The following is a 56,874-nucleotide window of genomic DNA, read 5'->3' on the forward strand; positions in this document are numbered from 1 at the left end:
CATTTTGATGGTTTCTTCCACTGTGACGTCATCATGTAGATTGTTTGGTGGGGTAGGAGTCGTTCCCAAATGCATTTTCTCTGTGTGCTAGGTGCGTGCAAATTTTGGAGAGTTTTTGAGTATGTGGCAGGGCAAAACTGTTACACAAATGCAAAAGAAGAAAGAAAAATAGCGAAAAAAATCTGGTCCTTGCAGTCCAGGAATGCATCTAAAAAAAAAAAACAGCCAATGTTTCACTTAAAAGTCATTTTTATTTTTATTTAGAAAAAGAAACTATCACAACTTCATTTGGTTACTGTACAATCTCTCTTCTCGTTGTGTCTCAAGTCTGAACACAGTAGTGATCTCATGCTGAACGCCACCCCCCCCCCGACTCTCGCCGCCGAAACACGATGACTTCCTCCTCCGTTATTGCGTTTTGACGTCTTCTACAGCGTCAGGAAGCCGTCCTGCGTTAGAAGTAGAAATCCCTGATGGTTTCACGCAGAAAGTGAAGGAACCCGAGGCCGGACTCTGTGGTCCAGATCAACGTGCACCAGCATTTCTGTGCACGTGTCGGTGTGTGTGTGTGTGGGGGGGGGGGGGGGGGGGGGGGGGGCACCACTTTCTATGTGTCAAAGAGGCTCCCTGCTTTGAAGCAGAGATAGCTGAGGGGAGGAGGAGGAGTGAATCTAGGTCAGACCGTGTGGCACATGCAACGCCCCCCCCCCCCTGCAGAAAACTGATAACTGCAGTCCCTCACAGCAGCGCGGCGGGGCCAGAGAAAAACATGCAGCACAGTGAGCGGAAGTTTAAGGGATGTATCAAGTATGCTTCCCTGAGAAACACTTCATATCCGACTATCATAAACCCCTCCCCCTTCACATTCCTCCCAAAAAAAAGGGGGAAAAAAAGAGATTCTGGCTCATTTTTAACACCTATTCTTCCATCTGGATGAGCACCGGCGATAACTGCAGCCCACTGAGGGGCGGAGCTCGTAAAACTTTCAAACAACCTTCTCAACAACCTCTCTCTCTACATTGATCCGTTTGAGTGACAGCACTGTCTCGTCCTGATGGCCGTGGCGGCACCGCCGTGGTGAACGGTGCTGCTCCTGTCCTCCAGCCTCCGTTTTCCACGCTGCAGTGGAAGCAGGGCTGAAGGGGAGGACCAGATGTGCCGCGGCCGTCCCGTCGCATAAAGTACGTCCACAGAAACGCCACACACCGAGCACCAGGCGTCCAGAGAGCTTCAGATAAAAACTAATTATTCACTGCAAGAAAAAAAAAAAAAAGCCAATCCTGGATCCTTTATGCCGGAGGGAAATATGAAATACTTTTGCTAAACTGAAATGATGGGGGTCATTTCTGTAGCCCTTTTTCAAGTTTCACATGAGAGTGTGGAGGCGAGCTGGGAGTGTCGAGTGACAAAAGGAGGCGAGTGACCGTGCAAGTGTGCTTAAGTGTGTTTGCTAAAACACGACACCGGAGTGTGACCAAGCACAAGATAAAACCACCTTCAACGCCGTCCGCTCGCTGGTTCTGAACGGCGGCCCGCAAATCAAACCTCACAGAAGCTCGGCGGCCTCCAGGAGGCCTTTTGTACAAAACTTTAATTGTCTTTTCGGACCTTCTGGCTTTTGCTTCACAAACGTTAAAACCAGGAAGTGGAGTGTCGACACCTCGCAGTAGAAAACAAATAAAAGCCCAAGCAAACAGGTTTAAAAGCTGCTTTCTCCGATACTCTGGCTCCTCCTGAGGAGCAGAGAGGGGAGAGAGCAGACCCCCAGAGGAGATCGAAGGACTCTCTCTGAACTACGAAACCAGTTTCGGGAGGACCGTGCGCAGAGGTATGGCCTCCCCCGAGTCTCCCAACATGTTGCTCCTCAGTTTGTTGCTGGCAGGAGTGGAGCCCAGGGCGGGCCCCCCTTTGGCCAGGATGGAGGGGAAGGAGGTGCTGTGGTGGTCGGGAAGTCGTTTCACAGGGGCCCCCTGGTTTTTCTCAGTCACAGCTAAGGGTTTGGGGAGTCGGCGGTACAGCCAGGGGTGCCTGAGAGCCTGGCTGGGGGTGAGACGAGATAAGGGGTCCCAGTCCAAGCACTTCTTTATGAAGTCAATAAAAGTGGGGTCCTCGCAGCCCTTGAGTGCAACATTCCAGTCCTTGCTGGCCGGGGGGCCTCTCATTTTGCCCCGGCGTGAGCGAGACCCCGTCAGCACGGTGGCTCCGGTTGGCAGCGTGTTGTATCCGCAGTAGCGGGGGTGACCCTTGGAGTTGATGAAGTTCTTGGCTCTCTTAGCCTGCTCCAGGACCTTCAGCGGGGGCATGCCCAACAGCTCCATGGCGCAGGCCAGCTGGTCGCTCTCGTCCTCGCCGGGAAACAGCGGGTACCCGGTCAGAAGCTCGGCCAGGATGCAGCCGAAGCTCCACATGTCGATGGGAAGGCCGTACCGCGAACCCAGGATGACCTCCGGGGCTCGGTAAAAACGAGACTGGATGTAGGTGTAGACCCGCTGATGCTCAAAGCAGCTGGAGCCAAAGTCGATCACCTAACGGATGCAGAGAAGAGAGTGTGTGTGAGTGAACACGACATGTGCAAGTGCTAGCGTGAACCAGAGGACACCTGGGATCTACCTTAATGCCGCTGCGGCCCTGCTGTTTGAGAAGGATGTTCTCGGGCTTCAGGTCGCAGTGGATGATTCTGTGGCGGCTCAGGGCCTCCAGGCACTGCAGGATGGAGTGTGCAAACTTCCTGACCAGCGGCAGGCTGAAACCCTGGAACTTATTGCGCTTGATGAGCTCATACAAGTTCATGCTCAGCAGCTCAAAAGTCATGCAGATGTGGTTCCGGAAGGTGAAGTTTTCCAGCATGTGAACCACATTCATTGTGCCGTTGCGGTCCTGCTTGTGCAGATGCTCCAGGATGCGGATTTCCTCCTGCGCCTGTCGGTGGAAACGCTTCTCGTTGCGCACCATCTTTAGCGCCAGGTGTTGCTGAAGCTTGTGGTCGTACACTTTAGCCACCTGGCCAAAGCTGCCCTTACCAATAATCTGAAGACAGCAAAACAAAGATTAAAATCTGAAGCTATTTTTATCAAAACCAACGAAACAGCCTTTAAATGAGCGGCGCTCCATCGCCTAACCTTCAGGAACTCGTAGCGGTAAGCCAGGTGATCATGGGGAACATGAATGTAGCCGCCCTGCTCATCATCGTACCCACAGTTGTTGCTCCCTCCAGCAACAGCCGGTCTCTTCTTGGCATTGGGTCCCACAAAGTACACGTCTGGATAGGAGTGGATCTCAGAGAGCTCCATGGGGCTGAGCTGAGACCTGTACAGTCTCAGAGCCTGGTCGGGGGTGAGCGGGCCGCACATCTTGCTGCCGCTGTTCCCCCCATTCGCAGCTTTTTGAGGACCAGAAGATTCACTGGAACCCTTACTGGAGTCCGTGCTGCAACAAACGAGCGACAGGAAGTCAGAGATGGACATTCGCCATCACTCAGAGGTTTCCAGGTGCTTCAGAAGCTCTGGCCTCTCACCTGTCAGCGCTGAGCTCCTTGGTTAACCCTGAGACCGGGGCAGGCTTGGTGGGAGTCTGGGACGTGCTGCTGGTGATCTCAGTGCTCGCCGTGGTTATGGCGTTGATCTTTCGGTTATTTGAAGAGTCTTCATACAGATACTTGACCTTCAGCTGACCGCCTCTCACGGACACCTGATCCCGCATTATAGTCCTGTTCCCCACAACCTTACAACGACAAAACAGACAAATGTTTAAAAAAAGCATCAGAGACGTTTGAAATACTACACAACAAATGACACGCCATCAAATACTTGGGTAGTTTCTGAATAACTTTGCTAAATAATAACAACGATGATGTTTCATCTCTAACAATTCCATTTAATCACACCCCTTTAGCAGATCTGTAAGAGAATAACAAAGGGATTCGGAAGAAAAAAAGCATATTTACACACCAGATAACCTTTCTGTTTGACACAAGCCTAAACATCAACAAACACGGGTGTTTCAGGCTGCTCAAAAAGGAAGAGTTGGGACGCGTGAACTGGCACAACTGGATCTAGATCCGGTTTGGCTGCAGACCTGTGTGAATAACAAAGCCAGGTACATTGAGAAACATGCAAACTCTTATCTCCGCCCACTGGTTTCTAGCAGACAGAACTTTGTGTGCTCTGCAGACCTGGCTCATTACGTCACGGTTTGCATATTTCCGTTTGGTTTTGAAGGCCAGTGATAGCTTCCCATATTAGAACTTATTTAATTCAGTTTTGTCCATAAAGAACTCGTCTTAAAAAAGGTGGTTCTGTTTTTTCCCCCTCTAAAAATTTGTGGGTAAAAAGCTTCTATTTGAAATTGAAGAATCGTGTCTCTGTTTCTATCTGATGACCTAGAAAGTTCCACAAGAGGAATGGCAGCCGTTCAAGTTAGATTAAACTAGTGAGTTATAGCAGCACTGCGGCTGTAAAAGACATACTTTAAATTAGCTCTGCGCCGCATTCCAGCGCCAAGTTACACAATAAAACAAATCTGGTCGGCGGGCATTTGTCTGTAAACAAGTCCTGTTCGAACGCTGAAGAGCTGCTGTGGTGGAAAGTTTTACGACACTTCTTGGAGGTTTTGGGCTCGGAAGCCAAGCAGGTCTTCGGTCAGCACCATCAACCAAACAATGGAGGAAGAAAGTCCAGGTCCAAAGCAGGTGTTCCCTAAAAGAAGACCAAGATGGGGCGGTGTTTGTGCTGTGAGCTGGAGGCCTAAAATTGAGGCTTTACCTTCCATACATGGAACTGGATAGACATTATTATGACTCGGCCCCGTCAATGACCCAGGTTCATGCAGCTGTTGTTGAAAAAGTCGTGCTGCAAACGGGGAATATTGAGAATGCTGAGCTGCGGGGCAAATCTGCCTGAAACAGATGGACAAGAGCTTATCTGGCTGCTGTCTGACGCCTTGGTATACGTTTCTTCTGAAACACTGGCATTAATCCCAAAAAGATACAACCTGAGCAACAGGCTGATTGTGTCAGATTTACCAGCCTTGGTGTAAATAGTTTGTACCCTCAACTAATACAGAACAGGACTGACATCAATTTCTCACTCTAATAGAGCATGAAGCCATTCGGAGCACAGCTCTGAACTAGGGCAAGTTACTGTCAGTCACATTTTACAAAGATATCTCTGTGCGCCTGATAGAAAAATAAACTTGAACAAAACCAAAACTAGTCTCTGTAAACTGGCCGGTGGAGGACTAGATGAGTCCGGAGTGCGGGGGGAGGGGATGGTGACTTTGTTTGTGGGTCATTTTCAAGCCCAATAAATCTTTACAGTTTATCCAACAAGCCTTGATCCTCTGCTGATGCGTTCACTGCAGTTTGCCTTTGATGGTATGAAAGAAACCTCAGTCTGCAATGCATAACCTGTGTGTGAGCATAAATGTTTGCATCCAGATCTTTAAAATGAAGCGCTTTGTTTACACTTTTGCTCATCGGGGATCCCAGAAAAAGATTTAGAAAAAACAAAAAGCTAATTAAAACAGCGTGGCTGGTTCAGGACGCTCACACAGAGAGAAGTCTTCATCCTTTCCACTATAAACTATACAGTATGGTGTTTTGGGTTATCTAATCTCAAGTGATTCATACTGAGGAGTATAAACCTGGCTAAGCCTCCTAAATGACACAGCAGGACTGAAGATAGGCACAAATATGACGATGATGAACATGGCTGATCAGGGGATATCTGTCAGATAACCAGGATGTCTGAAGACGGAGCCTCAGCATCCGGTAACAGGTTTAACCGGCTTTGTGCTAAATGTATGCGTACCGTGTGCTTGGGCATCGTGGCCACCCCAGGTGGACTTTGTGTATCTGCATCGTTTTTCAGGATGTGGTCTGTCCTCATGTAGGAGTCATACAGGCCGTCGCCGTGGCGTGCTACAAGGCAAAACAAGAGAATGCTTAAATCAGCGTGATAACGTGGAACCATTTAATCAGCAAAGACAAACTTTTCACGTCTGAAGAAGACGGTTTAATCACCACAGAGACAGAGAAGCCCATTTGCATTAACCAAGAAAAAGACCCATTGATTATCTTATCAATCAACCCAACAGCTTCAATAAGTCAGACGAGATTAGGACGAGTGTTTTGTCATAGCGTTCAATCAATGTCCTGCTGAGCTCTGGAGACCAAACTGCTGTATGGAGAAGAATTTACTGTGAAAAGGCCGTCATTAGCAGATATCCACCATTGTTTCTATTGTGTCACACACATTGTTTCCTGGGCCAGGCCTCTGACCCGACCAGCTTACATGGGGCTTAGGGTCCCAGATCGCAAGCACTGCAAGTGGTATTATTGGCCTAATGGGGGTAACAGATGCCTCTGTGACGAGAGCATCTTTCCATCTGTCCATCCAGGCCAAGTCATTTAAGGCCCACGCCAGGTGTGTTCGGCTTGTGCCAACATGGAGGGATGCGGGGGCACGCCATTGAATGGTGCGGCGTTTCACGCTCACCTCTGTGGCGTCACGCCAAACACCTTCAGTTAGAGAAGAAACTTTAAAGAGGAGTAAATGATCAGAAACTGTGGGTGTAGGTCAGTTACAAAGATGACAAACACTCATCAGCTGGCTGCTTTTCTCTACAGTCATCTATCTAGCCTACACTGTTGCTTCTCCTTCAGTGCAATAAAACCCATTGTCCATGTGTCTCAGTTGTTGTGTTTGGATAGCTCATCAGTGAGAACTTTCAGGTTGGCAAGGCTGATTTTCTCTATGACTAGTCCCTCAGTGCTGTAAACCTGTACAGGTGCGTCACACCCATGCCCCTGTGCGAGTTCGTCAACAGACCAGCTCCTGGACAGATTAGACCTGCTGCTTGGAAACAAACGCATTAAACCTGCACAGCACAGCAACCAGGGGCATTAGGGCTCTACACATAATATTAGGCTAACATAGACCCCATTAGCCTTCTGCAGACTCCTTATCACTCAGCTCAGTCAGTCCTCCGCATGCAAGCAAAATTTCATCAAAAAAAAGAGACTTTGAGTTAATAATAGAGACTCTCAACTTGTTTCTAACCATAGGTTAAATCAAAATGGGCTTTCATCAAAAATGTAGACCCCAAACCACCAAACTCAAGTTAAACTATTTGGGAAAACAATTCCCAAGGGAAAAAAATTGGTTAAATGCCGTAAACAAGTAAAATGATGACTGTGTTACAGTAATAACCGAGGGGACGACGGGAAAAACACTGCCGTACTTCCTGGAATGTTGTCCAGTAACTTTACTGTTTTGATCAGAGCCCATAAAGCAACAAATAAATCATATTGACAACTTTATATATATATATAATTTTCTGCAAGCTAAGACAATTTTCTGAGCAACGAGACCAAACACAGCACCACAAAGAAAAAGCACAACGTAATAAAGTCAACATTACAATATTGTGCACTTTTCTGTGTTTACCTGTTGACATTGGGCCCTCTGGTTTTCTGCTTATTATCATCATGATTGCAGATACTATGTGATGCCAGCATCCGAAGTTGAAGAGAACAAAATCCAAAATAGAAAAGTAGTAAAAAGTTCAAACTGTGGTCGCCATGCCAACTAAGCAAAACATTTAAAAAACTTTATTTAAAAAAAGTGTCCAAAGCTTTTTATTTTGAAAAGCCTTACGTTTTCGTCCTTTTTGAGTATTACTAAATTACTAGCTGGTTTGAGAGCATTTCATCTTTGTTCGGTGGACACAGCAGAATCACTCCGAGGATCCTCGACGCGCGGTGGGGGTCGTTTTCCTCAGACAGCTAGCCAGCTAGCTTGCACAGCCGAAAAAACGCTCGTGCGGACCGGAGTCGCTCCTCCAGTTGAAACTAGTCCAAATATTACAGTTTGACGGTCTGACCCGCGTGCCCCTCGCCTTTCTCTGACAAAACAATGAGTCGACCCAGAGCACCATTCCCGTCCCAGTTTGCTGGCTTTGCAGACACCAGGAGCGATCCCACCCGTCGATGATGATCCCACTTGATTTGTTCTACACCGGGACAACCTCGTTTGTCTTCAGGAACGGCTAGCCGCAAAAGAGGCTAGTAGCTGTGGAAAAGTTTCATGTCTGCTGAAGTCCTTCCCGCCGATGGCTTCCGCTGAAGGAAGAGGACTAATGCTCCGCGGCTGGACTGGAGAGAGTATCTTATTCGACGGGGCTGCGCGTTGTTGCTAAGGGCGTCTTCAGTCTTCAGCTCGGCGACAGCGCAGGCGGACAGAGGGAGGGGAGCGGGGCGGGGCTTAGCGAGCTCCAGCCAGTCAGCGCAACGGCGCCCCCCAACGTCCAACTCCAGAATGAGCTACTCCTAGTTCACTGCTTGTAGAAAATCCTTTATTAGGTGAAACATTTTCATTTGAACAAAGTTGATTTTGATTGAAGAAAAAGCAACACAAAACATATACAGCACCTTTTATTTATAGGCAGTTAGAAAAATGCTTTATGGGGAGACTTACCGTAGCATTAAAACAACTAAATATTACACTAAAGCTTTGCACCGTGTCATCTCTCTGAATGCTTCTTCATTGTAAAATATCAAACAGATAGATTTCAATTTATCTGTGTATAAATGAAAAAAAAAGCAAACATGACAAAAAACTCAGCAAAAAATTAGATCAGAGACTAGTGATGCTAGAGATTAAAAACAAATTATACTTGGGATTGATGGAGTTGTTAACATTAACGTGCTGTTGAATGAAATTGCAGGGTCTTGGAATTTTTAGACATTCTAATTACAAACATATTCCAAAAGGATGTGTGCTAAATACCAACTTTAACTATTAATTGTATTATTTAAGAATGTTTGCAGAAATCAGAAGTACTCCTAGGTGTAAAGAAGCTTCTATTCGCTGTACTGTTTGTGTAACCACTTTAAATACTAGACATAAAACTGACAGATCCAGTACGAAGCATTAACTCTTGTTTTTAGTTAATACAATTATTTTATAATTAGTTTATAATTTAGAAAAAAAAATAAAAATAGTAAAAAGTTATACACAATTGCAAAAATGTGGAAGTTTAAATCAAATATAAAATTTGAGTTTGTAATTCCTCAACATACCACATTTTATTAACAAACCTCTTGTTATTTTTGACCTAAAATGTTGAACTTAAGGACTTTATTTGACCATTTCAAAATCAATCAACAAATGACTGAACATCTTATTGTTAGAGTCTGATAGAATAGAATTATTTTGTGACAGTTTTTGAGCTTTAAAAATGTTGTCACCTGTTGAGTGCGTTACAAACCATTTGTTGCCATGAAAGTATTTAACCCCTTCATGAGCACTTTATACGGTCGGACATTTCTACTGGGCCATGAAAACAACGGTAAATGGAGCCCCCACCTTAGGCTCTTTTGGTCAGCCACTCTACATACCCTATGAGGAAAACTGTGGATAGTAACCTGAGAGGATGTGGAGCTCCACGCTGGGCTGGAAATAGTTTCAGGGAGGGAAGAGGACAGACGGAGTAGGACCGGGCCGGCATGAGAAGAGGGAAGGGGCTAATTCCAGAAAATGATTGAAGCTGGACAGAGGGCGATGCTAATCTTAGCTCTTTCTCAGAGGTGAGAAGAGGGGGTCTGGTTATATTTACTGCCATAAATATGCATGTTGACACAGTTTCAGACGACCCTCTGGCCAACAGCCAGCCCTTAAGGCCACTCCGGCTGTGCTGATAATTATTCTTGGATAGTGGCTGATTATGCTGCTGGAGTGCTTTGTACACTTGCCTCAGAAAGGAGTTCAAGGTGCAAATGACAAGTTCAGCTCCGTCACAACTACAGGAGAACAGGGAAGTGGCTGCAAAGCTGATCATGGCAGTAGCCATGTATATATACATATATTTAGTTTTTTACTGACAAGCTGACACAAAGGAGTTTCTGGTCTTTTCCGTCCTGAAACAATCTAATCTTTGAGCGCAAACTTAGCATTGCTTGTGTATATCAATGCATGAACCATGTTTCTGTAAAGCTGTCTGTAAGCCAACCATTTAGTACAGATGGACCTGAAGGTCAGACCAGTCACGCCACCTGCTGGTGGTTTAAAATCAACACAATGATGAGACAACTAGCTCAACCAAATCCCCAAAAGTCATGTCTAAACAGGACAATCTGTTCCTTTTGATGACACAGAGTGATGCAAAGTTGCCCCTCTTGTGTTTCATTCCCGATTACATTTGAAGGTTTAAAGTCCCAGTTATTTTAAAATCATTCCCATGGCATCGTGCTGTTATAGCGTTTTTAGCCAAAATAAAAAAAAAGTCACATTTTCTAGGTAATGGAGCCAGATTCCAGCTCGGATGAGGATAACAAAGACGTCCCTGGATCTAGTGGAAGCATCAGAATGGAGCAGAGCAGGGAGCTTGTGCCCCCCCCTCCCCCCAATCCCATCATATTTTGTACATCACAAATGAGCTCTTTTCCAAGCTGCTTTTTTTCATCTGCTCCTGATTCAAAACAATTAGAAGTAATACTCAGAAATACAGTTTGGAGCTTAATTTTCTTTATAAAATTCCTCCATCCATGTTAAAAACACCAAAAACTAGATTTTTATCATAGTGCAGACTTTATGGTAAAAAAAACAGCAAATAGTTATTTTCAATAAAGATTTATTCTTTAATTTCATTTCAATATTTTGTACATATCTACTTATATGTATATACATTTTTTTAAAAGAAACATAAAAAAGGCAACAAAAAGTCTTTCCATTATATAATGTCCTTGGATGGTTGTGAACCGTGAAATAAATAAACACATCCACACACTCGCACGCGTCCACAGAGGACTCTTTGGACAGATGAGAAGGAGCCTGGAGGAAAAACAAAATATGCAAACAGCACCACCCAAAAAAAAAAAAAAAGATTTGCACACATGCAAAAAGCACTCATACATGAGCCCAGGAGGCACACCTGTGTGCAGAAACACCTCTTCTACGCACACACAGGGGCGAAGGAAACAAAAGGCACTGCCAGTGGGAGAAAGCTGGGGGGCTTTGGGGGGAGGCAAGAGTCAAACATGTACGTATGGATGACGGGCCTCTTTTATCTCAACTCTAGAAGATACGAGACGCCTTAACATGACGATGAGCACGTCAAACAAACCTTCACCTGCCTGTGAAATGATAGGATAAAAGACAATTTGGGGCTAAATACACACATTCATTCTAAATCCTTTCACCGTCCTCATTACTATGGATGAGCATGTGCACACACACAGACACACACCCACACACACACACACACACACACACACACACACACTCACACTCCAGAGCCAGCAGGAATGATACCAAAAATATTATTCATAAAAGCAGAGCTAAACCACGTCACTCTTGTTTCCAGTGTATACATATGCATAACAAATATCATTGGTACATGATAGCCAATATCACACGTTTTATATATGGTTCTTTCTATGGGGAAGAAGGCAGGAGGATAAAATGACGCATCAAAGCATGCGCAGCCCCCCCAGGGGTGAGACCTGCGTCCATCTGTGCAAAACTGAAGCTGGTACACCACCTTACATGTCCCTTTGAAGCCCCTTCCTCTGAGCTTTGGTGTCCTTCCACATTCACACGTGACCCACAGTGACAGTGTTTGCTGAGTAAAGGTCCTGGGCTGCCTCTCGTGTCCGGCGCAGGTGGAGTTCATGTAAGGCTAATTTAGGGGAATAACGTCACAGTTGTCATCGCTTTAGAATCTGCAGGTGAGAGCAGGTGTAAATGGCATCTTCTCACATTTAGGCGGGCATAAAGGAATAAACGAGCATGCAATAAAAAGAAGGTGGTGCGAGGAGGAGGTGAGGGCCATCTTTCCTCCTCTCAGCTAAAGACATGCTCCCTGAGAAAAATCAGAGAATGAAAATAAACCTCTTTCCTTAAAAAGCAGGGAAAAAAAAGCGTGGCAGTCCCTCCACTCCTGCAAACCGTAGGAAAAAAAGAAAAAGAAAGCATGCCTTCAGATTTAACTATGTGCAGGGTAGATGAGTGGAGACTCATGCATAAGTAACACTTGCAGCAGCAGCAGCGGTAACGGTAGCGAAGAGGAGGGCTTCAAAAACAACAGCACAGCTTCACATCAGTATGAAGCTAAACTGCAGTCCAGGTCTTCCCGGTTTGTGTCCTTGGCAATAGAAACACTACGCGCCCACAGGCGCTCCTCAGGGAGCCGGCCTGTGGACGTTTAAGGGAGCGCGTGTCAATCCTGAGAAAGGAGAAGGATCAGTGTGGTCTGTCTGTCTGAGTGGAGCCTCAACAGGGAGAAGTTTGAAGGTCTGAGGAACCAGTCTCTCTCTGGGTTGAAAAGGTGGCAGGTGGGGTCAGGGGTCATGTTGTTGTAGGGCCTGCTGTAATTTCTCTCGGTAGAGAGTGTATTTCTGCTCCACGGCTCTTATGCGCTCCGACTCTTCTTTCCCAAGGATGATCAAGAAGTTTTGAAGCTCGGGGATGGAGAAGGCGTGCCACTGTGGGACGAAAACAGACGAAAGGCGTCCATGAAACGATCCCGAATGCGTGCTTCTCTGCCTCCCCGCCCGCTCACTCACCTCCACTTCTTCAGTCTCGTTTTCCTTAAAGACGAAGCTGAGCTGCTCCGTGTCTGGCCCTGCGATCAGCCTCAGAGGAAGAGGTCGCTCGGTCAGCGGAAGCTTCTGGAACAGATCTGCACAGAGGAGAGAGAAACGCTGGTGAAAAGCTGGACGGACCAGGTTTATATCACAGAAAACACTTTCAAGTTAACATATTTTCATTAAAAAAATGTCAAATCAAATACACACGAAGAGCGAAGAGTCTCCCTGAAGATGTTTTTATTCATGATCGGCAAATAATCTGGATTTCAAATAGACAGAAAATTATAGGAAAGATAAGAACATAACATGGAATCTGTCTAAAGTCTAAATTTGAGTGAAGGATTTTCTTTTTTGTTCTTATTCTTTACTGTCTAAAACATCTTTTTCTCATGTTTTAACAACCATTGCATGACCCTCGTGTGTTTAGCAGGGACAGAGGCTGGGGGGCTCACCCTGTCCATTGCGGTGCGTCTGCTTGTACAAAGCAAACTTGCGGGGGTTGTCCTTCACCTCGAACTTCTTCAGCAGGCCCTTGATGACCTCTTCGGTCGTGTTCAGAGAGCTGATGTGGAGATGTGTTATATAGTTCTGAGGCAAATAAAAAGAAGTTCTCTTTTCCGTGGGCCCACAGTCCGTTTCTTCCTGCTCCTCTGACGGAACCAGGCTGTGGCTGAACCCCCCCTCTGAGCCCGCCTTCTCCACAGCTTGGACCGTGACGGGTCGGCTGAGCCGCAGATGGACCTGAACGAAACCGGTGTAGGAGCCGTCTGAAGCCTGAAGAACGCCGGACAGAGGAGCAGAGAAGACCGTGAGATGAACTGCAGCCAAACATTTGAAATTTGGCTAAAAAAGATTTAAAAAAAAACTTTGAGAACTCTTTTTAAAATTGGAGGTAAACATTGTAAACTTCAAGCAAATATGGAAAATTTGAAAAAAGAATTGAAACGTCAAATATTGAAAAGTGCATTTGAAACTTGAATTAAAAAAACTATAAACCTGAAACTATTAACCAAATAAAAAGTAATATCAATTTATAACAGCTGCTGTTTTGTCATTTTCAACCTTTATTTTTTTTCCTCTTCCCTTTCAGTCCTAAATTTTCAGTTAAATTCGGACTTTGGTTTTGCTGTTAACCCTAATTTTATTTGGGGGTGGGGCTTAGAGCCCATTGGCTACAGGACATGACTGACATCAGGTGACATCCAGAAGAGCCTCTCCTCTGATGCAGTAAACTTTGGGAGAGCTTTACTGTGCGCCACAACAGAGAAGGTTGAAAGTTAAAAATACAAAATAGGAGTCGTTACAAATCATCATGATTTTTTATTTGGAGGCAGTTTTAGGTTTATAGTTTTTTTTTTAATTCAAGTACCAAGTTTTTTTGTTTGTTTTTTTACATTTTCAATGATTCTTACAAGTTTAAAGTATAATTTGTTTCAAATTTCCAATTTTATTTTTTAAAATATTCAACATTTCGATACAACATGTATGCTTGAGTTTTCTCTCATTTTAAGCTGATCCTAATTTGATCCTTTAGTAACTTTTGAAATGTGACAAAACTTGCATGTTTGAAACTTAAACCTTTTTCATGATCAAGCAAAGAAAAATTGGGGAAACATATCTGAAGCTATCTGGTTTTCTTTTGTGAAACGTTCCTGTATCGCTGCATTTCTTTATTTCTAAATAGGGAAGTTTGTATTTCGGAGAACTGTAGCACAGTAAGATAAATGTGTTTTATTATTTCTATCTACTAAGTAATAAATTAAACGGGAAGGTCTCATGCCATCATTTAAAAAAATAGTGTGGTGATAAAACTCACCAGGTTCATGCCATGGTTGGAGACCTGAGCATTATACTCCTCTATCCTGGCGTGCACCTCCTCCTCCGACAGCGCCGGAGTCCCTCCTGCCTCTTCCTCTTTTTTCTCACTCTGCTGAAAGATGAATGAAAGTGAGTGTTTTTTCCCTCACCAGCAGATGGCGCTGTTGCACGAAAGAGAGGAAACAACCCCACGCTGACAAGAAATCTAGTTCTTTTGAATGTGTACTGAGCTACATGAAGCAACACTTTGTGACACGTTTGGTCTCAAACAGAGACACAGCAGTCCGGACAGACGCTGTACACTGATGCCAAGCTCCCCCTGTCCACGAGCTTCACCTTCCAGGAAAAACAACGAGGTTCTCTGACTCTTCTCATCACTTAGAGGGGTTATGTAACCCTGCAGATCTACACGGAGACAAGAAATGATGTGAATGGAGCTCCTCCTGCATTCATCACAGCCCTGGAGATGCCCTGCCTCCCTCCCCTTAATAATTCATCCTGACATGAAAAGTGGGAGGATGAGGGGGAGTCAAAGAGTGGGCGGCAGTTAAAAAAAAAAAATAGTGTGAGGAATGATGAAAAAGCCACTGCTGAGCAAGCCTTAGCAACACTGAGTTTGCTGGGTTATTTATAGTACGGTGGGATGCATCCTCTCTGTCACAATGGCTTTTCTCTGCTTCCAAAGTTTGTTTGCGTTTTGTGTGTGTGTGTGTGTGTGGGGGGGGGGCAAGTGTTGGTTAGAACTGTTTTCTGGAGGGGAGTCCTTCAGCTCTTCTGAAGATTTTTCAGCTTAGTAAATATGAAGCGATATTTCTGCAACCACATTGCAAACGAAACTGTCTAAATAGCAAATGAACATATTAAATATTTGCTTTCAAAACCTTTTTTTTTTGCTTTAAAAATATATTTCTGTGTTTGCAACACAAAGGTTTTCACAACACGAAAGTTTTCACGTGTGTTGTGTCTCATCTCACTTTCTCTCTGTCTCTATCTTTGATTTTGTGCACAGAAGTTTCAGTTTAATGTGACATATCTGCCACCAAACAGCCTGCTGATTGGTCTAGACCAGTGTGGCTCTTTCACCACTGTGCTGCGGTTTAGTAGAATAAATATCATGTTCTAAGATTGTCATGGTGCCTTTAACAACGTCGCGATGCTAGAGAGAGCAGCATAAATGCGCGTGTCAGTGAATGTGTCAGTTAACTCTCGCGGAGGGGGCGTGTCTGTGGCAGTTGACTCGCGCGGAGGGCCGGGTCTGTGGCAGTTGACTCGCGCGGAGGGCCGGGTCTGTGGCAGTTGACTCGCGCGGAGGGCCGGGTCTGTGGCAGTTGACTCGCGCGGAGGGCCGGGTCTGTGGCAGTTGACTCGCGCGGAGGGCCGGGTCTGTGGCAGTTGACTCGCGCGGAGGGCCGGGTCTGTGGCAGTTGACTCGCGCGGAGGGCCGGGTCTGTGGCAGTTGACTCGCGCGGAGGGCCGGGTCTGTGGCAGTTGACTCGCGCGGAGGGCCGGGTCTGTGGCAGTTGACTCGCGCGGAGGGCCGGGTCTGTGGCAGTTGACTCGCGCGGAGGGCCGGGTCTGTGGCAGTTGACTCGCGCGGAGGGCCGGGTCTGTGGCAGTTGACTCGCGCGGAGGGCCGGGTCTGTGGCAGTTGACTCGCGCGGAGGGCCGGGTCTGTGGCAGTTGACTCGCGCGGAGGGCCGGGTCTGTGGCAGTTGACTCGCGCGGAGGGCCGGGTCTGTGGCAGTTGACTCGCGCGGAGGGCCGGGTCTGTGGCAGTTGACTCGCGCGGAGGGCCGGGTCTGTGGCAGTTGACTCGCGCGGAGGGCCGGGTCTGTGGCAGTTGACTCGCGCGGAGGGCCGGGTCTGTGGCAGTTGACTCGCGCGGAGGGCCGGGTCTGTGGCAGTTGACTCGCGCGGAGGGCCGGGTCTGTGGCAGTTGACTCGCGCGGAGGGCCGGGTCTGTGGCAGTTGACTCGCGCGGAGGGCCGGGTCTGTGGCAGTTGACTCGCGCGGAGGGCCGGGTCTGTGGCAGTTGACTCGTGCGGAGGGGGCGTGTCTGTTCACATGCGGAGGGGGCGCGTCTTTGGCTGTTAACGCATGGAAGGGGGCGGTTGTGAAAGAGTCTGTTATGCTGAATTAGATGTGAATAAAAGCCTTATCGTCTCTTACAAAAAAAAAGTATGAATTATTTTTAAAAGGGTTTTTCAGCCAAAGAGCAAAATCAAGGGTAAGAAGAGCCATCAGACCAGTTTTGTTAGCTGAACCTCGCAATCAGACACCATGTTAAATAAATATGGCGATTTGATTGGTTAGAATCTAGACCAATCAGCAGGCTGTTTGCTCGCAGCTATGTCAGGTGAAACTGTAACATATGAACACAAAATCAAAGATCAGGAGAACGTGAGATGAGTCACAACACATCCGAAAACACTTGTGTTGCAAATGCAAAATTATTTTTTGAAAGCAAAACAAAAGTTTTTGAAAACAAATATTTAATATTTTCATCTGTTACTTTAAAAGTTTGGTTTGCAATATGGTGGCATAAACATCACCTCATAAGTAACAAGTGCAGAAACTGAGGCGGCTTTATGACGGCGAGAAATGTAGGAATCTGGTTGGCACTGAAGAAAAGAGGAAATGGTATTGTAACTACAGTCACGGGTAATTAAGCTTTTGTTTAGAAAAACATTTTGGCCCCCACTACCGACCTTCTACTTCTCCTTTTTTTAATGGTACCACTCCCCAACAGCATAAAACACAGGAAAGAAATATTACACAAGATTAAAAAGACCTTAATCTCTCAGATCAGACACACAAAGATGGATGTACATGTGCGGTCCGAGTGCCGAGGAGACCATCTCAGTCTGCTTCTCTCTAGAAATCCGCCACAAAGTGAAAAGAAGCTGACAGGAATTCCTGTGTTTGTATGAGTTTCCAGACTTGTTAGAGGCAGTGCCCGGCCCTCTCTTCTGCATACCAGCGAGAGCGATTGTTTGACAACAGAGCGCCTTTCAATCCTGGAAGTCCCACGGATTTATGGCTGGACACAAAGTTGAAAGATTTGACTAAACGCCCACAAAATAAACATTACAGTTATGAGATGGGCGACTTATAAATCCGTAGCAACTTACAGTAACTTGTATTAAAAATTCTAAGTGAATTAGACACGGACTAGAGCAGAAAGGCTGTGTTATGATTGGTGAATGAAAGCTTAAGAACCAGAGCCAGAATTGTGTCACTAAATTCTCTTTTAGTCCTTAGTGGAACAAACCAGAGCAGGTGACAGAAACGGGGTCAGATTTTACAGGTTTTTCTAACCGATCGCTTAAATGGGCGACATGTGTTTGGCTGTTATGTAAACCTAAAGATAAACAGAGATGGACACGACCTGAATGTTGTGACATCAGTGAGAACGGACAGGAAAGGTCATGCGAGTGCTGGAAATGTCACCACCGCGCTGCTGGAGTTAAATTAAAACCCAATCCTGTTTTTGTAAAGCTAAGAGAATGTCCTGTATTTTTCATTTAAGCCATTTTTTTTCTCTCGTTTCTGAGGTGTGTGAACACGTCTCTGCATGATCCCTAGGTAGATTATTTATGGTCCAGTTCTTAGCCATTTGATTGATTTATGATGTCACAGATTCACGTTTAATAAACCAAACATTGAATGAAGAACTGATGATAATTTCATCAGAATATTGGCGGGTAATTAAAACAAATGGAACAGTTGGCATTGCCAATGCTCGCATACATAGCTCCATTTATTCTATTCTCTAAAAACAAGCTTTTATTTTGAAATGTCAGTATCTTCTAACAGGTGTTTGCAGGTGTGTGAGATGTCAGTAACAATAAAACATTGTGCATCACTACAATGTGGAATAAGGATACTGCATATTCTTTAACACTGGAGATGTCAGCACCTAAATCACACACGCTCTTTGACATCCCATAACTCTTCGACCATTTGTGCGATCAACGTGAATCAGATGCGTCTGACGCGGAGAAAAGCAGCTTTTCTGACGGAAAGTGTTGCATATCAGCGCAAGGCTGCTCTTCTGTGTAAATGATTGAAGAGTTACGGTAATGGAAAGAATGTAAACACTGGAGCTAAAGGGTTAATAGAAAAAGATAGAGTGGAAGTTTGCAAATCAGTGAAAAAAGTGTTTTTATTGATTCTGAAAGAAACTTAGTGTTGAGAATAATCTGATTCATAATCAGAATAATAATTCTTCTGGGTATAAAACATAGTTTGTTTCAGCCTGACTGTCCCTCTTCCATTATGGCGGTTTTGAGTGAACCCACCTCACTCTCAGTATGTGTGAGCATTCTGCTTTCTGAAGAAGCTCATCAGCAGCAGCAGAAAGGGACACTTAAAGACCAACTCCAATGAAAATAGAGTTTTTAACATGTTCTTGTAGCATTTCTTTCATGATGTAGGACATTTCTGTTGAATTTAAAGATTAAAATTGCATTTCCGAGTATTTCTTTACTCAAGTTGTGACGGATCAGGAGCAGATAAAAACCCGCTCTCGGTTGAGACGCAGCAATTGAAATGGGCGGGCCAAAGTCTCCCCGCACCGCTCCATTCTGATGCATCAACGTGCAAACAAACAGATTCATTATCGTCTCTGTTCTCCTCGTCTGAGCTGGAATCTGGCTCTAAACAGCTGAAAAGCTCTAATGATGCTCACAGCTTTTGCTGCACCACTAATGCTACGCTCGGGCTGTGAGGGGCTGTAAGCTAGCGGGAAAGAGTGCAAACAAAGGGATGATGGGAAATCACTTCCGCACCAACGGACCCGCCCACAAGAGAGGCGAATTTCTAATGAACTCCAGCCGCTCTGCAAAAAATATGTCTCAAAAAATGACAGTTTTTTTTTAATTTTGGCTAAAATCCTCATAATCATAATAAAAACACCAGAGGTAACGCTTTGAAACTAAATCATAATGTAGTTGGAGTGGGAATTTAAAAATCTGACTACTCAAGTCAGACCAAACTCTGGAAATAATTCATAAGGAGAAGAGAATCTGAGCTCCAGGTGTGTTTAAATACACAATTATTTATAAAATCCACACAAACGGCTGAACAACCAAGAAAAAGCTATTTAGCTTGGTATGAAACCTCTCACTTGTCTATTCTCATCACACTATGCAGATCCTTGCATGGTCTCTTTAATATTTAAACGTTTCTGTGACTGTGAAGCAGAGAAGACTGCGAGTTGTTTCCTCCTGTGACCTCTTGAGTCACATCTCACACATCTCGCCTTTTGATTCTCTGGTGACACAGCTTCACGTCACCTTACAGGCCGTCAGGCCTGATTAGCTAACCTTAGAGCTCTTGGACAATGCAGCTGCTCAATTATTCAAAGATGATGTCCTAAGCGAGTCAGACACCAAGCAGAGAGCGAGACGAGGACAGAGGGAGACGAGGCCTGAAGATGACACTCCTCCCCACGCAGGCATCTACATTTCGCCCATTTCAGGCCCAACCTCAGCTTCATAGGTCAATCAGAGCTGAACATGTAGAGCCACTGAATGCAAATGCAAGGCAAAGGCTCAGGAAGTGTTGGGAGTGCCAACAAAACCCAGAGTTGCCATGGTAACTGCAAAGTATCAGTAAAGTAATTGCGTATAGTGTGTGCACGAACAAGCACACATGAACCAAAGCCAAATGATCAGCCTTGTTTCAACAGAAACCTCTCCCCCTCATTGTGGCGATGAAACCATGATGGCGTCTGCTGGCGAGGATCATTAATGCTGCCGCTTAAGAAGCACAGCAACGTCGCTGAGCCTGCAAGATGAAGCCTTCAGCTTCCTCCTCTGCATGATGTTCTCAGCCTGCAACATCAAGTGTGATGAGCAAACTGTGAGATCAGCGTTACACAATGCAGACGCAGGACGATAACCCCTTCCTACACACCTCTAGGCCTACTTCAGCTACACCACCACTTCCTCTCTTGACTTCTGCTTTCAGACTACAAGCCTTTTGTCAGAAACTGCACTTGTTTCTCATCCTAGACACACCGAAACACCCAACACCAACCAAAGCAGTGAATTTTGAGGCCACAGTGTCACCCATCACATGGTGAATACCTTGACTGCATGCTTGGGTCTGTGGAAGAACGAAGTCTTGGCGGTGAAGAAACCAAAATCCTCGCTCTCGTCATCCAGGCTGCAGTACCCGCTGCTCATGCTGTTGCTACTGGTCATGGAGGGGGTCGGCACCGTGTTGACGGTCATGAAGACTTTCACGAGTATTGCTTCTGGCACCAGAGCGGCACGATGGCAGCTAAAGGAAGTGCTGAATTGTCTCTAAAAACGGATTTGAAAGTCCGGATCCAAACCCCTCCAACTGTCCGTTGATCCAGAAAAAGTCCGCGCTCCTCCACTGGCGTCGCATCCACCGAGTGCCAGACCCACCTGTCAGGACCAAGCAGGTGAACTCGGATTCGGCACTCTCAGCGTCACCGGAGAAGAGACCAGGAAACACAAAAGCGAGCACAGACGTGTCACTTCCTCCTTACGAAAATGAGCATGAGGACGTTCTGATGTCAAATCCAGCCCAAAGTCATCTGCTCTTCTTCCACAGTGTAGCTCTCTTCACTGGCTTTAGAGGCGAGTCGTGGCAGAGTCAGTTTACAGGAGGGTTTCAAGTTAACTCTGTTCACCTGAGAGCACCTGTTATACCCACCAACTAAAAACGGCATGCGTGCAAAACCACATCCTGGCTCAGACTAGCTCTGTGCTGCTGCAGCTCAGCTCCTGTGCTTGAGGAAGTATCCATCTGTGCCTGGAGCGGAGTCCAAGCAGAGGAGTAGATTTCCCGGCAGCATCGATTAGACGGTATCCTTCTCCGTCTGTTGCTTTGGCAAAACTACTAGAGGCTGATTCCCCTCTACTGGAGCTCCTCTCTTTCTCACGCCACTCCTCCCTACCCGTCTTTTGACTCACTTTCCTCCCTCAGTCCCTCGATACCTCCCTCGACCATCTGTGGTTGAGTGTGTTATCAGACTGCAAGAACCCTCCCCCTTCTCAGTAAGCACGCTCTCTCTTTTTCCTCCTGAAAGCGATTGCACCCTGCAGAGCACAGCCACTTCCTCTCACAGAAGCCCAGAGCCATAGACGGGGCGAGGCATGGGCAAACAGAAAGAGCGATGCTGATGAGCGGCAGACGCGAGGGCTGGCAGCTCCTGCTTTGCATACGTGAGAGCAGCCGAGACAGGAAGGGACAGAGAGACTGGGAAATATGGCTGCTCTGATGCAGCATGCAGTCGGTACTCAAAAGCATTAAAGACCCAGTCAGATGAAGATCATCTTATAACACGCTCTTGTGGCATTTTCCCAATGATGGAGGACGTGTATAAAGAAAATAGAGCCTTAAACTGTGTTTCTGTGTATTTCTTTATTCAAATCGATGTGAATCAGGAGCAAATAAAAAAAATTCTGCTTGTAGTTGTTACATACAAAGAACAATTGCCAAAGGCTCCCTGCTCCGCTCTATTCCAATGCATCAACAGACAAATAGATCCATGTACGTCTTGGATAAATGGCTGAAAACTGTCCAGCTGGATGTAGGCCTGCACAATAAATCGCAGATTTATAGTTAAAAATTGTGATTAATCTGCTATTGAATGATTTTCAATCCAAGTTAAAAACTCACTTTTTCTCCCTGGCTTTTAACTCAGTGAGAGTGGATGTATTAATTGGTTTTATTTATTTTTTATTGAATTTATGCTGTTTGTTTTAGTTTGTTGTTTTGTGTTTACCCTGCGTTGTTAAGCACTTTGGTCAGCTTTAAATAAAGTTGACTTGACTTGCTAAAACAATCTTGAAAGCAGCTTGAAGTATTTAGTGAATCCAATAAATCCCTTTAAGCATTTGACCAATCGGATGGACTCCTTCACGTTGTCGACCAATCGGATGGAGCCCCTTTGTTAGATGCTCGCCTCCTATGCAGAGGGTCATTCAGAGTATAATTTAAGTTATGTTGACTCTTATTTAAACTAAACTGTAGCAGTGAAAAGGATAATATATATTTATTCATATATCGCCAGTTATATCGTCATCCCAATGTTGATTATTAACATCGCAAATCGCGAGTTTTCCTTATATTATCCCTAGCTGGATAGCTCCAATATTGCTCGCCATTTTTTTTTGCACCGGTAATATTGGGTGTGAGGGACTGTAAGCTAGCAGGATAACGTGTAAACAGAGGGATGATGGGAAATGAGGGTAGCCTTACGCCTCGCCAACAGTTCCACCCACACCTTAGAGGTGAATTTCTACTGAACTCCTGCCGCTCTGCAGAAACTATGTCCTGGAAAACAACACAGTTTTTTGTTTTGTTTTGGCAGAAAACAACGTAACCTGAATAAAAAGACCACTGGGAAAGATTTGAAAATAGATCAAAAAATGATTGGAGTCTGACTTTAAATGGAGCTTTTATGTGGAGCTAAATCACAATTAGGACTAGACTGTATAGAAAAAACGCTTTAGGGAGTGTGATGGAGTAAACGTTTCTGCTTATTTGCAAAGGAGGAGGTGGTGGGTTTGTGCTCCTAAAGAGGAGATAAGGAAAATGCTAAAGGGTTGAAATGAGAAAAAGAGATTAGGTGACCTCTAACCTCATACCGACCGCACACACTGCCCCCCCTCACCCCTCGTCAGAAAGCAGCTGATACCACATCAACTAAAAGATTGATGAACCGTGTGTCCGAACAGATGCTGCCGCCGCCGCTGCTGCTACACGACTTTTGATCCAATGCAGTCAAGACTTTACGGGTTGCGTCTGCATTTCACCTTTGATTCAGTGCCAGAGTTAATGCATGCTTCTCACCTCCGTCAGTGCAATCACTCGGGGAGTGAGCAGGGGGTGGGATGCTCCCAACACCCACCCACACACACACACACCCACACACACATGCACACAGAAGACATATTTTCTCCTGACTTCAAGTCAATAAAACCTGGTCAGTGTGCTGATTGTGAGTGCCGCTGCAGCAGGGACCAAAGAGGATCAATTTTTGCTGAGGCAAACACAAAGTAACAATAAAACGAAAAAAGCATGCATAAAACGAGGGAGACGAGGCTGCGGGAAATGATTTGAGACTGGCGCTGCATTCATGTCACATGTCAACCGTGTTTGCTGAATTCCCCTCATTTTCTCCATCTGCATTGTAATGGATTATGTCATTTGTTTGGAGGGAAATAATGACAAATGTGTTTGGGATGCGGTTGTTTCATCATTGCCTTTTTGCTTGTAGATTGTGCTCATTTGCATCAATATGTCAATACTGAAGACAACAAACGGCTCCATAAACAGCTAGCTTGTAACCCGGCTGCATGTCTGTGACTGTGGATGGAAGCGGATATGAATTTCTGTATTTTTAAAAGCTAACCTTCTTTTCTCAGTATATGGTTTTAAGTATGGATGTAAATATTTGCACAGACAATAGAACAATAAAAGACATGAACCTCCATCATCTCCCTCTTCACTTGTCATGAGTAGCATGTCGCAGAGCAGACTGTCAGTGCATTCATACTATCTGCAAGCGTAGTACTACTTATGGCCGACTACCAGCTCCTCTCATTCAGTCTAATCTGGCCGGCGGTGAGGAATATCTGCCAACGCGCTGCTGCAGGCTTGAGTGGGTTGTGCAGGACCACAGTGTGTGGGAGGAGAGCTTTCCACAAAGAGAGCTGCTGTGCTGAGAGGCTGCATCTTCACTGTACTGACCCACAATGCAACAGTGGAACAACATGAGCAAAACCTCACACCGTTTTTCATGAAAATCTGAGATAAAGTAGTTTGGGTTTTATTGAAAGTGTGGATTCTTTATTGCAGAGAATAAAATGAACCAGAATAATAAATGTTTTCCGTCTATTTTAAAAACCCAGGCATGAGAGGACTTTATGATTCAACGTCGAGTACAAATAAAAAACAGGTGAAAAAGAGAAGAAAAATAAAAGAGAGGGGGTGATAAATGGATATACGGAGGAGAGGGGGAGGAGGATGCTGAGCCCCAGGAGTAAAAAAAAAAAAAAAAAAAAAAAAAAAAAAAAATCACAAGAGGAAAATAAAAAGATGCAAAAATACAAAGCTAAGCAGAAGAAATGATTACCGATGATGGTCACATCTTTAGAAGGACAGATGATGGATGCAGGTTGAAAATAATCATGACCTAATTCTTTGTCATCTTCACATCTTCTCCACCACCGTCTCTCTCTCTCTCACTCTCTGCTCTCAAAAAGGCTTTTAATCTGAAAGTTCGTACCTTATGGTGAGGTCTGGTGCAAAGGTTTGTGGGAGACCGAGTTTCTCCTGGTTGTCTGTCTCTCTGGTTGCAATCAAGCTGGACCTGGCTCTCACACTCCAGGTGGCAGGTGTAGCTGCAGTCTGATGAACACAAACACACATCAGGTCAAAGGTGAGATTAGGCACAAGGATGACTCAGATAACAGTCAAATTATGAGAAATTTAGTGATTTATATTTCAGCAGATGGCATTCCTGAAGGAGCCGGCCATGATCATTCAGTGTCTGTCAAAGTTTTTTTGTTTTGTTTTGAAATGACAAAGATCTAAAGGCTTAAAGTATTTGAAGCAAGAAAATAGCTCCATCTAGTGGCTAAATTCAGACTCACATGCAGAAGAGTTGGCAAAACCCTAACATCTTTTTAAATGTAGTGATTTGGGTTGACTTAAAAAAAATACTATCTATCTATCTATTTATCTATGATGCAGATTTATGACCTGATGCAGAAAACCCCCCGAAATGAATACTCCTACAGAGAGCTGAGTTGTGTTTATCTTTTGTTGGTTTATGAACTAAAAAAAAATACCCAACCCATAAATACACAAAAGACTGCTTCCCTCCCTCAAAAGTTCCAAAATGGTCCTTTGTTGTTCTGTACTTTCAGCTGGTTCTCTACATGTCAGTGCGTCTGCCTCCTCTCTGTTGTGGTCGCAGCGAGAAAGCGTGGCCTTTAATCTCACTTCTCTTCAGTGGGGGAAACCATTTGAACCAAAAAAAAAAACAAATCTAAAAGCTGAGTAAGAAAGTCTGAGTCAGTCAGACCGACCGACCGCAGACAGAAAGAGTTTTCTAAACGTTCCGACAGAAACAAAAGACTCCCCCATGGTTGATGTGTGTGCTGTTGGTTGTGATAAGCATGGCTGTTTGAAGATTTATCTTTTAGGAAGGAGGACATTGCTGGTCTCACACTCAGCATCAGCACTATCACCATGGCAACAAGTTATGGAGTTAATTCAGTCTCAATAATCAGAAATGCACACAACCGGTTTTACAAATGCACACGCTCCGATTCACAAATGTCATTTTATGCAAACGTGAAAAATAAATTCGGAAATACACACCCTGTGTTTCACAAACACACAGATTGTGTTTCACACATGCACACTAAATGTTTTACAAATGCACAATAAGTGTTTCTCACAAATGTGCACACTGTTTTTCACAAAAACATTTTAGAAATTCACAATAAATGTATCAGAAATGCACAGTAGGTGCTTCACAAACGTGATTTTTAGGTACACATGTGATGTGAACTCACAGATCATTCGAATTGCAGACTGTGCATTCAAAATCCCGTTCTCGTTTGTGAATCTCCCCGTGTGTGTGAGAGATTTTTCTACGGTGAATATTGAGACTCATCTGACGGAGCGGGTCAACTAATGTCACCATTGGCTAGTGAATCTGTCAATCAAACTCATCGGGAAAGCAGGCGGGTTCGCTTTTAACCAATCGAATGGTCCCTTACACTCCTCACTTTCAAAGTGACGAGGGAGGGAGCTGTTCAGCACAGCAGTTGAAAGGACGCGGGCGGCAAACATGGCGGAGAGGTCTTCTGAACGGGATCAGTCTCAGCCCGTAAGTAATGCATTTATTTGATCATTCCCTCGTCGTACGTCCTGTAATGCTATTGAATACTAAGTTGAAGCGTTCTCCTTTGCCAAGTGACATGTGTGAATGCTTTATGAACACTGCAGCCGAGTCGTTTGCAGAGTACCCCCACCGCAAATTAGCTCAGCTTTGTTTTGCTTAGCCTGTGCAAGTTGTGTCTGCCTGTGAGAGTGAGTGAAGTTCAAGCCGGTGTCGGTTCAAGCTAGCGTCTATAGCCAATGATCTGTAGGTTCTTAACATGATTCAGATAGAACTAAGGGGAAAAGCATGCCGGATTTACAGCAGCAAAGAAAGTTTAATAAAAAGTATTGATTTGGAGACGGCGATTTGTTTAAACACTGATGCTATGCTATGCTAACTAGCTAGTTGTTCCATGTGCTGCCTTTATGTAAACGCGATCCGGGTTAAAGTTAGACACAGCATTTTCACAACCCAGACTTTAAGACGGGGTCGACTGTGCAAAGAAGTTAATTCATGTGACAATCATGAAAACGGCATTTTTTAAATATAACAGACATGAATCCACTGTTGAATGAAAGAAGCCTCATTAAGTTTCTAACGTTAGAACCCGTATTCATTGTGATGACCAGCCCTGTGAGATTGTGTCAGAGTGACAGCCACTAAAATCCCCGTATCTCTTTACTTCCAATGACGTAATGACAAGAATCCCAAACATTATGTTTTTAGGCTGTTTTGTAGTCAATAAGTAGTCACAGAAAGGGTGGATGGGAGAAATCAGCTGTCAACAGTGATTAGAGTAGAAGTTACTGTAAGTATTACTCACAGGCTTCCTGTGATCAGTGTCTTGTCTCTGATTTTTTTTTAAAGGTGTTCTTTACTACAAGCTCAAGTTATCATAGCAAGAGTGTTTTAAAAAATTCCCCTTTCATATATTTGAAAATTATGTAATTTAAGATCAGACAGCTAAATGATCTAATCCATGTTTGTTGTGTTTTTATTTATTCTCTAGGAATTACTGAAGCGTGACAGCGTGACAATCTTTTGTTCCTCGTGCCATCAGGCAATACAACTCTCTGGCAGGGCATCTTACAAGTAATTTCTTTTAATTTTACCCACTGATTTTCCAATTATTTACCTTTTTTTATCAATCTTTTTATTTTGTGATATTTCTATTTGTAATGCATGTGTGTTTATGTGTTTTTTTAAGATGGCCATTTAAAAAAAAATTCCTCAGGGATTATTAAATACCCTTCTATTCTATTCTATTTCATATTTTATCATCCTATTGTATTACTGTTTTACCTGTCAATTGGGAATTTAGCATTTTTGCCGCTGTAAATATCTGTCAGTTGAAATTATTTGTACTTGTATTCCATAGATCTTGTACCTGAGAAGATAGCAGACAACAACTGTGCAGACTTGGCCTTCTTCAGTGACGCTGTGAACGTTTATGGCTTTCCTCTGAGGTATTCATGTTATTCATAAAGAAATATTTTATTCACATATCAGGCAGTATAAGTACTTGGTTATTTGTACAAAAATAAAATAACTTTTTTTAGACTCCTCTCCATAAACAAAGGCAACTCTAAAACTTTCCCCTCATGAATAACATTTACCCCCCCCCTTAACAGTCTCTCTCACCTCATTTTTTTCCCCAGTGATACATGTAACCCACTCCTGCAATTTTTTTAACCTAGAAATTCTACTTATTGGCAACGTACATAAGAACATTACATTTTAAACTGATGTGTACCGTATTGGCGATGCATTTGTAATTATGTGTTTGAGACATGATTTTCATGTTATTGTCAGGGTGAGAGGAGATCACGGAGGAGAAATGTGGGCATAGCCGAGTTAATGCTCACAGTACGTACAACTGACACAAACGGCTTCATTGTGGGAAAAGTGTACACACAATCAACGGTGAGTTGAACCTAGTTTTAGAAGCTTTAATATATACACAGGGCTCCAGACTGCGTCCATTTGGTCGCATGTTGCGACCAAAATTTGAGTGTGCGACTGAATTTTACACCCAGTCGCACATGTGCGACCAGTAAATTTGCTTCCTCCACCCTCCGTATTTTTTATACATTAAACATGAAAGGAGCACGTCAATGATCGATGAAATGAGAGATGAAATCATCAATGAGACGCGAGCGCACACGCACGCAGGCAGACACACACACTCGCGCGAATACTCATGAGACTGGAGCACACGCGAGCACACACTCGCGTTTCATTGAGTGATGCCTGAGGCGGCCAATGCGTGTGAGAAGAATAGGGAAAGTCACTGCAAGTGGCTAAAATATGTGGAGGGGCGGGGCCTAGAGATAATCGAGCGCGCGTAAACATCTGTGGGAAGGAAACGGAGACAAATATCATCACAACCTGATATGTGCGTCTGAGCTATGAGCAAGCGAACTATTGATTCGTTCTTCCGACCTGCAGCTAGTGTACTAGTGCCAGAGTGTACAGCAGGGGTCTCAAACTTGCATGAAATCGAAGCTGCAGCGAGACTGAAAGAGACCAGGAATTAGGAGTTGTCCTTAACATTCAATTTCGTTTTAATATGCCTCTCCCCCTAAGTATGATCTGTGATATTACATCTTTTATAATTATTTTAATGTTTTGTAATGGATGTAGCCTTTTTTTAATCAGTTGGTATTTTAAATTATTTTAATTGATCAGTGAACTACAAAAAACCCATCAGGACGCATGTCCCATAATGCATTGTTTTTTAGTCTGTAGGGCAGCTTTTAGTCAATTCAATACTAAATTTCCAGCTGCGTTCGCTCTGATTGGTGTCTTGCTCTCACCCCTTTCTCGTGATATTTTTGTTTTGATTGACAGGTGATGTTGGAGCAAAAACAAAAATATACGTCACACACCAGGTGATCTGTGCAGTGTTGCGTCCATCTGGGTGATCTCAAACACGCTTATTGTGCATCTTGGCTGAACCTATTTGGTGTCACCAACATGAATTTCCATCCTCTAATGTTTACATACATTTAAGTATTGTTTGAAACTGTGAAATTACGAAAGGTTACTACGGTAATCACTTGTTACTAAAAACTTTTTTTTATTTTATTATTATTTTAAGTATGGTATTTTTTTTTACTTAGTTGTACTGTCGTGACAGCGATGGTGATGTCAGTTTACCTTCATGTTGCATCTTCAAAAGTGCAGAATAAAATATGACACTGAATTAGAAACAGCACATTGAAATTTCTGCATCTATTGTTAAAGTATTTATTTGTAATACAGTGGAAATTAGTAGATTTGGTTAGAATGTTGATTTACGGTATGCGCCCCTAAATTTTCTGGTTGTGCCCCTAAAATTTTCAGTTAGGGGCCACTATGCTCCTAGTGAAAAAAGTTAGTCTGGAGCCCTGATACATAAAAGTGAATGATGTATTAAAAATAAATCTGACAATATAATATTTCTTTTTGCTTTTTTCCAAATACAGGATTGAGCTCCTCTGGTGTGATGTCTTCGTGAGTGTTACTGGTTTATATTACAACATCCTGCACTCTCTTGAGGACCAAGACTTGCTCAATATCAGTCACATCACGTATTCTGCTGCCATTACATTTTTCTACCACGCATTCAGGCCAGTTTGGATGTCTTTAGTGACGCGTGGGACAGCCATCCAATCAGGACGGAGCAAAGCATGACACCAAATCAGCTGTGGCAGTTGGGCTTGACCCAGAACCCTGTTTCTGATCCCCGGGTAAATGCTTTATTTAATCTCACTGTACTGGACAACTGATTTGTGTGCAGTTTGACTAAAGTGGAAAGTATCAAGAAGAGTATCATGAAATCATAATGACTACAGTGAATATTCATCGAAAATGAATGAAAAGGATTATTGTTGTGTGGTGCAAACAATTTCCCTAAATTGTTTGTTTGTAGGAATAATAGCACATCTGCAAGTTCAAAATGCATCACAATGCATGGCATTATGAGCCATCAGATGTACTAATGTCACTACTTTGTTAAGGTTCACTTATTTGCAAATTATAAACAGTTATGGAGATATGAGGTCTGCCTGCAAGCAACAATATAAGTTATTATTAGTCGGTCACTGTTCCTACATAATCTAAAACACAAAAAAAACAGTGCTGTTCATAAACAGTATATATATATATATTTTTTTTTTGTCAGGGTATGCTGTTTCCAGAGATTGAACGGGAGGAGAGTGGATCCATGGCTGAACCTCATCCTGGGATCAATGTCCTGGTATGGGACAGTCCTCTTTTGGGTCCACAAATGTTGGAACTGCAAGACGACATCAATCCATTGTGGAATTCAGACCGTTTGGGAGTTGACCTACATCTTTACTGTCCAGTGTGTTTAGAACTTAATTTAGGCGACATAATTACATACAGAAGAAGAGAGACTGAGCGGGGCAAGACAGAGTTCAAATCAATACTGCTGTATTGTTCAAGGGACTTCATTGTATGTAAGGAAGTTATGAAAATTAGTTCCAGTTTAAATAAAATTCAAATCAGTAGAGATCCCACATTTGCTTAAATTTTGATGTTTTAATCTGTCCATGTTTTCACTGAATTTTACTCTGCAATAAAGGGTGAATGTTTGCACTTTGTTGTTCTATGACCATCTTTTGTTGTGTAGTATTTAACCAGCTATAAAACCCAGAGAGATGAGGATCTTTTTTGCAAGGGTGACCTGGCCAAGAGGTGTATATGTATATGGTTACAATATAAAATCAATGACATTTGAGTTATTAAAAAAATAAAATTAAGGTCAAGCAAAGTGACTTCGGGCTGAGCAGGGGAGGTGTATATTGGGTATCTGGGATTGACAGTGAGATGAACTTGAGGTAATGTAGTCCCACTGCGTGGTACGGAGCAAAGTGATGCCAGTTTCTCCACAAAACCTGTGGAAGTTGAAGATTTTTCTCCTCCACCTTCATATGATCAAAACCGTGTCTGAGTGTTGAAATGACCGAGCATGAAAGCTAAGAGAATAACGTACAAACAATCCCGAGTGAAACATTCATTTCAAATCTCATGACCAGTACAGAGTTCGATGGATTCAATGTCAACTGCATTCAACCACTGTTGCCTTGCTCCCAGGTCCACTGAAAAGTTGCACAAGCCAGTCATTTTTGACAACCGAAGGCAATAAACCGACAAGCCATGCTAAGGCTAACACGCTAACGACCGACTGGTACAGAATCAAATATGGGCGGGGCTTTTGCCACCCGCAGAAAGCGTAAAGTGTAAGGGGCCATACGATTGGCTAAAAGCGAACCCGCCTGCTTTCCCGATGAGTTTGATTGACAGATTCACAATGGTGACATTAGTTGACCCGCTCCGTCAGATGAGTCTCAATATTCACCGTAGAAAAATCTCTCACACACACGGGGAGATTTACAAACGAGAACGGGATTTTGAATGCACATTCTGCAATTCGAATGATCTGTGAGTTCACATCACATGTGTACCTAAAAATCATGTTTGTGAAGCACCTACTGTGTATTTCTGATACATTTATTGTGAATTTCTAAAATGTTTTTTGTGAAACACAGTGTGCACATTTGTGAGAAACACTTATTGTGCATTTGTAAAACATTTAGTGTGCATTTGTGAAACACAATCTGTGTGTTTGTGAAACACAGGGTGTGTATTTCCGAATTTATTTTTCACGTTTGCATAAAATGACATTTGTGAATCGGAGCGTGTGCATTTGTAAAACCGGTTGTGTGCATTTCTGATTATTGAGACTGAATTAACTCCATAACAAGTGATCAGACAACCACTGCTAGGACAGGGACTTTATTTTATATATAAAAAGAGGGCGATTGTGTACAGTTAGGCATATGCTTGCTTTGCAAAGACAGGGTTGTCCAAAAGATGAAAAATAACAGAAAGGAAAGGGAGCCCTGCCTCACTGACAGGAGGGATGGGTTAAGGAAAAGCAGGAGCTCAGATAAGGGATGCTCCTCTGGTGACAGGTTAGAGGTCACAGCAGGGAGGCAGAAAGACAGGAAGTACACAGAGAAACTCCTTTCCTGCCCTGATTTTTGAGATCATTCATCCACTCTTTATTAGCCTCAGGTCCCATTTATGCTTCAGCTGATGAGAATGTCGTATTCGTCACGGGTTCTGGCTTCAAACCAGAAAAAAAAGGCTTGTAACACAAGAAGAAAGTCCCACCTGCATGAGATGGCACCGTCAGCATAGCTGATGCAGATTATTCCCACGCTGATAAAATGTTCCTCTTTAAAGCTGGCATGTCAGTGTTTTTAAAACAGAATTTCACTCCATTTCAGCTTAAGAAGCATCCCCTCAAGATGGGGGGGGGGGGGGACTGCCCCCCAAAGGGGGTTTCTTCAAGCTTTGCTGGACTGCTGAGGAACATTTCCATTTTGAGCCAAGAATAGAAAAGGAAAGTAGAATAGCAAAAGCGTGCAAACTTCCTCTTTCTTATGCAATTCCCTTCTTTTCTATGAAGACACTTGGAACTTTTAGGTAATTTCCTTGGAAAGTCCATGATTCAACATGTTAGCTGTTCGTTTTTCAAGCTCCTCTGGTTTGTCTTCAAGTCCTGAAGGAAATGGACATGTCGTGCATTTATCCCTCTTTGACCTGCGCTGCCTCAGGCAGAAATATGGGGTATATACATATTTACATTATGATAGTTGTAAACGTTGAGTTTGCTTATGCACATCCATGATCACATCTTTTAACTCAACTTTATTTATATAGCCCAATATGACAACAATAGTTGTCTGAATGGGCTTCATACCATTAATTGTATACAGAACATGAAATCATAATGAACATGAAGTCATACAATTCAACAGGTAACGGCTAAACTAAACTAATCAGACTAAGCTGTCCATTCCGGCCCCTAGAACCTCCTTCTCGATAAGGAAAAAAAACGGATTCCTGGAAAAAAAAAAAGGAGAAACCTCAGGGGTGTCCACATGAAGGAGGGATCCTCCCCAGGACAGACAGGAGATGTACCAGAACTCTCAGAGAACAATTAACTTATCCAACTCTATAACTACCGGTACATGTTTAAATAGTCGAGCAGATGGGCTTCATCCAGTTGGAGTTGGGGGGCGACTGGGGGCGCGAGACGAGCCAGAGGCGTGGTCCACGGTCAATGAAAGAAAATGTGGCAAAAAAATGATTTAAAAATCCTTTAAGAATAGAAGGACTCATAAGTTTAAAAAAAAAAGACATTTTAAAATGGATGAACCTTACCAGCAGATTGAAGTTAAAGTGCAGGAGAGTTTTGCTCTATTTTGGGGAGTGAGGTTGGGATTTCATTGATGAGGTGGCTAACGCATTTAGAATAAGCATGTCCAAAAGTAATTATCTCCCAGTGTTTATGAATAGAAAGACGGCTATTCTGCATTTGGAAATCCTTGCTTTGTGAGAGCTAAATCTGCAAGATTTCTTCTGATCTTTTCTATTGTTTTCCAGTGGAACTGCTGTCAATATTCCTCCTTCAGTTCAGCAGCATCTCTTGTTCTGGTTTATCAGGACCGGTTTCCCTGTAATAAAGCAGTCTTGGCTTCTTTCTCACTGCAGGCTGAGAAGCACAGGGTAACACCCCCCCCTTGCATCGTCATCCTTTCTGGTTTGTCTACTTTCTAACCAGACACCGCCTAAACAGAGGATCCAGGCGATGAGGCCGTGGATGTCGGCTGAAAAAGAATAAACGGCTTTGGGAAACAGCAGTGACGGTAATCAATTTGTGGTGGCTACGCTAAATTTCCACGAGTGGAGCTCAATAAAAAGCAGCTGTGGGGTGAAGAGCCAAACAAAACACAAGTTTCAATTCCCCAAAAGCGGGTTTTGTTTCTCAGTCCTGAACTTTTTGTCTGCTGTGCTCCCATTTTATGAGCAGAAACAGGTTTTTTCCGGTTCCTTTAAGGCAACACGAGATGCTCCTGTTTGCAATCAAACTCTGGGCTCAGACGAGAATTACATGATAGGGGATGTGGGCGGCTAATCTGGATGTGAGACAGTGGGTGTGGAACAGACAGCAGAGGGTAAAAACACAGATTAGCTGATTCTCGGGGTCACGGAGGATGTCTGTGGCGGCAGATGGGGGGGGGGGTCACGTATTTAGTTCTTGTCTGTCTGAGGATGAAGGGGTCACTGGTAGCTATAACATAAGGCTGAGGACGTTAACACCTAAACCAAGCTATGGGGGTCTTACAGGGAGTTCAAAGAAGCTTAGGGGGTCTTCGGAGGTCTTTACTAGTCTGATCCATTCATAGCTAATTTGGAGCAATTTATTCATGCTCCTCTGTGGCTCTCCTGTTCGATTCCACACAAATACAAACCCCACTGCTTACACTGCTGTTACAGACAGTGGTGCATTCTGCGGCAGATCTGCTGCATTTGCAACCAAAGAGGCAGAACAATCCGTGCACATGCTGACCCACCACACATGAGCAAACATGTCTGATCCTTTAAAGCTAACCCTGTGAGGTCTGGATCTTTCTGCAAACAGGAATGTCATATTTTGTCTCTGTGGCGTTAATCTGCGACTCTCTGTGAGCATCTGCGCAGCTGCAGATGTTGTCTGACAAACAAGGGAGGAGATGTTCGCCCAAATAAACCCGGGCCGCTGCTGGTTACAGTCAGGATTTCAACTTCAAAGCATCAACAAACTGTTAAAGACATTTGAGATTCTGTTTATTTATCTTCACACAATAAACTCCACTCCATCTGCTCCAGTCTGCTGCAAAAACACTCATCAAAATAAATGTAACCCTCGGCCAAGAGAAGATGACGTCAGTAACGTCCCCATCAGGACGAACGACACAGACCGTGAATCGTGTCAAACATCTGTAATACACTGTTTCCCAACCCCGGTCCTCGGGCAACACTGTTCTGCATGTTTCCCATGTTGCCCTGCTTATACACCTGATTCAGCTCGTCACCAGGCTCTGCAGAAGCCTGACATTGACAAGGCAGATGTGTTTGACAGTGTGGACCATGGACCAGGTCCACACTGTCCACACGAGGACCAGGGTTGGCAAACACTGCTTTACTAGATGATTCCGATTTTTGTATCATTTGTATTCATATGGCTGATGTAGGATGAAATATGATCCAAGGTCTGACAGCCTTTTTCCAAATTTACAACTTTGTTCTGCTACGGGACGTCCTCGTTCCATCACGTCAACCGCTGTTTCCAAACTTGAACTTAGCCGACACGGAGCGAATTCCTGCAGTGCAGGCAGACCATGACCTGAACTAGTAAGTTACTCATTAGTCAGAGCTTGAGTTAAGATGTTGTTTTTGAGCATGAAAACTAAGAAAGTCAAAGTCCATTATTGTTTTTATTTTCCATCTTGTGGATTCTGCTTTTTACTGATGTTTTCTTAAGTTTCCCAGCTATTTCTTTGAGTTTTTTTTAATACAGTTTTACAGGACATAAGGATTTTAGTCCAGAAAGAACAGAACGGTATAACTAACAATCTATGACCACCTCCATCCTGCCTCCACTGCAGCCTGACATAAGGATAAAAGTAGAATACACCCAAAAAACAACTGTTTGCATGTGTTCAAAAGACACACAAAGACATGTCAGCATGGTCCAGACCAATAACCCCAAACCCTTTTTTCAAAGATAATAAGAAATAACTGGATAACCACTGATTAACATAACATACACCACAAAAAAGTGGGCTTTTAATGATGACTTTACTGTTTTTAGCCAAAATCTAAAAACCGGTGTCGTCTTTTGGGACATACTTTCTGCAGAGTGGCAGTAGTTCAGAGATTCAACTCCCAATTGTGGGCAGGACTGTAGGCGGCGAAAAAAAAAAAAAAAAAGTCTGCCCCATCTTCCCATCATCCCTTTGTATACACTCTCTCCTGCTAGCTTACAATCCCTCACACACCTAACCTATCAATACCGGTGCAACAAAAATGGCGAGCAATATTGGAGCTATCCAGCCATAACGTTTTGAGCCAAATGTCATTTCAGACGAGGAAAATAAAGATGTACACGGATCTAGTCGTCTGCAAGTGGATGCATCAGAATGGGGCGGAGCAGGAAGCTTGCGGTCCGCTGACTGTAGCACCGACGTTGCTACCGGCTTTTTCATACAACATTTTGCTGACTGTTCCTGAGTCACAACGATTTGAATGAAGAAATACTCAGAAATGCAATTTTGAGCTTAATTTTCTTTAAACATGTATGAGAAAAATGTCATAAGAACATGTTGAAAACACCATTTGAGTGGATCTAGAAGATGTGGATCTTGATCATGGAGAGCTATGTAAAGAACATTAATCTCAACATTGTATTTCTGAGTTTTTCTTTATTCAAATCATTGTGAATCAGGAGCAGATGGGGAAACAAAGTCGCTTGAAAGAGTATATTGAGACGTTGAAAATATGCTGGGCAGCAGAAACAATGGGAAGGAAACGTCACAGGCCAGCTCAGTGGCCTTGTGGTCGAGTGGTTCAAATCCACCCTAAAAGTGGGACCAAATGCCTCCCTGCTTGACACTCAGCATTAAGGGGTTGAATTGGGGGTTTAAACCACCCAATGGTTCCCGAGCGCGGCTATGTCTGCAGCTCACCGCTCCCCCAGGAGATGAACAAATGTCACACACCTAGGTGTGTGACAGATAATTCAACTTTTTTTAACTTTTTCATGGATCTTGGCTAAAAACAGCATAATCCTAATTAAAAGACCACAGAGTACACTTTGAAAAGTTCAAAAGCTGATCAGAATGGTCTTTCACAGGATCGCTCTTTCTGCTCACCGAGTCCCGCCTTTCGAACTCAACATCAACATGTGGCACCAGCGATCGCTTCAGTTTGTCTTCCTTTTTTCTTAAACCAACAGGATGACATTTAAGAGCGTTTGACCTTCTTCCACGTGTGCCTGTGAAGTTTGACGGTTAAACATCAAATCTGAGCCCACACAGACTGTTAACAGGTCTCTCACCAGAGGAACATTAAACACTTATCAAAGGTTTATGAGGCAGAATTCTGTGAAGGCTCGTCATCCACAATTACTATGATGAGGGAAACAGCAAAGAGGAACTGCAGCTTCTTCTTAAAAGGATTAACTGGGTTTCCAGAGTAGGAGAACCGTCTAAAAATAGCTACAATCAGTCTGCTGTGGCTCTCGCTGGCGGTGCTTTTGCTCCAGCTTTGAAGGCTGATGAGAGCGTGACGATCCTCAGGTGAAGCACACACAGACAACCCCATGAAGTTCTCAATGAATCACGGCTGCTCGGGTAGAGCGCAGTACTTCTTGTTTTTTTCCCTCAGTCTGTCTCTGAATGAGTCAATGGATCTGCAGTCCAATCCAACACTTTACAACCATGTTTCGTTGGGAAATCATCAGCCGTGAAAGCAACAAAGCGTTAGAAAAGGCATATATTTGTGGAAAACACGGGAAAATCAATGGCGGGCAGCTTTTTCCCAGCCTCACTCATCTCAAATTTCTGCTACAAATAAGAAAATCAATACCCTGAGTCATTTGGATCTTTTTTTTAGGACGGATCGAGAAGCTTCTGCTCATGTTTTCTTGAAAGACAAACTTCTGGGGGAAAAAAAAAGAAAGTAGAGATGCTGCTGTTATCTGACCTTTTTCCTGGACTATTCTGCTAGTGACAGCCAATCTGCACACACGGCTGATGCACTCTTAGACACTGTGTGCTCTTACACAAAGGCCAGGCAGATGGATCAGCCAATGGAGGGCAGAGACAAAAGCAGACGACGCTTGAGGGCATTGCAGTTCAAAGAAAAACTGATTGCTGCACACAATGCTCAAATATTTTGCCCTGCAGCGTTGGAGGCCAGTCCACCTCAAACTGTCCACTCATCATTTTCCTTTTTACACAAAAGTGCCAACGCTTCATGTCCAATCCACAAACTTCCAACTTGAATTCCAGCTGTTGGGCTCCACAACTGTCCGTGCTCGTGTTGTGTCTCCATACCTGAGGCGTTCAGCAGAGATCCGTTGGAAGACGAGCGCCGGAGGATCCTCAGGCTGTCACTCCAGGAGCGGGACTTGGGCAGCCTCTTTAGCAGCCGCCCCAGCCGCCGGGACACCTGACCGAAGCAGGCGCTGCCGGCACCCCCCTCCGATTCTCCTCTGACCTCCTCAAGACACAGTGACACCTGGCCTAAAAATGTCTTACCCACCCCTTCCATCGGCCCTGACCCTACTACCCCCACCTTCCCATCCTCCTGCCCCGGCAGACTGCATGCCATCTGTGCCATGGACGGAGCATGGTGGTGGCACCACCCAGCCGGCACGGTCCTGTGCGTGTAACCGTCACTGGACCTCCTGTCCTGCCGCCGTCTGCCCCTGTCTCTCTGTGGGCTCCCCCAACGCCAGCCCCCCCACAGCCCCCCCCTGCCATCCCAGCGTAGCCACTCTGCCACCGGCGCCACGCTCCGAATGACCAACCCTCTCTCCGAACGCTCTGCCACCCCTCCACCTGTCCTCCTTCCACCTTCCCCAATGCTCGCTCCTGTCCGCCTCCTCTGATCTGCTCCCGAAAGCTCCTCCTCAGAGAGGAGATTTCAGCTGCTGGACTCCTTCTGCTGTCGTCCTGCCGGTTCGCTCCCGACACTGCACCCCCATCCTCTCTGTGAGTCGACTGCAGCACCCACTCACTCTGCAGTAACAACCAGCCCGCTTAAAGAGACAGACACCCCAAACGCACCACTGTCTGAACTCCTCTGCCTCTGCAGCTCCCCTTCTCCTCCTTCCTCTTCTTTAGAGGTTAAATATCGCTCTGCAGCTGAGGGAAACTGCTGAGATGTTCCTAACATCACCTCTTCCCCTGCGTTTTCTTTTTGCCTCAGAGCTTTGAAACTCCTCGTCTTTGTCTCTGGACCCACAACAGTGACATGGCTGGTCTCTGGGAAGTGCCAGCGTCACTCCGAGTCTGTATGAATGTGGACGTGTGAGTTGATCTGACGGGCTGGTTATTAATACGCACTGAGAAAGACGGCGAGCCGCTGGGAATTCTTCCTCCTGCCCTACTTTTAAAAAGGGAAGACTTTGGAGGAAGAGGATGCTGCGAGTGATTTCACATTTACATAAAACAATCATAAACCAATCCATAGGAAATGCATTCAGGCTCCAGAGGGGCTGATGCTCTGCAGACAGTTTTCCTGTTTGGGTGCCGTGCAAACAGAGACCCAGGAAAATCTCCACGCTTGTCTGTGGCTTCAATGACCTTTCTGTTTGGATCTTCTCAGGCTCTGCAGACCTCCAATGACTTCCAGCGAGGACATCCTAAATATAGCCTGCCTCAAAAACCCACACTGCATGCAGCAGTGCAGCCTAAAGCCACACTGGTCTTCACGGAAAGAAAGCAAAACCTGCATCCTACATCTGCGCACAGCTCCATGTTATAAAAACACAGACTCACAGAGGTGTTACGTAATGGATGCTTGACTGGGGATGTGATCACTTGGCTCCCATTCTGCTTCAGTCTCGTTTTCTTGCAGGTTGAGCAGCAGAGATGTGCTGCGACATGAAAGTGAGTCACTGAAAACAAATACCACTTCCATTTTGATCTCCTCTATGATTGGAGGGTTGATAAGTAAAGCCTAACGTCTGGAAGTTCTGCAGAGACGGAGCTTCAGCCTGTGGGTCAGGCGAGGAGATCATGTCAGAAAGTGATGAAGTTTAAAGAAAACATCATTCCTGCTTTTAAAAGAAACATCAGGGACGCTGAGGGAGAAAGGAATGTCAGTTCCCAGGATGCTTAGGGACACAAGTGTTTGTTTGTTCAAGAGCTCATAGATAAAATTGTCCTTTTGCCCCCCCCCTCTAAAGCTACATCCAGCCTGGGGTGTTCACACTGAACCAGCAGGGAGGGGCTTCTTCTTTTTCTTTTTCCACGGTTTACTAGCGCACATCTGCCGCTTACCTTTGGATGAGGCAAGGTGGGAAATGTCAAAATGGTGCAAATTTCGCAAATCTTGCTCCAGGTCTTTAGCTTTATTCCGATTTATGAAAGTCTTTTACGAAAGACTTGGCGCAATTATCCATTTCTCTGTCACGATCAGTTTTCAAACGGTTGACATCTCCGTGTATGTATGAAGTGTGTGTGTATGTCGCTCAACACTGATGCTCCGCCCATACTGAAACCCAACCACCAGACATCTTTTTACTCTGACTGTCTTCAGTGTTCAGGGGTGGGAGTCGGGACACACATCATTATAAGCAGAAACCCAGATTGCTAGTGGGACGGGGGGAGTTGAAAAGAGTTATTCTGCTGCTTCCGGTGAAACTTTTCCGTCTTCTTACACTTACACAATATCAAATTGTACTGAAAAGAAATTATCCCACAAACTAGCATTCTCTTTGGGCTGCTTGACTTGCCATAGTTCAAGCTATTTTAGCAGCAGAGATTAGGAATTTTATCTATCATTTAATTCTCTACAACATTACTCAAATCAATCTCTTCTTTTATTGTTCTATGAACCAAACAAATTGTACTGGGATTAAAAATCTGGGGGCTCCAACGACCAGTTGTCAGTTGTTGTTTTTTTAGAGTTAGAATAAAAGCAGAATTCCAGTTTGGCTCCATCAGAAACATCCAACTCAAAAACGTTTTCTGGAAGAGATGACCTTGAACCCCTTCACAATAAAAGCCCTCACAACAATTCTATCCAAAACATCAACACAATAGAAACCACCCTGGAGAAAAACCCTATTTAAACACTTTTCTGTTGAGAGCTCTGAATATTTTCTTGTAAAATCTTCTGGGGGGAAAAATTTGATTTAATTTTTACTTCAAGTGAGATTAGCTCTGCTTATTAAGGGCATTTTGGAGAATTGTATGAAAGTCATGATTGCTGTTTTGTTTCATCAAATCGCGACACTCTGACCCATCAGACATTCATTAGGTCACATCAGGCTCTCCTACAAGAAACATCTGTTCAATTAGAGTTCATGAAGCTGTCTGATTACAGGATTACAAATCCTTTCAGTCACACAAATGACTGCCTTAACCCTCATAAAGTCTTTATCTGGGGCTCAGATGCTGAATCCAAACCTTAAACGCAGCTCAACAGAGATTAAAATGACAAGTATTAAACACAACCAAGTATTAAGTGTTAAAACTGGAACTGTGCTAAAGGACCCGTTTTGTTATTTAGGCTTTGAAAGAGATGAAGCCACTAAATCCATTAAATCAGAGCAATCGAGCCACAACAGCATGAACTTCTGCAGGCATTTAATTAAACATTAATCTGACATCTGACTCTGTCCGTCTGTTTTTAATCGCTACTCCTGGGATATAATCCTGAGCCAGAGACACGCCGGGCTGGGATTAAGGTGACTGCTATTCTTCCGTCTCCTTTCAGCTGTAAACCATGATCTTATTCTGATTAAAATGAACAAAAAATGAATGTTAAAAAGTCACTGATTTACTGAATATAATGGGTTAAAAAAAAGGGAAAATATCTCACATAGTTGACAATCTTTACTGTGGAAAATGAGGAAAAAGGAAGATCAAAGGGAACGAATGGAGCAACAGATTGGGTCAAAACCGAGCCCCAGATGACACGACTTTGAGTTGAGGTCAGACACGATGGATTCCTCTGAAGAGGAAAGACCTCAACCGTCCCAGGAGATGTTCAAGACTCCTCACAACAACCAGGCTTAATGAGAAAATGTGACAAAAAGTAAAGGAAGATAAAAGGAACAAAGCAGCAAAACAAAAGGATAGATTTGTTTATAGCTGGAAGACCTCAGTTCTTCTCTCCCTGTCATTTACTGGGTTTACCCCAAAGACGAAGGAAAAGAGAATAAATGCTGTGTGTGTTTTGGTTTTCCACTGGTGCGTTCTCCATTTCCCACACAGAAGAAGCTCTCAGTGCCTGGCAGAGCTTGTGACTCCACACTCACGTCCACTTCCTGACGAGAAGGTGGATGTTTTCTCCTTCAGACAGCGACGGTGCAGCTAATCACTTTGATCAAAGACAGAAAGGGCTTCGGAGGACAGAAAGTATTAAAGTTCCAGTGCAGCAAAGAAAGAACACGAGTCTCTTTGGACGTGTGTGTTCCAGTAATCTCTGCTCACGCCTCAGTGAGCTCTAGCCGATAAATCAGACCAGGCTTTCTCCCTGCAGCCCGATCTTAGGGCTTCTTCTCATTCTAAACACTTGTCGTCCTTTGCTTTGCTCTTCTCTTCAACCCATTTGTCTGCTCATTGCCTCTCAGTGGCTCTGTCCTTTCATTTGCCTTATCTCCCCCTGCCCTGCAGCCTCCCCATGACAGCGCCGCTGCTGACACAATGCCAGCTCAGCAGCCGCATGCATGCAGGGGCTGGTGGACGCACCTTCTCCTCCACACAAAGCCTGTGTGTGTGTGTGTGGGTGGGTGTGTGTGTGCAGCAGAGAGGTTCACACCGCTTCTTCAGGCTCCGCTGAAGGAAAGAATCAGTCTTTCTGTGTGTTTGTGCAAACAAGAGCAGGTCAGATTAGATCTGAGCAAACTTTCTGTCTTGGGGAGGTTAAGAGGAATTCAAAATATCCGTCTATAGAGCTCTACTGAGAGGAGGGGGGTTTTCTGACCAACGGTGGACTTTAAAGTTGGCAGTAAACATCAGTGTTTACAGAAGAAATGACCAACAAAACATGACAGTTTGCCCTTTTAAACCACTACAGTGGAATTACTACTGTTGAATTTCCTCTGCTCATATTGCTTAAGTAGGCCAAACAGCTTAAGCTTGCATCCATATCCAAGTGGGAATTTTGGAGGCAGAGCTGGAAGCAGGAGATAATCAGGCCTCCATGAGGGGATTTTGGGAATCTGATGATTGGGAATGTTGTCTTTCATAAAGCTGCGCGCGTTAAAAGCAACCCACTGAATCCCAGTTACACACAGTGAGATGAAAAATGAAGCTAAAAGTCAGCTGAGTTTTCAGGACTCATCCTTACTTTGACACTTGAGGGCTTGAGCTGTGATCTGATGGCTGCAGGCATCACACCAGTCCTGCTTCACGGGCTTGCTCTCGAACCGGTGCCCCTCGCCCCTCTCCGTCCTCACCCGCGGGTCCATCTCCCGCGGAAAGATGGACCAGGCCTCCCTGCGGTGCGGCTCGGTGCGGGCCAGCTTCACGACCCCCGTCCGGCCCCGCGTGAGACCGCGGAACTCCTGACCGGAGTCTCCGCTCCGACAGTTCCGCCTCTGGTGCGGCGAGTCCCGCTGCCGGTGAGACCGTTTGTGCTTGGTCTCCTTCAGCGAGTCCGTCCTGCGGTGTGAGGCGCCCTTCTTCACGTCGCTGCCAGCGTCGGTGGGGAGTCGCGTCCCGGCGGTGACCCCGTCGCTGCCCCGCTCCCCGCTTTGCTCCGGGCTACGTGGCGCCTCACTGACAGCCGGAGCCCCGCACCTCTCGCGGGACATCCTTCGTCCTTCAGCCGCCGCTCCTCCGCCGCCGGGTCCGCGCGACAGGGGATGCTGATTCCGGGGCTCCTCCTGGGTGTCGCCGCCGCTCATGAACACCATCTTGTCCCAGGAAGATTTTCTCGGGAAGCCGCTTTTGGTTTTGCTGCTGGAAAGCTTCAGATACAGAATTTGCGGTTCCGAATCCAGCCTGCTGTGCGGACCCGGCTGCTGCCCCACCAAACTCACGGACGCCATTATCCCACCGCCGCTCTCTGACGGGCGTGTGAGCGGCTCGTGCCCTGACTGTAAACTCAACCCGCGCGGGGATAAACGTGCAGGCGTGACGTAACAGATCAACAGCTTTAAATGTCACGAGCGCGCTCCTTCAGAGAAACGGGAGCGCGCTTTAATCTGCTGATTTGAGGTTGTCCAAAAAAGTAACAAATAAATGAAAAGAAATTGTATTTGGTGGATTATTTCTGCTTCGTTTAAGCTTAAAAAATGTATTTGCTATTAGAAAACATAGTCTAAAGAAAAGTGTTTTTTTAACACGCTCTTGTGCCTTTTTTCTGATGATAGAGGACATATATGAAGGAAATTAAGCATTTCTGAGTATTTTTTTATTCAAATAGTTGTGGATCAGGAGCAGACGAAATAATACCATTAAAAAGTGTTCATTAAATTTGTGAGTCTATAATATTTGTGACGTTGGAAATATACTGGATGGGCCACAAGCTCCCTGCTCCGATCTCTCAGTAAGGGGAGGGGAAGGGGGGCGGGGTTGCTTCGCACCAATGGTTGGGCCCACAACTCAGACGTAAATTTCTCATGAGTTACTGCCACTCTGCAGAAACTATGTCCAGGGTGTCCACTGCCTTTGCCTATGAGTGGCCTGGATAGGCTCTGGCAGCCCCATGACCCCCGAAAGGGACAACATGGATTTAGAAGATGAATGAATGAATAAAATTTTTTTGACTAAGTAATAATCATAATTAAAAGATCACTGGGAACACTTTTAAAAAAGCTCAAAATATGATTAGATCGATTCTTTAGATGTTTGGTTTAAAAAGTTAAATTCAGTTTATTTTTTAAGCTGAAACGCCCAACAGAGGCGTAAAAACATCTGAAACAAATCCCACTTGTTTCAGTCAGAAAATATCAAACTTTCCACTTCGCGAAGAGCGCGTCATATGAGCAGCGACAAAACCACAAGCAGCTGAAAAAGTCCACCAGGACGCCCACACCACCTGCACACTACAAAGATTTCCACTTTCAATACTTTCTATGAGAACAAGTTTACTTTTTACATATTTATCTTGTTCAGAACATCAGTTTATTATTTTTTGAAATTAAAAGGACAAAAGTGTTTTCTGTATGTCTCTGATTGTATCTATATTTTCCAATTTGATTCACATTGACTTGATTTTATTTTCATACCAGATGGGGAAAAAAGGCTGAAATCCACTTGAGTCAGGTTTGATTCTTCTCATGCATGAATTAGCTCATACATGGGTACTATGTAGATCATTTACCAAACAACACATGGGATTCCCCTGAACAGAGAAGACCACACTGTCTAGAGTAATTTTGAAATGTGTAACTCCCAACACAACCTAAAAAACAAAAGGGACCTTAAGGGTTTCCCAGACTTCCTGTTTCTGTCTTTTACAAAATTTTTCCAAAGTTAATAAAAAAAACTGCATTTTTAAGGATAAACAAGCCCTTTAATCAAATAAAAAAGTCTTTAAATTCAACACAGAGCACATGGGTAAAAGACACTCAAGTTTTAATGTTGGTCTCTCAATATATAAGTCATTCAAAGATTATTTAATCTGCTGTAACCAGAATATTGAAGATCACAAGTACACATTTTTCCTGATGTTTCTCTGTATTTATCACAGAAATAATTTAAATTAGTCTGTTATGGCTACATTCACACTGCCCTCAGCAATGCTCGCTCAAGCAACCACTTTCATTGAAAAATGGATGTAACGCAAGTTTGTACAACCATTTTCAGGCCCTACATTCAACCTTGACCAATCAGGGACTCAGATTTGGTGGTGAAAAATGGACGGCGTCCCTTTAAATTCATGGAACTGTTTGAAAATCGATCCTGAAGGAAAACTTAATGTGCTCGGCTGGAATTCTATGACACCAAGTCTTTCGTGTATCGATATATCGGAATAGAGCTGTGAAAGAAAAAGCCTGGAGCAAGATTCACGAGATTTGCACCACTTGGACTTTTCGCACCAAACCTCTTCCAACTGTAGGTGGCAGACAGGCGCTGGTAAACAGTAGAAGAAGAAAAAAGAAGAATCCTCTTCTTGCTCGTCCAGTGTGAACACCATGGGCTAAATGAGCATTCAAGAACCTGCGTTTAGCCTGTTCTTGAACACGCATGCAGAAGAAAATGCTCTAGAGAAAACCGTTTTCTTAAGTGCATTTTATAAGTAGAAAACAGGAAACACACCAAATGAAATACTCAGCGGCTGAGTGGTCATTGGTTTTGTTTCATGATCAGACTCCATCATTCCAGAACCCTATTAAAAATACAATAACACTTAAGGCTTCTATTGAACGGCCGTGCTCAGTCAGCACAAACGCACCGGATAAAAGTCCATTTGTGGCTCGGCATCAGCCTTTCTGTGCAAGATGTCTTTTTTTTAATTGCAATTATAATTCTGCTATTCTCATTCTGACACTGATAACCCCCAAGTCCAGAGGGAAAATGCAGGTGGTCTGTTGTGAGACGATCCTCTGGTCGTGTGTTTCTGTCACAAAGTGGAAGGTCGAGCTGGACTCGCTTCCCGGGCTGCAGCAGAGTCCACCACTCCGAGACTGCACAGCCAGAAGAACACAATCAACGTCGTGCAGCAGAGGATCAAGTACAAATTGAACAGGAAGTTGTTTGAGCAAATGACCTTTCAATGATGGTGTTGTTACACTGCAGCTCTCTCACCAGCAGCTCCATTTCCTCCCTCAAATGGTGCATCCTACAAAAGAACAACACTTATCATCAGAACTTACAAACAAACTTCCACAGCTGGTCTGGACGCCACTTATGAGTGACCCATTTAGGCTTTTTCCTGGTTATAATAAAAACCAAGCTTCACCTGTAATCAATCGACATTTTAAGCTAAGTTGAAATCACACTTTAACCTCCCACAGCTCCAAAGAAATGAGCCACTAAGCGCTTGAGAAGGATTAGTGCTTTCATGGTTTCTAATTAAAAAAGAAAGAAAAAGCGTTAGAATTGGATTTATTGCACACCTGGACACCATCTGGTCCTTTTCACTGGGCGTGATTCCTTGCTGCTGTTCTCCTCTCTGATGTGGCGGCGTGGAAAGGATGTTGTCCATAATCTGGAGAAAACAGGGTTCTTTACTGAAAACCATCAATAAAACGATGCATGAAAAAAATGAGTCAAACAAAATAACTCCATTCATGAAGCGCACGAACAGTTGGTTGAAAAATAACAACTAAAAAACATAAAAATGCCGATTTACCTTATTATAATGCATCTCATCCATTTCCAAATCTGTCAGCAATCCTGTCGATAAAGAGCCGAAGCCCAGAAGTCGGTTCTCCATCTCCTGTAAAGCCCTGCAAATGCAACAGAGCCCCATCAAGCTAACACTAATGTATTTATGTACTACAAGCATCTATAGCTGAAAAGATTAACATAAATAAAGGCAGAGATTAGTTGAGATAAGATGCTATTCAATCATCAGGATGTGGGATCATTCTTTGTAATATTATGACTCATTAGCCATTTTCAGAAGGGGCCTGCAGATATGTATCTGATTAAAAATACAGAAAGTTAAAATTCTGAACTTAAACTAATTAAATTTCTTCACTTTCTGGCATCTAAATTGAAAATATTTATAGAAAATCAGTAAGAAAATGTTATTTTGAAAATATTCTAAATTTAACATGAGGAAAAAAAAAACAAAGTTAATGCTGTTGATTTGATATGCATTATGTTGCAGCTATAGTATCTGCTACTGTTATCTGAATTGTCCTATAAAGAAAGATTTTAGGAGAATTTACAGAGTAAAGTTTAGAGGGCAAAATGTCACAGCAGGGGTGTTATTTTGTTTGCATAGCAGTGTCCTCGTAAAAGGTCACCGCCCGTAAATCCCAGCTTCTTCATTAACAGAAATATTCTCGTAACAGACGGCCCACATTTTCACACGTAGACCATGCAGGGGCGAACTGCTTTGTTTCAGTACAAATGCTGTTTCCTTTAACTTCAAGGATTAAATTAAAAGAGCTCTATATTGATACATATGGTTGCTGTAGGCTTAGGTTTCTTTGAGCTGTTGGTTACATACTTTTTAAGGCAGTAAAACCAATTTAAATTTAGGTAGTGAAACTTGAAAAAAACATTTGTTTCATAATTGTGTTGTTTAACAAAAAAATCTAAGCGATCCTGTTTTATCAGGCTTTGAGTTCTTTCTTCTTATCTTTTTGTGATACTGATTTCCATCTTTGTGTAGATTATATGCAGTTTTTTTAAATTAATAGGCATCTGAATTACTTCGTGTCACAAAACATAATATAAACGATAGATTTCCTGTAGCGAAATGGTTTCATGTGAGAGGCAAAACTGGACAGGATAGAAAAATAAGCAGGTTTTATCTCAACCAGATCCTTAAATAGCAAAGATGCAGCATCAAACATCTACACAAAACAGCCAAACAAAAATAACAACGCACAAGTGACATCCACTAAACCAAAGCAAAGGGTCTTTGCCATTTATGTGTGCTTTTAACCCCTTGATGCTTGAATTTATTTCCAGCTTTGAAAATGTTTTTGCTTTCAGGTAGATGCTAAATTAAGGTAATTCTGGAGCCAAAGCAGTTTCATGCAGATTTGCATCAATAGGCTGTGTGGGAAAGCAAAGTGTGCAGAGTAGTTGAGACAGTTTAAAGGCTTAGTTGAGTGTCTGCTCTGACCTGCTCCAGGTCTTTGTTGAGCCCAGAAGCTCCTTATACCTCTGAACGCATTCTTCTCTGAAGACAGATTTTACTCGCTTTATGTGGGACAACAGGTGGAGCCTGGCAGAGGAGAGAGAAAACCGGATTAGGCAAAAGCTCAGAGATTTTACAGGCTGGCAAACATCTGCAGAAACAATTGACTCTATAAGAGAACTGGACTGAGCCTCCCTCACGTTCCAAACAGGAAGTACCCGCTGGCTCCAACAAGCCAAAATCCCATAGACTTCTATTGAGAAATAAACAACTATTAGTCAGTCCTTCTATTGGTCAGAACAACCATTCTTCCACTGATACCTTTTTCTAACATCTTCTTGTAAATCCTATTTTTTCTAAGATATTTTTTCTTTATCACAAATTATTCAAGTTATAAACTGACCAATCAGATGCCTCATTAAAAGCTTGTGGTGCCCACTGGCCCCCCACCTCATGTTAGATTCCCCAGAGCCTGCTTTGAGTTGAAGGAGAGTGGAATTCGAACAAGCTTACTCCTGATTGGTGACAGTAGTTGCCATAGAAACATTGACTCAGATGGACTTGAACAAATCCCTGTCCTCTGGCTCCAACATGGTGACGTCCGTATCACGGAAAAATGGTGACTGAATTGGCCTCATTTCCCTGGAGCTACTCGCCCAGTCCAGTTCTCTTATACAGTCAATGGCAGAAACCCACAAACCCGTCACTAAACCCACTTCTCAAACTTGTGTATTTGCTCATCGTTGTAGGCTAGCTCTGAAATACAAAAAGAAAAAAAAGAAACTAGTTAGGTCAAAATAAATCAAACAATTGGTAAATGTATAATTGGTCTCTGATATATTTGGACATTCTTACAACTGAAATCTTATTAGTTAAAAAAAAAAACCTCTATTGTCTCATACATCCATCCATCCATCCATTTTTAAATGTGTAATACAGTGGTCCCTCACTATATCACAGTTCACATTTCACATTTTTTGCTGTTTCCTTTGATTTTTTTAGTGTAATTTTGCATGTTGTATTTTGATTTTTTTAACAGCACACTGTTCTGCATCCTGATTGGTTATGAACCATTGTCAATCAATCTCCCTTTGCCGTGTCTCCTGTACAGAATGAGTGCAGCTCATCATACCTACATAAATCTTTGATTGCAAGCAGATCTTTGCTTTCATTCTATAAAACTTGAACACTGTCCTATGAATGTTTGAGCTTTGAGTTTAAACAAGAGAGAAAGAATGAAAATGTGCATGTCTGTGGAAGAAAAGTGTATAAAGTGTGCAGTGAGGGCTTTTACAGCCTTAAAACATCTGGGATTCAACTTCGCGGAGTTCACTTATTACAAGTTATTTTTAGAACCCAATCCCTGTGACAAACGAGTGGCCACCGTATTAACAAAATATTGAGGAAAAGTTGCTTACTGCCAATCAGCCGATCTTTTCGATACTGCTGATGAATGGCCACAATCTTCTGCAGCAGCATCTCCATCTTCTGGCAGCTGTACCAGAGAGAGGTCGATGGTAAATTGCCTCTCTACATGAAAGGCTTGAATTCCTGCCCTTCCACTGTACCTCTTGTCTGAAGCCAGGGTCTCCGTTAGCTTGGCTTGCTCTATAAGTAGGTGCTCCATCTGGTTCTGGCAGTCCTTGATGCCAGCAGTGTACAGAGGGAGGCGCTCACGGACCTGTGGAGACAACAGCCAAAGACCGTCACCGACCATCCCATGCCGGAAATCAGCAAATTACAGGTCTCACACTAAGGTGTGAGCCGTGTTTGATGCTCCCACAAACCAGATTAAGTAATCTTGTTATGAAAACAACAGGATTAGAGCTGCATGACACTGAGCTGTGAGCTGGGTTGGAAGGAGGGAAGGCGGGGGCTTACAAAGTAACAAGAGACTCCAATTTACCCAAAATTAGGCATGAAACTGGTGCAAATGTAAAACTTTAGTTGCTCTATAAATGTAGAAAATTAAATAGAATAGAAAATAGAAAAGAAATGGAATAGAAATAGAATATTAAAAAAAGTCTTGTGCTTAAATACATGAAACTCTAAAGTTCTTTTCATTAAATGAACTTTAATTAACTTTAATATTCATTAAAGATGGCTATTAAGGCTGCTTCATTCAGTTGTAGATTGTTTCTTAAAACCATGAGGAAAAATAAATATCTGTCTCCACTTGTAGAATCTCAGCTTCAGACACAGTCGGGTTAAAAAAAAAAGACTTTCTGGAGTCTTGGCTGTGGAAAACAACCTGAGTGTTCATCCTTTCAAATACGTTTTGAATCTTCATCCATTAGAGAAATTATATTGATCAAACAAATGCATCACATCTCACTCGCTAAAGAGTATTTCCCCAACAAGCTTTGATGAGTCCGACTGCACTTCAAACTGCTTGAAATATTCTTTCTGCTTTCATTGATTGATCTGACTCTACTGCTCATGTCTGATGTCTTAATATGTTTCAGAAGTTAAAGACCCACTGCGATCATCTTTTCATCTACTGTATTTTAAAAGTGTTCTTACATTTATGATTATGCCATTTTTAGCCCAAGTCCCCTAAACTGTGTTGTTTCTAGGACATAGAGTCTGCAGATCGGCATTAGTTCGCTTCTGAGTTGTGGGCCCCGCCTTTCCATTATCCATAACCGAGAGCACTCTGTTTACACTCTCTCCCGCTCATTCTTACAGGCCCTCACACACCCAGCCTAACATAAGCAGTGCAAAAAAAAAAAAAGGCGAGCCATTTTGGAGCTATCCAGCTGTACGGTACGAGGAAAACAAAGACGATACTCACCAGCTGCAGCGTTTGACTGCGATCAGCTGAAACTTGGTTCTCAAAGGAACAAGGAGCTCTTGGAAGAATAACGCAGCAGAAGAGACATGCTTGAGTCTATGCAGTTAAAGTGAGAAACTGTACATAAATGAATGCTATGAAACAGTAAATAAACGTACAGTTTATGAATCCTATTGTGGGCGTTAAAGCATGACTGGAATCGAAGGGTGATCAGTGAAAGACTGTGTAACGCCTCGCTGCAATCCGCTCGCAGCTTCATCCTGATGACGGTTGAGGAGGCGTGGAGGGAAAGACGAAAAGAGCAGAATGAGAACACAGAGCCACATCTGTCCGTTCAGAGGACCAGGACGAACTGATGTCTCACATGTAGGTGTAGTATCCCTGCAGCAGTAACTGTCTGTGTGTGTGCAGCAGGTGGACAATCCTCAGGTACTGGTGGACCACTCCCACTATTATCTAAAGACACAGAAGGGGTTTCAGGGGTCAAGAGCTGGAATTTAGATGAAAGAGAACATTATTTTGGATGGATAGAGAGTAACAGGGTAGATAGAAAACATTAGGATTACCCTTGAGAAATTATAATCTGCCAAAACATCAAACTTGGATGGTATGATTGGAGACTCTGCTGCAAAGACAAGAGAAGATGAAAGATTACATTTTGATCGTAAATGTGCATTAACTCAACTTTTTTCTTTTAGATAAAAAAAACCTAACAACATGCAGACAAACATGAAACATTGACTTGAGGCCTCCCTAGCAAGGGAGAAGGTCAGAGAAGTATCACAGAGCAAGATCTTCTAGTTCTTAAATACACCTCTAGGTGCTAATTGGACACATTATCAGTGATAAACCCGAGGTCATAGGGTGTTTCAGGTCTTTAACCATCAAACACCCTCACCCGGGGAACCAGCCGGGGGTGACCAGCCCCCGACTTGTGTCCAAGTGGCCTATTACTCTACGTATCCCCCCTCTGGATCCACAGCCATCTTCAGACTTTCTCTGCAGCCTCAATGATGCTCTGCACAGCTGACCTTTTACCCCCAGGAGTTTGAGGGTGCGGGGTAGTGACTGGCCAGCAATACCCAGGCTACCCCCCTCGACCGGTGCGCAGCGGGCTTTCCAGCCTTTGCACCGGCATTCTGACACTAGTTCGGCTAAAGATTATTGAAACTAACATAGAATGTCAAAATGTCTCGGAAACTATGGCCCAGAAAACAACCGTTTTTTTTTTTCAATTTAGGCTAAAAACTGCACTAAAAGACAAGTGGAGAGGCTTTTACAATAGATACAAAGATGATTCGAGTGAATCTATAAGTAAAAAAACACATCGTGACGATGTGTTCAAAGACAGAGGGGTCGTTTCTTACGTTCTCTGAAGAACAGGCCGGTGCTGGCTTCCGCCGAGTTGCTGAGAAGGATCAGAGGTTGGGAGGGTGACGTACATGGAAGGTTGACCACCTTCATGTTGCCCTCTAGGGGCAGGTCATGGCCCAGGTACATCAGATGCTGTTGTTGTATGCTGATGCCAGTCTGCGATGCCACTTCCTCAAAGAAGACCATCACTCTGTGCAGGAAGAGGGAGAACAGTTAAGCTACAGTGCAGACCATTCATTTGAATGAGAAGGTGTCTCCAAACTTTTGGTCTGTTCTGTACGTTCACACAAACCTTGGCAATGTGCCTTCAAGTGGCCCATTCTGTGTTCAAAACTCTAGCAGTCACACTACACAAGTGTCCATGACTGTTTTCGAGCTCTTCGTATAATCAAATGCGTATTGCAAGTTAAACCAGGTCACACTTAGACCGATCATGGACTCGGACTTGGTTCTCGGTTGACATCAAGTCTTTCATATATTGGAAGAGAACTGAGAAAGAAAAAGCCTGGAGCGAGTTTAGCAAGATTTGCACCACTTCAAGAGGTTGCACCAAGCCTCTTCCAACTGTAGTTGGCGAACATGCGCTAGCAAACGGTAAAAACAATAGAAAAAAGAAGGAGAAGCCCCTCCTTGCCTGTCCAGTGTGAACATCGTGGGATAGACATGCCTTCATGAAAGCATGTTTAGCGCGTTCTAGAACACGCTTCAGATGTCCGTAGCTTTACACATGTTTGTTTTTTTCACATACCATAAATCCATCATAGGCGAACAAAAACAGACAAATAAAACACAGAAAATCTGTCTCTTGTGTTTTCTCAGTAAACTCTCAGAAAAGGGGACTGGAGATCATTGATGAATGCAACTTTTATTTGTGTTTTACCAACATTTTCAACTCGTCTTAATCCATTTTATTATTCACTTTAAAATCAAGGCTGCACAGACGGGTTCTTCATTAAGCAGCAACTTAGCACGTGCAAAATTTCACATGAATTATAATTCTTTTAGACGTGATTAAAATCTAGAGATATTCATCTGTTTAAGAGTTCTTTTTGTTTCAGTCATTTTTATTTAAAGATGTTCGTGGCCAAAGTTCTCTCGGTTTGCTGTTAAAGTTGATTTAAGAGTTCTTTGTAAAATAAAACAAATATATATGAGAATATGTTTAAGCGTATGAAACAGATGGCCAAGGTTTTAGGTTTTTTTTTGGACCAAAAGTCTATAATTGAACTTCTTTAATTCAACTTTTATTTCAACAATGACTGGTGGAATATCGCTCAAATTTCAACTCACAACTGGTGAAGCAGCTCAAGTCATAAATTTCTCACTTCCTCTGGCTGGTTTTTAAAGCAATTTTCTAGCAACTCCTGTTATAAAACAACTGACTTTACACCACAAATACACTGAATTACAACCAGATATTGAAAAACTTTACAAATTTGCTAATGATTTCTTTTTTTATCCATTCTTTTCTCTGCAAAACTCTCACGGAACATTTCGGGTTTATTTTTGCCGTTCAGAATTCTACGGGAGACAAACACAGATGGAACTTTCAGAATAAAATAAGGAGGTGTCAGTGATTAAACCAAATACATTTTTACGGAAAAATAACACAAGGAAATCCCTAGATTGAATGATTTGAAAAGACATTTTTTAAGTAAAGATGAATAAGAATTTAACAAACCCAGCCACATATGTCACTATGTGGCGGGTTAAACTCATAAAATGTGCTCTGCTGTTTGATTTAATCAGATGTTTGAGAGCACCCATGAACCTGGTGAACGCTAGTTCATAAAGTCTGAAGAAAAGCTTCCGAATGTCTGAAAAGGGTCAGAGAGACAGTGATGAAGACAGGCCAGAGCAGACGTACGTCTTGTAATGGTGCATATAAATACTGTGAGCCGTCGCTTGCTGTAACGAGAAGACGTGGACTGGCTGTCGTTGCAGAATATCTGTGGTGGCTGTGAAGAACTGGTCAAAAACCCAACATCTCTCTTGGTCGGCCTCCATAATACCTGCAAGTACTGGAACCAGCAGCACCTTCAGACCCCTGCGAACAAAGAGAACCAAAGCGGAGACAGGAGCACGAGCAGCGAGGACAAACGCCCAAACTTCTTAAAAATGACAGATGTTCCTCTCACCTGGAGAGCTGGCAGCTGTGAGGTAAATGGTAGCTCCACTCTATCGGCCCGCCTTCCACCCGCTGTACACCCGCTATTGCATGTATTGGCTTCTCTCTGGTGATCTTGTGCCTACAGTGAAACAAAGAGGTTTCGATTGTGGAGCTCACACGGCTGTCAGGACCGTCTTGGGTGTTGGCTCACATGACGGGCTTGTTCTTTCTGGGCCCTTCAAACGGGGTGAAGGGGAGACTCCCGGTGGCGGAGTGGTACAAAGTCACACCGATGCTCCACAGGTCCACGCTCACGCCGTAGGTTTTCTGGTGATGCTTTCGCAGCACAGCTCGCTCATACATGTCTGGGTGCTGCGCAACACAACAAAACAACAGCTTACATGTTCAAACGTTGCTGCTCAACACGTGCTGTTGATCAAAAAGACTTTTGAAAATGATAACAGTCCACTGAAACCTCTTTTGTTACCTTCAGAGGAAACAACAGGCTTCAAAAGTGACTATTAAAGACAAAAATGGTGTAGGTAATAAATATTTCCAAAGTTTTACAATATAATAAAAACTGGCACCTATTCTTTCTTTGATTTTAAGAGTCTTTTAATGATTTATAAATGTTTTTATGGTCTTGGGCCTTCTTATTTAAATGATGTTATTTTAAAGTATGAGCCCTCGCGGACCCTGAGGTCCTCTGGCACGGCCTCCTAGTTGTTCCTAAGGGGAGGACCAAAACACACGGTGAGGCCTCGTCCCAACATTACGGTCCTCGCCTTCTTCTGTCACCATTAAAACAATTTATGTTCTGAATAAAGAAATATGAATGACATGTATTTTTTTTTAAATGTCCTAGTTTCTTAATAATTATTCTTAATAAGCTGTAACTCTGTTTCTACACCATCCTGCTCTTGGTCCTGAATGATAATGAACACACAAACAAAGAAAAAACCCTTTGGCTTCTAAAACACTTAAACCTCAATGTTTCATTAAATATTTGGAATAAAAACATGATTATGATTTACTTTATGTCTCTTCTCTTTCAGAAACCACACTTTTGCAGCTTAGTCAAGATATATTTTTTGCCTTTCTCTTACCGTCTTTTACTCCAATATACTGAATAGCAGTAAAAGTTGATGAAAAATTGGTGAACCCTCTTTTATTTATTAGGAATTTACAGATCAGCATGTAAATTATTCATAACTTCTCAGCCTTTCTTGTCATGTTTTGTAATCCCATAGTTTAAAAAATTATGTAAATATCCCCCTGTCTTACCTAACAAAATAAATATGACTAGATACATACATTTAAAAACTGCAGTGTTTTTTTGTAATGACGTTTTCCTACCAGGTATTCTTCAGTTCCATAAATAGACACAAACTTCTCATCGTCCTCCAGTTCTCTTGCTGCTCCAAAGTCCGTCAGCTTGTAAATGGACTTCCCGTCTTCTCCGACCTGCCGCAGTATATTCCCGGGCTTTATGTCCCGATGCACCACCCCGTTTTCTCTCAGGTGATTCATCCCCTGAACTGTGGGGGGCACAGGGCATCAGTTAGCAGACAGGAAACCCGTCCAACGTGATCGCACTCACCTATGCACTGGAGGACAGTGAGGAACTCGGTTTCGGGGAGCCCAAAGGCGTTTTCTGGCTCCTCCAGGAGGTTTAGCAGACTTCCCCCGGAGCAGAACTCCATTACTAGAACTTTATGCCTAGAGGGCAACTGAAAAGAAAAGTGATCTGACCTGAAACTTCAATGCACAGCTTTTCTTGTTGAATTTTCACGTCCTTCACGTCTTTGCGTTTGTGCCTCCTCCTCTTGGTCGGCTTACCTCCTCCACAGCCAACAGCCTGACGATGTTGCTGTGGTTGAGCTTCCTGAGCATCTCGAACTCCCTCATTTGGACGTCATGGGGGCGGTTGTAGCTCAACACGTTGAAGACTTTGACGGCTA

General features: G+C 43.6%; 3 protein-coding genes across 12 annotated transcripts in view; all 3 read right to left on the bottom strand.

Annotated features, from left to right (window-relative positions):
• Positions 1-231: 231 nt before the first annotated feature.
• Positions 232-8,253, bottom strand: LOC101157613 (dual specificity tyrosine-phosphorylation-regulated kinase 2). Of its 4 annotated transcripts, XM_020703516.2 has the most exons (8): positions 7,446-8,253; positions 5,808-5,917; positions 4,761-4,894; positions 3,948-4,694; positions 3,515-3,720; positions 3,120-3,426; positions 2,611-3,027; positions 232-2,525 (listed from the first exon to the last, which is right to left on the bottom strand). In XM_020703516.2, exons 5-8 carry the CDS (start codon positions 3,697-3,699, stop codon positions 1,794-1,796), a joined length of 1,641 nt encoding a protein of 546 aa, XP_020559175.1. In that variant the 5' UTR covers positions 3,700-3,720; positions 3,948-4,694; positions 4,761-4,894; positions 5,808-5,917; positions 7,446-8,253; the 3' UTR covers positions 232-1,793. The 4 variants fall into 4 exon arrangements, with proteins under 4 accessions (XP_020559175.1, XP_011473819.1, XP_020559176.1 ...); XM_011475517.3 differs by lacking the exons at positions 3,948-4,694; positions 4,761-4,894 and having other exon boundaries at positions 7,446-7,499; positions 7,656-8,253; XM_020703517.2 differs by lacking the exon at positions 4,761-4,894.
• Positions 8,254-10,612: 2,359 nt separating this feature from the next.
• On the bottom strand, positions 10,613-44,001 carry rassf5 (Ras association domain family member 5). 4 transcript variants are annotated; one of them, XM_023955224.1, is made up of 6 exons: positions 43,215-44,001; positions 24,678-24,799; positions 14,403-14,513; positions 13,039-13,360; positions 12,563-12,678; positions 10,613-12,481 (listed from the first exon to the last, which is right to left on the bottom strand). In XM_023955224.1, the coding sequence occupies exons 1-6, from the start codon at positions 43,915-43,917 to the stop codon at positions 12,338-12,340; spliced, it is 1,518 nt and encodes a 505-aa protein (XP_023810992.1). In that variant the 5' UTR covers positions 43,918-44,001; the 3' UTR covers positions 10,613-12,337. The 4 variants fall into 4 exon arrangements, with proteins under 4 accessions (XP_023810992.1, XP_023810991.1, XP_023810994.1 ...); XM_023955223.1 differs by having other exon boundaries at positions 14,403-14,516; XM_023955226.1 differs by lacking the exons at positions 24,678-24,799; positions 43,215-44,001 and adding an exon at positions 20,497-21,488.
• A 2,089-nt stretch (positions 44,002-46,090) lies between these two features.
• The window catches only part of ikbke (inhibitor of nuclear factor kappa B kinase subunit epsilon), a 14,194-nt gene continuing 3,410 nt past the window's right edge, over positions 46,091-56,874 (bottom strand). For 3 of the 4 annotated variants that reach the window (XM_023955227.1, XM_023955228.1, XM_023955229.1), the window contains exons 3-21: positions 56,753-56,874; positions 56,514-56,643; positions 56,270-56,451; positions 55,125-55,285; positions 54,942-55,052; positions 54,671-54,850; positions 52,797-52,993; positions 51,996-52,054; positions 51,794-51,885; positions 51,588-51,689; positions 51,430-51,487; positions 50,204-50,316; positions 50,054-50,130; positions 49,352-49,391; positions 48,621-48,722; positions 47,169-47,265; positions 46,933-47,024; positions 46,584-46,655; positions 46,091-46,500 (exon numbers count right to left, since the gene is read on the bottom strand). The exon at positions 56,753-56,874 is cut by the window's right edge and continues 16 nt beyond it. In XM_023955227.1, the coding sequence (XP_023810995.1) occupies positions 46,437-46,500; positions 46,584-46,655; positions 46,933-47,024; positions 47,169-47,265; positions 48,621-48,722; positions 49,352-49,391; positions 50,054-50,130; positions 50,204-50,316; positions 51,430-51,487; positions 51,588-51,689; positions 51,794-51,885; positions 51,996-52,054; positions 52,797-52,993; positions 54,671-54,850; positions 54,942-55,052; positions 55,125-55,285; positions 56,270-56,451; positions 56,514-56,643; positions 56,753-56,874 (2,051 nt within the window). In that variant the 3' untranslated portion in view covers positions 46,091-46,436. Of the gene's footprint in view, positions 46,501-46,583; positions 46,656-46,932; positions 47,025-47,168; positions 47,266-48,619; positions 48,723-49,335; positions 49,392-50,053; positions 50,131-50,203; positions 50,317-51,429; positions 51,488-51,587; positions 51,690-51,793; positions 51,886-51,995; positions 52,055-52,796; positions 52,994-54,670; positions 54,851-54,941; positions 55,053-55,124; positions 55,286-56,269; positions 56,452-56,513; positions 56,644-56,752 lie in introns of those variants that run through there. The other variant, XM_023955230.1, reaches the window with a different exon arrangement.

Source organism: Oryzias latipes, chromosome 5 (genome assembly GCF_002234675.1).
Source record: "Oryzias latipes chromosome 5, ASM223467v1".
Classification (NCBI taxonomy): Eukaryota; Metazoa; Chordata; class Actinopteri; order Beloniformes; family Adrianichthyidae; genus Oryzias; species Oryzias latipes.

What these genes read in the sequence shown, in the direction of transcription:
- rassf5 (XM_023955223.1), bottom strand. Translation starts at nt 43,917, where the DNA reads ATGGCGTCCGTGAGTTTGGTGGGGCAGCAGCCGGGTCCGCACAGCAGG. An exon ending in GCACCAGACCTCACCATAAG is followed by an intron (nt 14,517 to 24,677) that starts GTACGAACTTTC and finishes TTCATCTTTCAG; the next exon opens with CAGAGTGAGAAAAAAGAGGA. An exon ending in CCAACCATGGCATGAACCTG is followed by an intron (nt 13,361 to 14,402) that starts GTGAGTTTTATC and finishes GGCGTTCTTCAG; the next exon opens with GCTTCAGACGGCTCCTACAC.
- LOC101157613 (XM_011475517.3), bottom strand. Translation starts at nt 7,488, where the DNA reads ATGATGATAATAAGCAGAAAACCAGAGGGCCCAATGTCAACAG. An exon ending in CCACGATGCCCAAGCACACG is followed by an intron (nt 3,721 to 5,807) that starts GTACGCATACAT and finishes TGTCGTTGTAAG; the next exon opens with GTTGTGGGGAACAGGACTAT. An exon ending in AGGGCCGCAGCGGCATTAAG is followed by an intron (nt 2,526 to 2,610) that starts GTAGATCCCAGG and finishes TGCATCCGTTAG; the next exon opens with GTGATCGACTTTGGCTCCAG.